Genomic DNA, 51,132 nt, shown 5'->3' with positions numbered 1-51,132 from the left:
CTGCACCTATTGTCTAGAGAAGATGCAGAGATATTTGCAAGGCTCCTGCAATCTCTTTTGCCTCTCTCAATAACTTGAGACAAATCCCATCAGTCCTGGAGATTTATTCACTTTAATGCTTTTCAAGAGCCCCAATATTACTTTCTTCTTGATTTAAAAACTGCATTTGCATATTCATACTCTCCACGCTGATCTCACTGTCCCCGTGTCCTTCTTCTTGGTGAAAATAGATGTAAAGTACTTGTTTATATCCTCTGACTCTCAGCACAAATTCCCTTTTTTATCCTTTAATGGTCCTATGTTCTCCCTGGTTACCCTCTCTTTTAATGTAGGTATAAAATGACTTGGGATTTTCTTTAATCTGACTCACCAAAGCTATTTAATAGCCCCTTTTGGCCTTACCTATTGCCCGCTAGACTAGATTCTTATTTTCTTTATATTCCTTGAAGGCTCTGCCTGATTTCATCTTCTTAAAATTACATGGGCACGGTGGCGCAGCGGTAGATTGCTGCCTTACATTGCTTGCAGCACTGCAGACGCGGACTCGATCCTGACTACAGGTGCTGTCTGTACGGAGTTTGTCCGTTCTTTCCATGACCGCGTGGGTTTTCTCCGAGATCTTCGGTTTCCTCCCACACTCCAAAGACGTACAGGTTTGTTGGTAAATTGGCTTGGTAAATGTAAAAATTGTCCCTAGTGTGTGTAGGATAGTGCTAATGTGCGGAGATCGCTGGTCGGCATGGACTCAGTGGGCTGAAGCGCCTGTTTCCGCACTGTATCTCGAAACTAAACTAAAACTAAACATATACTTGATCAAATTTATAAATGCTTTGGTAATCTGACATTGCCATTATTATCCCTGTTCCATACTGGAACATGCTGGTCCTAAAATTTGATTAACTAGTGCTTAAATTATGCATGAAAACATGGTGAAAGTAAATATATTAATTGGTTGCACAATAATAAACTCAGAAATTGATTACAAATATGTAAAGAGCAAAAGACCAGTCAACAGAGAGGTGGATGTAGTGAAAGTTGTAGATTCTTTTCTACTTTGCTCCTACTATATACCAGGTCTCTCTGTACAGGAACATTCTTCATTCCAAGTATACAATTTTTAAATATTAACATTAATCGCAGATTAGGAATACACAATTACTTTGCAATGTTCCTGGCGTGTTCCCTGAGGAAAATATAGTCTGTACTGCCTTTGAATGCATATGAAATTATGATGTCACTTCAGATTAACCTGAAGGTATTTTGTTCCTATTTGCATTATTTAAATTCATAAATATTCTGAATTTTATTTTTAAAAACAATTCCAAAAGGGTATCAGATATGTTTAACTCAAAATGTTTCACTAATCAAACCAACCAAAACATCAGCTGCAGGAAGATATTTATTTAATGTGAAAATCTATAAAATGTCATAATTGGACTATAGTAATTTATTTTAAATAAACAAAGAAAACTTTGGTTACATGTAATTATCATTATGTCTATTTTACTCAGATGTGAAAATGTTAACACCTTACTGTTGAATAATTATCTACTTAAGATTATAGAGAAACACTATAGAAACAAAATGAATAATGAATATGTAAACTATGCACTAGAAATTAAGTATGAAAATGTTTGACAATCAATATATAAGTAAATGTATTAATTGTTTACACAATAAGAAACTGAGAAGTCAATTACAAAAATGTAAAGAGCAAACGAAATGTGCAGGAAGGAACTGCAGATGCTGGCTTAAACCGAAGATAGACATAAAATGCTTGAGTAACTCAGCGGGGCAGGCAGCATCTCTGGAGAGAAGGAATGGGTGACGTTTCGGGTTGAGACCCTTCTTCAGATAGTTCAAATAAAGAGCAAAAGTAAGTCATAAAAGGGTGGATAAAATTGGTGAAAAAAAAAAGATATTTTGGAAGCTAAAGGCTAATGGCTAGAAAAAAACCCTGATTTTTCTTGAGTAAAAGATTAGGTTTCTCAAAGGAAAGGAAAATTCTGATGATCAGTTCAAGAGAAAGTGGTAGGTAATCAATGGAGCTGATTAAGTTCTACAATTCTATCATATCCATATGTGAATGGCTAATAAATGGTGGAAACACCATGAATTTCCCTTCATCGGGGATGTTAGATCTCTGTACTTGGGTGCATAAGATTGAAGCATTTGGAACTAGCTTCAGCAGTAAGTGTCCAGCTGATGAATCATTTTGACCTTCACCAGAAGACAGGCCACACAGATGTCATCTTCAGAAATTTCATTTCACTCCATGTGATATAAAGAAATGGCTGGACGAAATTGATACTCAAAGGCTTCAGAAGTGGACATCTTGGCTCTGGTGCTGAACAGCTGGGATCCAAAACAGGCTGTTCCAATAGAACTATAGCACTCACATCTACCTGGCAACATGAAAAATTGTTCAGGTATGCAAAAAATAGGGGGAAAGTTGCATATAATTTAACCAGGCGAGCCAGGCAGGTCCTCCGCCCTCAGTGAGCGAGTTCTCAGTCTGCGGTGGGCTTGAGAGCTTCGACTGGCAAGCTGGGCCTGTTGGAGGGCTGGGCCCCATCCGTCGGGATACTCCCAGTGTGTGTTGCGCCGGGGTTACTCCCGGAGTGTGGCTCTCCTATTACTGGAAGCATCCTTTCCACATCCACTCTCTAGGCCTTTATTATTCGGTAAGTTTCAATGAGGTCCTCATCCTTCTAAACTCCAGTGAGTACAGACCCAGTGCTGTCAGAAGCTCATCATATATGTTAATCCAATCATTCCTGGGATAATCTTGGAAACCTCCTCTGAACCCTCTCCAAAACCAACACACCCTTCCTCAGATTTGAGGCCCGAAACTTGTCACAATATTCCAAATATGCCAACAAATGTTCAATTCTATTTGTTCAAGATCTATTCTAAGATAACAAAACGATCTGTGCCTAGAATAATTACAGGCTGGGACTGATTTATGGAGAATAACATTTGCACTGCACATGTTCCAGACACAATGAACTACAACTAAGAGAGAATCCAGCCATCCATTGCCTCCTCCCCCTCCCCGTTCAGTCCCATTATCATCAGAGTCCCTCCGCATCCATACCTTGGGACACTGATCAGAAACTTAATTTAAAATCAACCACATAAATACTGTGTCAGAGGTCTGCAAATGACTCATCCAGGTTCCCCAATGCCTTTCTACCATCTACAAAGTACAAGTCAGGAGTATGGTGAAATTCTCTCCACTTGGAAGAGAGCAGCTCCAACATCATTCAGGACAAAACGACCTGTTTCTATTGGTTCTACATCCACCACCCGAAGCATTCACTCCCTCCATCACTTCCTGTAACTCAGTGTTGGCCATCAATAAGATCCACTTGGGAACTCACTAAGATTTCTTCAATAACACAATGCAAACCTGAGACCTTGACCATAAGGACAAGGACAGCAGGTGCATCAGAAGACTATCACCTCCATTTTACTACCTAGTTATACACAATCTTGATTGAAATATGTCATGTTCATTCATATTGGCACTGCTCAAAGTAAACAAACATCATTATGTGCTTCTGCTTCACTCTTTGTTCCTGAAGGGGAGAGGGATAGAGTCAGTGGAAGATTGAGTTGTAGTCCTATAGTGTTTCTGAGATACAGGAATGCTGTCAGAGAATTGGAAATTTTCAGAGATTTCACAACTCAAGTAAAGGGAAGATAAATAATTTCATCAATTATCAGAGAAAGCCTACCATGACTGGTGAGAATAATCCAGGACAGAATTCTGGCAACACAGTGGCGCAGCGGTGAAGTTGTTGATTTACAGCATCAGAAACTCGGGTTCGATTCTGAGTACAGTGCTGTCTGTACAGAATTTGTACGTTCTCCCTGTGACCACGTGCATTTTCTCCGGGTGCTCTGGTTTTCTCCCACACTCCAAAGACGTACAAGTTTGTGATTCATTGGCTGCAGTAAAATTGTTCCTAGTGTGCAGGGTAGTGTTAGTGTACAGGATGATCGCTGGTCACTGCTTGGCGTGGACTCGGTGGGTCGAAGTGCCCGTCTCCATGCTGTATCTCTAAAGTAAAATGAATTAAAAAAATTTAAGTTAATAACAGTTACACATATCTATTTGTGTTGTATTTGACCAGGTTGATTTCTTTAAGTAATGAAGAAGGTTGAAAAGTGGCTCTAAATGATGCCACCAGGGGGATGGTAGAGTGGCTGTGCAACCACGAGATAGATAATATTTATAATTTACTGTAATCTTCATGATTAAAACCTTATAGATAGAAAGAGCTTGACTTCTTACATTTTACAGCATTTTCTGGTCATTTTCTATTGACATACAAGTGGAAACAAATTTAATTTAGTCCTGGAGATTGTGGGAATAATTCAAGATTCAAGGGATTTATTGTCACGCCAGTTCCATACATGGTACAATCTTGTGTGAAATTCTTGTGCTGGTGGGTTCCGTACAGTATATTTACCATTGAATTATAAAGTGCATGCATTAAATTATAAAGTGAACATTAAATTATACAGTCAAGTTCAGGTGAGTTTCGGGGCTGGTTGGTTCAGCAGCCTAATTGGCCTTCAGTAAAGATGCAAAACATGCCCTAAAAGCAGTACTGGCCAATATTATTTCATGAAACATTACTTTCCCACTGCATCTCATAATGTTAGTTCATAAGCAGAGAGTGAGAGTTTAATTATCCTGGAAAATATGATCACACTTGCAGGTGGAACTAGTCTTGCAGGTCCAAAGTTTCTTCAAATTGAATATTGCGACTCATCCAATAACTATGGTATAGTAGATGTTTAATCTTTGAAATATGCTCAGAGTAAATGCTTCTTCTCTTCCCTTAGGCAGTTTCTTGTGTTCTAGGATGATTGCTGCCAGTGTATTATGTAGTGATTTAAAGGTCCTATGTAGGATCAACAAACTTGGCCACAGGTGTAATAGATAAAACTTGATGAAGAAGGTGGATGACTTATTGTATGCCATGCTGTGAATGTAACCTCAGTACAAGGACAGTTGAATGGAAATAAGAGATTCAACAATAAGTCAATATGAAAACACAGGCTGGATTATGAAAATCCCGATTTAGGAATTTGATGAACATTTTCTGATTGATGCGATAAGAGCTTAGAGTAGAGTGAATATGATGTCAGCCATTTGGAAGAAATTGACACTCACCATAGCTGTATTTTCATATATTCACTTTTGAGATCTGGGCATCAGCAGAAAAGTCAGCATCATTGCCCATAGCTCTTGACAAGATGGTGGCGATCCACCTACATGAGCTTATACTGTACTTGTTGGTTGAGTGGTCTTCCAGGCCACTTCAAAGGCCATTTAAAAGTGAACCACACAGGGTAGTCTGGAGTCACATGCAGGCCAGACCAGTAGATCTCATAGCAAATTTCCTCCTCTGTAGAACATTAATAAATCAATCTGGTTGTTTTCATAGTCATATTTTGAAAGTTTGTTAGTTTTGTTTGAAATTCCAGATGATTAATTCAATTTTACTTACAGTTGTATGGTGGTGTCTGAAATGGGGTTGCACAAGATTATAGAAACATAGAAAATAGGTGCAGGAGTAGGCCATTCGGCCCTTCGAGCCTGCACCACCATTCAATATGATCATGGCTGATCATCCAACTCAGTATCCCGTACCTGCCTTCTCTCCATACCCCCTGGTCCCTTTAGCCACAAGGGTCACATCTAACTCCCTCTTAAATTTTTCCAAAGAGGTGGAAAGACTCTAAGGGGAGTAAGAGACACCTGTGGCTGACAAGGGAAGTCAGGGACAGCATAAAAATTAAGGAGAGGAAGTATAACATAGCAAAGAAGAGTGGGAAGACAGAGGATTGGGACTCTTTTAAAGAGCAACAAAAGTTAACTAAAAAGGCAATACGAGGAGAAAAGATGAGGTACGAGGGTAAACTAGCCAATAATATAAAGGAGGATAGCAAAAGTTTTTTTAGGTACGTGAAGAGGAAAAAAATAGTCAAGGCAAATGTGGGTCCCTTGAAGACAGAAGCAGGGGAATTTATTATGGGGAACAAAGAAATGGCAGACGAGTTAAACCGTTACTTTGGATCTGTCTTCACTGAGGAAGATACACACAATCTCCCAAATGTTCTAGGGGCTGGAGAACCTAGGGTGATGGAGGAACTGAAGGAAATCCACATTAGGCAAGAAATGGTTTTGGGTAGACTGATGGGACTGAAGGCTGATAAATCCCCAGGGCCTGATGGTCTGCATCCCAGAGTACTTAAGGAGGTGGCTCTAGAAATAGTGGAAGCATTGGAGATCATTTTTCAATGTTCTATAGATTCAGGATCAGTTCCTGTGGATTGGAGAATAGCAAATGTTATCCCACTTTTTAAGAAAGGAGGGAGAGAGAAAACGGGTAATTATAGACCAGTTAGTCTGACATCAGTGGTGGGGAAAATGCTGGAGTCAATTATAAAAGACGAAATTGCTGAGCATTTGGATAGCAGTAACGGGATCGTTCCGAGTCAGCATGGATTTACGAAGGGGAAATCATGCTTGACAAATCTACTGGAATTTTTTGAGGATGTAACTAGGAAAATTGACAAGGGAGAGTCAGTGGATGTGGTGTACCTCGACTTTCAGAAAGCCTTCGACAAGGTCCCACATAGGAGATTAGTGGGCAAAATTAGGGCACATGGTATTGGGGGTAGGGTACTGACATGGATAGAAAATTGGTTAACAGACAGAAAGCAAAGAGTGGGGATAAATGGGTCCCTTTCGGAATGGCAGGCAGTGACCAGTGGGGTACCGCAAGGTTCGGTGCTGGGACCCCAGCTATTTACGATATACATTAATGACTTAGACGAAGGGATTAAAAGTACCATTAGCAAATTTGCAGATGATACTAAGTTGGGGGGTAGTGTGAATTGTGAGGAAGATGCAATAAGGCTGCAGGGTGACCTGGACAGGTTGTGTGAGTGGGCGGATACATGGCAGATGCAGTTTAATGTAGATAAGTGTGAGGTTATTCACTTTGGAAGTAAGAATAGAAAGGCAGATTATTATCTGAATGGTGTCAAGTTAGGAGGAGGGGGAGTTCAACGAGATCTGGGTGTCCTAGTGCATCAGTCAATGAAAGGAAGCATGCAGGTTCAGCAGGCAGTGAAGAAAGCCAATGGAATGTTGGCCTTCGTAACAAGAGGAGTTGAGTATAGGAGCAAAGAGGTCCTTCTACAGTTGTACCGGGCCCTGGTGAGACCGCACCTGGAGTACTGTGTGCAGTTTTGGTCTCCAAATTTGAGGAAGGATATTCTTGCTATGGAGGGCATGCAGCGTAGGTTCACTAGATTAATTCCCGGAATGGCGGGACTGTCGTATGTTGAAAGGCTGGAGCGATTGGGCTTGTATACACTGGAATTTAGAAGGATGAGGGGGGATCTTATTGAAACATATAAGATAATTAGGGGATTGGACACATTAGAGGCAGATAACATGTTCCCAATGTTGGGGGAGTCCAGAACAAGGGGCCACAGTTTGAGAATAAGGGGTAGGCCATTTAGAACGGAGATGAGGAAGAACTTTTTCAGTCAGAGGGTGGTGAAGGTGTGGAATTCTCTGCCTCAGAAGGCAGTGGAGGCCAGTTCGTTGGATGCTTTCAAGAGAGAGCTGGATAGAGCTCTTAAGGATAGCGGAGTGAGGGGGTATGGGGAGAAGGCAGGAACGGGGTACTGATTGATAGTGATCAGCCATGATCGCATTGAATGGCGGTGCTGGCTCGAAGGGCTGAATGGCCTACTCCTGCACCTATTGTCTATTGTCTATTGTCTATTGTCTAAATATAGCCAATGAACTGGCCTCAGCTACCTTCTGTGGCAGAGAATTCCACAGATTCACCACTCTGTGTGAAAAAAAACTTTCATCTCGGTCCTAAAAGATTTTCCCCTTATCCTTAAACTGTGACCTTGTTCTGGATTTCCCCAACATCGGGAACAATCTTCCTGCATCTAGCCTGTCCAACCCCTTAAGAATTTAAAGAATTATTAATGATCAATTCAGATTTCCTGATCACCAATCTGGTAATTTAACTAATGTGCCTTTCCAGTATCCGTAGCCATGACTGTGGTCAGAGCATTGATGCTGGGGATGTCAGCTTGGGAGTGAAAATTTATATTGTTTGTTATGGTGTCGATGGATTTGGAGGCTTTTGCAGTGACAGGATTAGCAGCAATTTCCCAATGCTTCTGGTCATCCCTATTAAAAATAGTCCATAACCCCAGTTAGTCAAGACTAGATTATTATGAGTTTGGTGCCGGGGGACATATGAGTGAAAAGAGGTAGGAGAAAAGTAATGGGGGAATGGGAATCCTCTGAGAGCTGGCATAAGTGGAGTGTGCTGAATGGACTCCGAAGACGTACAGGTATGTAGGTTAATTGGCTGGGTAAATGTAAAAATTGTCCCTAGTGGGTGTAGGATAGTGTTAATGTACGGGGATCGCTGGGCGGCACGGACTTGGAGGGCCGAAAAGGCCTGTTTCCGGCTGTATATATATGATATGATGATGATGATGACTCTTTCTGGGACATTGAGAAGTGCAACGTGCCAAACAATAGCTCCAATTCATTGTGAAGTTTGCTATAGTTGAGGGGCAACAATGAGAAAACAGGGCCCGACCATTCCCTCCACAGCTGCTGCCTGACCAGCTGAGTTCCTCCAGCACTCTGTGTCTTTTTTTGTTGTTGTTGTTGGTAAACCAGTACCTCCTGCAGTTGCTTGCTTTCTCAAAAGTCCGTCCCTTCTGCAGCCATTCGGCAGCTGGGCCCCGCCCGCCCGTCCGCCCCCGGTCCGGGTGACGTTGGTGGCCACAGGCGCGGGGCTGGCGGTTGGAAGTATACGCGCCCGCTGTGAGGGAGCAACAGGCTTGGAACGGTCACCCCCCTCCCCGTGACACAGGCAACGGCGCCCTCTCCCCAGTGAGTGACACGGGCAACGGTCAGCCCACCGCCCCGCGACCCCACGCACCAACTTCAGCGCCCCCCCTCCCCCTCCCCCTCCCCCTCCCCGTGACAGCCAGGGGCGACGCGCTGGGCAACCCCCTCCCACTCCAGCCGTAGCCGTAGCGGTGGCGGCGGCGGCCGGGGCCTTTCGCTCCGCAGCCCGGTGAGTCTTTGACGAGTGAGTGGGTGGCCGGCCGGTCCGTGGCTCTTCTACAGTCAGTCAGAGGACGATGATGCTGGGCCGTCGGCGGTGGCATGTCAGGCCGCTCCTGCTGATCTGCTGCGGAATGATCGCCGTGGGCTTCATGATCCTGACCTGGAGCGGACGAGGGGAGGAGGAGGGGGGGTTGGAGGAAGGAGCGGATCGCCAAGTCGGGGGTCGCGCCGCCGCTGCAGGAGACGCCCGTGTGGACCCGGACGCCGAGTACGAGCAGCTGAAGAGACCCGTTAACGAAAAGCCTCCGCTGGACGTGAACGGGCTGGGCGAGATGGGCAAAGCCGTGCAACTGAACCTGCAAGGCGAGGAGAAGCGGAAGGAGGAGGAGGCGATCAACAAACATCAGATCAATATATATGTGAGCGACAGGATCTCCCTGCGCCGCCGGCTGCCAGAGAGGTGGAACCCGCTGTGAGTAAGGATCGGCCGGGGCTTTATCGACACCGGCTTTCACCTTCTCTTTTCCCAACACCCTTGAAACCTGCGGCTCCCCGTCCATCACACCCATATACCCTTCACCGCCTCGTCCCTCCACCCCTCATCCTCACTTCCACCACCCTCACTTCCACCACCCTCACTTCCACCACCCTCACTTCCCACTCCCCACTCCCCTCATCCCCACTCCCCTCACCCATCCCCACTCCCCTCACCCATCCCCACTCCCCTCACCCATCCCCACTCCCCTCACCCATCCCCACTCCCCTCACCCATCCCCACTCCCCTCACCCATCCCCTCACCCATCCCCACTCCCCTCACCCATCCCCACTCCCCTCACCCATCCCCACTCCCCTCACCCATCCCCACTCCCCTCACCCCCACTCCCCTCATCCCCACTCCCCTCATCCCCACTCCCCTCATCCCCACTCCCCTCATCCCCACTCCCCTCATCCCCACCCCCCTCATCCCCACCCCCCTCATCCCCACCCCCCTCATCCCCACCCCCCTCATCCCCACCCCCCTCATCCCCACTCCCCTCATCCCCACTCCCCTCATCCCCACTCCCTTCATCCCCACTCCCTTCATCCCCACTCCCCATATCCCCACTCCCCTCATCCCCACTCCCACTCCCTTCATCCCCACTCCCTTCATCCCCACTCCCTTCATCCCCACTCCCCTCATCTCCACTCCCCACATCCCCACTCCCCTCATCCCCACTCCCCTCATCCCCACTCCCCTCATCCCCACTCCCCTCATCCCCACTCCCCTCATCCCCACTCCCCTCATCCCCACTCCCCTCATCCCCACTCCCCTCATCCCCACTCCCCTCATCCCCACTCCCCTAACCCATCTCCACCCCAACGTCCCAGCCCGTACCTCCAAGGCAGGGTTTGTAGTGGAGAAGTTGGGAAAATTGTTTCCTGACTATTAGACTCTAGAGTCTAAAATCTTCCTCTGAAACGTGAAGCTTCTTATTACTTGCTCGTTCAATGTTGTTACTTCGAAGGTATTATACGTAGTGGAGAATGAAATTGCTTTTAATTAAATTGCTGACCTTTGTAAAGCATAATTTGCGGTAAAATGTTATGAGGGTGCTATGGGACTCAATGTGGTGAAATGGGTTCCAATATTGCAAAGGAATTTGAATATATTCACCAATACAAGGGTCTTTAACAATTTAACATTTTAAAATGTTAATTTTTAAAAACATTTTGCATCAGATTTGGTTAAATATATGGAAGATACATAGGCAGGTAGGAAAGTAAATTGTGAGGGGGAAAGGGGGGTGTGTGTATTTGTAGATTAGTTACCTAAAATTTGAAGAAATAACCTACAAATAACCTTCCTTGTCCCCTCCCCCCAATTTCCATCTATGTTCCTTGTGCCCACCTGGATGCTTCCTCCCCCCTTCTCCTATTCCCTTCCATCTATATTCCCTTCTCTGTGTTCGCAATTTGTATTTTTCCTTTCCTTATCTCACTTTTTGTCTTTTCATCTATGGCCTTTGTCCACCCCTCTACCAATTAAAAACATCCACCTCTCACTTGACAGACTTAGTCTCGCCCCCACCTCTCATCTAGCTTTCTCCCCACATCCACTCTCCCATTACCATCAGCCTGAAGGTAGATCCCAACCTGAAATCTTGCCTATCCATGTTCCCCAGCGATGCTGCCTGACCAGTTGAGTTGCTCACGCACTTTTTTTTTGTAAACCAACATTTGCAGTTCCCAGTGTCTTCATTTTACCTATTATCCATTGATTCCAGGTAGAAAACATATCATGTAAATTTTATGGGCCTGCACAGAGGAAGGCGTATTTGTTCTTTACAGTATGAACAGCTGCAAAGACAATGTGTCTTATCTAACAATTTTCAGTTCCGGCTTGGACGTTCTTGGCATTTGTACATAATAACACCTTTCAAGGTCTGCAAAACTGAATTAAACATTGTGCATAATTCTGCTCAACAATAATACCACATATTTAGCATACTAATGTTGTCGAGTTTTGACAATAGAACCAGATGCAAGATGATGTTAAACCTGATGGATGTAATATGGAAAGAATAGCTAGTTTCTGAAGACGCAAGAAAGAGACACGATACGATAGAACCTTTTTTTAATCCCAGGAGGGCAATTGATCTGCCAACAGTCATAAAAAATGCAAAATACATGAAACATGAAATTAAAGTGACGAGTGGAAAGGCTTGGGGGATGTGCAAAGATTGGGGAGGGATGAAGGGGAGGAGGGAGGGGTGGGGGGCAAGGGCGAGTCAGTCTCAGTCTACCCCATGACAAAAGGAGGAGGAGTTTTAAAGTTTGATAGCCACAGGGAAGAAGGATCTCCAGCGGTGTTTTGTCCTGCATCTTGTCCTAACCCTAACCAGTCTGTTGCTGAAGGTACTCCTCAGTTTGAGCAGTGTGTCATGGTGGGGGTGAGCTGTATTGTCCAAGGGACAATTCTTCAGACTAGTTACTCTCTGAAGTTGAATTCTCAGTAACTGAAAGGAAGTTTGGTGAATCGGGCCACTTCTTCATGTGAAACATGTCTGCGTGAAGAACTGAGTTCCAGGTGAGCAGTTTACGAGCCAGGAAAGTGGAATATTAAGTTTGTTAGAGTGAAGGACAAGGAAGGTAGGCGTAAAGAAGCTTGGATGATGAGGGAAAAATTGAGGCTCTGGTCAAGAGTAACGAGGCAATGGGGCTGGTATAGGCAGCTGGGATCAAATGTATCCTTGGAGGAGTTTCGGTAACAGAGGAGCAAGCTAAAAAAGGAAATCGGGAGGGCAAAAAATGGGACAGGAGATGGTTCTGGCAGTTTATATTAAGGATAATCACAAAAGATTTTATGTACATTAAGGGGAAAGGTGGTAACCAGAGAGAAAAAGGGATCCCTCAGAAATCAAAGCAGTGGAGCCACAGGATATGGGTAAGGAATGCAGTGGAACAGAGGGATCTGGGAATAACTGTGCATTGTTCCCTGGGTTTCAGCACTTAAGCTACAGAGAGAGGTTGAACAGGTTGGGTCTTTATTCTTTAGAGCGTAGAAGGTTGAGGGGGGACTTGATAGAGGTTTTTTAAATTTTAAGAGGGACGGACAGAGTTGACGTGGGTAGGCTTTTCCCTTTGAGAGTGGGGAAGATTCTAACAAGGGGACATAGCTTCAGAATTGAGGGACAAAAGTTTAGGGGTAACATGAGGGGTAACTTCTTTACTCAGAGGGTGGTGGCTGTATGGAATGGGCTTCCGGTGGAAGTGGTGGAGGCAGGCTCGATTTTATTATTTAAGAGTAAATTGGATAGGTATAATAAGAGGGGATTAGAGGGTTATGGTCTGAGTGCAGGTAGATGAGACTAGGTCAGAGAGAGTGGTCGGCGTGGACTGGTAGGGCCGAACGGGCCTGTTTCCGTGCTGTAGTTATATGGTTATATGGTTATAAGGTCTTCAATAAGTATTCTCCATTTTTACTGTGGAGCAAGACATGAGAACTGGGGAACTTGGGGCAGTCAATGGAAGTGTCTTGAGGGTGGTCAATATTATGGTCAAGGAGGTGTTGAAGGTCCTAACATGTATGAAGGTAGACAAATCTTCCAGGCCTGCTCGGGTATATCCCAGTACACTGGGAAGCTAGAGATGAAATTGCAGGTGCCCTGGCTGAGATTTATGCATCATGAGACCTTGTCTCATAAATCTAGTTTTTTGAAGATGTGACCAAAAAGGTCGATGAGGACAGAGCTATAGATGTACATATGGATTTCACCAAGGCATTTGTTAAGGTTCCACATGGTAGGCTGCTCTAGAAGGTTAGATGGATCCAAGGAGAGATAGCTGAATGGATAGAAAGAAAATTGCCTTCATTGAAGGAAGCAGAGGGCAATGGTGGAAGATTATTTTTTGGACTCGGCATGGAAACGGGCTGTTCGGCCCATGCTGACAAACATGCCACATCTACACATCTGAACTAAGCTGTCATCATCAGTTGAGATCTAAATATTTTTAATGTTGCCACACTTTGCCGGAAGGACAATAAGACAAGGGTTGATCCCTTTACTTGAATTGAACTAATCAAGATGATTGATACAAGGTACAAGATGTGATTGAATATTGAAATGAATTAACCTTGCTTGAAATAAATAAAGTACAATTTTTTAAAAAGTAACCTGACCTGGGGATAAGATTGAAGTTTACCAGAATTTATATATGACACTGGAGGGCAGCAGTAGTCTTTTTGACACAAGTGCAGCCACTTTAATTGCAGATACATAACTGAGCACTGTCTGCCAAAACTCAGTCATAATTATTCCCTGAATAAACACTCTTATTATGCAGGTCTGGTTTGTTGGATTTGTCTTTGCAGTTACCTGAATTATAAAAAAATCACTCAATTTTACAAGTGCCCATGTCTTAACATTTTGCGCTGATACCTGATTAAAAAATTTTTTTTCCCCAAATGGCTGGATTGTTTATAATGTATCCATACACAGTTTATAAAGTGTGCATACAAAGAAGTTGTTTATTAAAGGTCAGTAATGTAAAATTCAAGATCGTGAATTGGGATTGGGATGTTGGGGCAATAAACTCAATTTCACCTATATCCTTCCTTTGTCCCGCCCCCCTGACATCAGTCTGAAGAAGGGTCTCGACCCGAAACGTCACCCATTCCTTCTCTCCCGAGATGCTGCCTGACCTGCTGAGTTACTCCAGCATTTTGTGAATAAATACCTTCGATTTGTACCAGCATCTGCAGTTATCTTCTTGTATTATTTCACAATTTGGAGACTGCTCATATAAAATGCGATAGAACTTGAGTGTATCCACACCTTTCATTGGGTTCTTTGTTTCTTTTGTCCTTGATAATGTCTTTAAATAATTGCTTCATCCTCTTTACAGTAATCCTCTTTACAAGATATTTGGCAGTGCAGGTGCTAATGATAATGCTTCAGTTAGAATGCCGGGGTCTTTTCTCCAGGATACGGAAATCAAGGACTAAAGGGCACAGGTTTAAGATGAGAGGGGAACGATTTAAAAGGGACCTAAGGTGCAGCAGTTTCTGCACAAATGGTAATGGGTATATGGAATGTGTTTCCAGATGAAGTAGTTGTGGCAGGTACAACAACAACATGTAAAATACACTTGGACTGGTACATGGATAAGAAAGGTTTGGAGGGATGTGGGACTTATTCACTGAGGCAACTTGATAGGTTGGGCCAAAGGGTCTGTCTCCATGTTGAAAAGTTGCAATATGTATATGTATGCTATGGCTCTCTGACTCAAGAACGTTTGCTGATATGAGGATGGCTATATTTCTGAAGTTTTGAGTTAATCTACATGGTCTCTGTTTAAGAGTATGTCAGAGTTTGTTCTTTTGGAAGCTGAAAGAGGCTTGGTAGGATAGTGTAGCCTTTCCTGCGGTATAATTCCACTGTTTGAATTATTAAGTGATCATAGTGTGTGCACAACTATGTTGAAGTGATACACAGCAGTCGTCTTGCAAGAACTTAGCACAAAGGTCTTTCAATAGAACCTGTCAAATGATTTATTTAGAGTTCTGTGATTCTATGAAATGTTCAATTCTGTCATCACAAGCATATGACTTTGGTTTCATTGCATCATTTGTGACAGTAGTGCCTAGGTACCCTTTTAACTCCTACAGAATTTGCAGATTGCAATAGAAGAGCATGTGGTTTAATTCTGCTTGGAAGAAAAGAATCTATTGTAAATCGCTGAAAGTCGGGAAAAGGTTTTGAAAACAATTCAAACTTTAGAGGAGAAATTGTTATTTTGCTGGTAATTAATCCTTTTAGTTTGATAGTGATTGGGTCTGGTGTTGTGGTAGGAAACAGACAAAAAATTGGACTGTGTCTAGGCATTTCCCTCAGTTAAAATAGCATTGTTTCTTCAGATTATATCTGAAAACTTAGTTAAAAAACAAGTTTGAAATAATTGCTCATTGTCCAAGGGTGAAAGATTTTCATTGTTGAATGTAAGGGTAGTTGGCAGAATGGATTGCAAAAGGTAGTAATATGATTGTAGTATTGGAGCTGGGAGTTGGCATGATTTACAGCTTGTGATGGAAGGGTGATCTTGAGCCATGCTAAATCTTGGGCTGATAAAGAGGTTGTTAATGGACTGTGCAGTGTTAAAATCTGTGCACAAAATAAACTGTTTGCTGGGATTAGGCAACCTGCAAGATTTTCAGAGATGTTGCATCAGGTAATTTGCAAGACGCATTGGTTTATAATTAAGGTGTGATGCCATGAAAATGACAGTAACGTATGGTGAATAAATTATTGATTTCCATTACATTACACTTAGTGATTTGCTGGTTGAATCGCACAACTCCATTGTTCCATGAAAATTAAATCAGGCTGGATTAAATCAAGATGAGGTACGAAGGAAAGCTAGCCAAGAATATAAAGGACGATAGTAAAAGCCTCTTTAGGTATGTGAAGAGGAAAAAAACAGTTAAGACAAATGTGGGTCCCTTGAAGACAGAAGCAGGTGAATTTATTATTGTGAGCAAGGAAATGGAAGACGAGTTGAACAGGTACTGTCTTCACTAAGGAAGACACCAACAATCTCCCAGATGTACTAGTGGACAGAGGTCCTAGGATGACGGAGGAACTGAAGAAAATTCACATTAGGCAGGAAATGGTGTTGGGTAGACTGATGGGACTGAAGGCTGATAAATCCCCAGGGCCTGATGGTCTGCATCCCAGGGTACTTAAGGAAGTGGCCCTAGAAATTGTGGATGCATTGGTGATCATTTTCCAATGTTCTATTGATTCAGGATCAGTTCCTGTGGATTGGAGGGTAGCTAATGTTATCCCACTTTTTAAGAAAGGAGGGAGAGAGAAAATGGGAAATTATAGACCAGTTGGCCTGACATCAGTGGTGGGGAAGATGCTGGAGTCAATTATAAAAGAAGAAATTGCGGAACATTTGGATAGCAGTAACAGGATCGTTCCGAGTCAGCATGGATTTACAAAGGGGAAATCATGCTTGACTAATCTTCTGGAATTTTTTGAGGATGTAACTAGGAAAATTGACAGGGGAGAGCCAGTGGATGTAGTGTACCTGGACTTTCAGAAAGCCTTTGATAAGGTCCCACGTAGGAGATGAGTGGGCAACATTAGAGCACATGGTATTGGGGGTAGGGTACTGACATGGATTGAAAATTGGTTGGCAGACAGGAAACAAAGAGTAGGGATTAACGGGTCCCTTTCAGAATAGCAGGCAGTGACTAGTGGGGTACCGCAAGGCTCGGTGCTGGGACCGCAGCTATTTACAATATACATTAATGACTTAGATGAAGGGATTAAAAGTAACATTAGCAAATTTGCGGATGACACAAAGCTGGGTGGCAGTGTGAACCGTGAGGAGGATGCTATGAAGATGCAGGGTGACTTGGATAGGTTGTGTGAGTGGGCAGATGCATGGCAGATGCAGTTTAATGTGGATAAATGTGAGGTTATCCACTTTGGTGGTAAAAAGAGGAAGGCAGATTATTATCTGAATGGTGTCAAGTTAGGAAATGGGAAAGTACAAAGAGATATGGGTGTCCTTGTTCATCAGTCACTTAAAGTTAGCATGCAGGTACAGCAGGCAGTGAAAAAACCTAATGGCATGTTGGCCTTTATGACAAGAGGAGTTGGGTATAGGAGCAAAGAGGTCCTTCTGCAGTTGTACAGGGCCCTAGTGAGACCACTGGAGTACTGTGTGCAGTTTTGGTCTCCAAATTTGAGGAAGGACATTCTTGCTATTGAGGGAGTGAAGCGTAGGTTCACTAGGTTAATTCCCGGAATGGCAGGACTGTCATATGTTGAAAGACTGGAGCAACTGGGCTTGTATACACTGGAATTTAGAAGGATGAGAGGGAATTTTATTGAAACATAAAGATTATTAAGGGATTGGACACGTTAGAGGCAGGAAATATGTTCCCAATGTTGGGGGAGATCAGAACCAGGGGTTTAAGAATAAAGGGTAGGCCATTTAGAACAGAGATGAGGAAAAACTTTTTCAGTCAGAGTTGTAAATCTGTGGAATTCTCTGCCTCAGAAGGCAGTGGAGGCCAATTCTCTGGATGCTTTCAAGCGAGAGCTAGCTAGAGCTCTTAAAGATAGTGGAGTGAGGGGGTATGGGGAGAAAACAGGAACGGGGTGCTGATTGTGAATGATCAGCCATGATCACATCGAATGGCAGTGCTGGCTCGAAGGGCTGAATGGCCTACTCGTGCACCTGTTTATTGTCCATTCAAAGCTGGCAAGGATGTCATTTTTTGCGGGGGAGGGAGCGGGGTGGGAGCAGAATAACCTGTACGAGATTACTTAATGAAGAAGTTGATTTCAGGTTATCAGTAATCTTTTGAAAGGGCAACTTTGTTAGGCCAGATGCCCTCATGTTATTATGAATCCTAAAACCTTATTACTGCACTTGACCAATTCAAAACTTGATACATGGTGTTTATGAACTTGTGTGGTTTCTGGGAAAGAACTTCATTCACTGAAGTCATTGACTCTTTTGAAAGAAAAATGGGAATTGTGTTGCTTTCCCTGAAAAATACAACAAACCAAACTGTAGATTTGTATTGTGCTTGATCTTAAAAGAATCTGTATGCCTGCTGAACATAGTCACACCAGGCAAATGTGATGACCTTGTGCACTTGGGAATTCCTTGAGATAATTTCTTTTGACATTGGTTGAGTTTATTTTTTAAACATTGTACCTTAAGTCACATTTAAAAAATAACTTTTGAATCATTAAAAATATATATTGTTGAACGTTTTATCCCTTGGAAATTAAAGATTGGCAATAATTAGAGTTTTTGAGTATTTTTTCCATAGTATTGACATATATTAAGTAAGAAGAATAATCTACATAAGTATATCAAGCTTCAACAATGTTTTGCATGTCTTTTGCAAATGTTTGCACTTAACATTTGTTATTATTGCATCTTCAGATGTAAAGAGACGAAATATGACTATCGAAACCTTCCAACCACCTCTGTGGTAATAGCATTTTATAACGAGGCCTGGTCAACGCTCCTGCGGACACTTCACAGTGTTCTTGACACTTCACCTGATATCCTGTTGAAGGAGATTATCATAGTGGATGATTACAGTGAGCGAGGTAGATATAGCTTTCATCAATTGCATTGTTTCTCTTTCTTATCTGGATGTTATTGTTAAAGTATGTACATGTGGGACACGTTTGGTTTTAGCTTTTCAAGCAGTTTAAAAATAAATTGCTTACCCACCCAGTTGAAGATGAATGATGGCATTTGCACTTTTACTTTCTCAATCGAGTCCATAAATATTCAACTAAGTGATTGATATTGCTAAAAGTGGTAACCTTCTGTTGGTGTATTCATCCAGGTGCAGAACATGCCAATAAAGTTCTCCATCTTCCTTAGATTTTATTTCCTTTAAGAAGAAATTATGTTGTAGAGATGTGTGTAGCTCCACCTCTTCTCTGCAAGTCTACATGCAGTCATTTTTTCTTGTAGCCCCGTTTTCTCAGTAAGTTCCAGCTTATCTTCAAAACTGACCGTATTTGAACCATTATAATGGTTGTTAAATTGCGTGAGATATCTCCCTTACTCTGTCCTGATTAATCTGGTGCTTTTATTTGCAATTGGTTGATTTAAAATGATTTTTTTGACTTTTTAAAAACGCAGCTCTGATTTTCCTTTCCTTTTGGATTTATTTTACTTGAAAACAGAATGTAGTACCAAAGCCTTCAATCAGTTTACAATGTTCTCTGTCAGTTCTCAATAGCCCTGAATTCTCTCACCTTTTCAAAAGTTATCTTTAAATATCCTGAGTGATCCAGCCACCACAACTATCCAAGGGAGAAAGTTAGAGGGGTTAAGTTTACATCTCGGTTTTGAATAACTTCCCCCATATCGTGCAACTATATACCTTCAGCCTGAAGACTGGTCCTGTCCCAAAATGTTGTCTGTCTATTCCATCTCCAGTTGCTGCCCGACCTGTTGAGTTCCTCCAGTATTGTGCTTTGTATTTTGCTCAAGTTTCCAGCATTGCAAGATTGCTTGTCTCTATTATATACCTTTGTATGATATATAGACACAAAATGCTGGAGTAACTCAGCGAGACAGGCAGCATCTCTGGAGAGAAGGAATGGGTGACGTTTCGGTCGAGACCCTTCAGCCTGATGTCGGGGAAGTGGGCGGTACATAGATAAGGGTGTAAGGTGTGAAAACAGGACAAAGGGAATGGAGATCAAGGAAAATGTGGAATAGCTCATTGTTAGTTGGGAAAAGGTAACAACAAAGCAAACAGATAAAATGTAGTCGGAGACAGTAAGACTGGTCAGAGAACTGGAGAGAGGGAGCGAGAGAGAGAGAGAGAGAATTAATGGAAGAGTATTTTTCAAAAGGGATTATGTATAATTGTGTGAAACTGTATGATCCTTGATTACTTAAATACTCTTCATATTAGGATTATGCAAAATATTAAACAAAAACATGTCAACGAGTTTAATACTTCTTTTCGCAGAGCACCTAAGGAAGCCTTTGGAGGATTATGTGGCTAATCTTCAAAAAGTCCGATTGATACGTGCTCGAAAGAGAGAAGGCTTGGTTCGTGCACGATTGCTGGGCGCATCTATAGCTACTGGTGATGTCTTGACTTTCTTAGATTGCCACTGTGAGTGCCACATAGGTTGGCTGGAACCATTACTTGAGAGGTAAATTGATGTCTCACTATTGGATATCACTATGCAAATGTACTGTCATACTTTTGGATTGATCAGGATTTAGAATTGCAAAGCATATACAGCAATGAAATTGGCTTTTTGGCTGGATCAACCTAAGATGGCACTCAAGTCATTTCATGTTTTTTCTTGATGCTGGATGCTGCCCTCAACAGCCCCCTATGGACTGTCTCCGGATGCCCACGAGCTACCCCAGTAGACCAACTGCCCGTCCTTGCCGGCATCGTCCCGGCCAACATCAGACAGAAAGAAGCAACGCTGGCCCTTTCTCGAAAGGCACAGACCAGTGATTTCCACCTTCTCCATCAGATCGTCACAGAGACACAGCGACATGTGCGCCTCAAGTCACGGCACCCCTTTGCCATGCAAGCCCACGGGCTGCTCTGTACAACACCGGTTGACACTTCCAAGGCCACCTGGGTCAAGACGAGATGGAGAGACCAGTGGAAATCAGCAGAACCATCTAGGCTACACCGCTACATTGGTGAACCCATGGACGTCCCTGGCCAGGACCTGCCCCGAAAGCAGTGGATAACCCTCAATCGCTTGAGGACAGGCGTCGGATGCTATGGAGTAGTGATGAAGAGGTGGGGTCTCATGGACAGTGCCTTCTGCGAGTGTGGGGACCCAACACAGACAGTGGAGCACATAGTCACCAGTTGCCCCAAATACCGGCCATCGAATTTTGAACGAGGTCAGATTGACCTGGACGATGACACGTTGGCCTGGCTCGCCTCAACGGAGCTCCAAGTCTAAAAGACATATGACAGAAGAAGATGATTTTTCTTTAAAACAATAACCATATTATTTTGCAAAAATAATCCAGGTAAGAGAAGCAAGAGATGGCCATTCAGCTATTTGTGCCTGCTCCACTCTTCAGTAATGTCACTTCTACTTATACATGCAATGCATATCCTTTAATTCATCTAAAGTCTAAAAACCTACGAATATACTCATCACTGGAGTAAATCCCTCTCGTGGAAAATCTCAAGGATTCACTGTTCTCTGGGTGAAGTGATTTCAATCTGTCCTGAATGACCAAGTCCCTATTGCGCTGTTGAAACCTTTGGTTCGAAACACCCAGCCAAGGGAAACAAGATTCTCGCATCAATGGCGTTAAGCTCCAAGAATTTTGTATATTTCAAAGAGACTACTTCTCGTAAACTCTGGACTCGGTCTACTTTATCTTTCCTCTGCAGGATAAATCCTTCCATCCTAGCAATTGATCTGATGAGCCTTTGTGGCACTAACTTGATTACAAGTAAATCCCTGGGTCTCTATACACCATTCCAGGAGTAATCTCACCAGTGCTCTATCTAATTGCATCAGTTGCAATTCTTGGAAATTAACTTTCAGTGATTAATGTCCAAGATACCCAGTCCCCTTTCCACACTAACACTTTTCAAAATCTTGACAGTTTAAAGGAAAAAATCCATCATTTTGCATTTACTTTCTGCACAGGATATTTCATTTGGCCTGTTTCTATCCATTAATTTTGTGTGACTGCATCTCCCTGTCGCCCCTGTATTTTCCTCACAACCCATACTCTCACCTAGTCTTGCACCGTCCAAACTGATCTAAATTATTGTTGTAGCTTGTGATCCCTGTGACACTTTGGAAATCTCAGTCTCCCAAGCCAAAAACATCCCCTTCTCCGTTTTTGTCTTTTAAAAATCCACAGTTTTGCATGAGAATGGGATGGATCAAACTAGGGTGGCACTCATGCCGCCTCCAGTTTTTCCTTTAAAACCATAAACCTATTCCATTTTCTTGTGTTCCCTCTGACGTTTGGACTTTGAGGACCAATTTTTGGTTGAAGTGAAGTAGTCGAGAAGCCAGGGTGCAGATGGAGGCTGCAAAGTCCAGAAGTTTAGGAATGATCTTATTTAGTATTATGGTGTTGAAGGTTGAGTTGTAGTTGATGAACAGTATCCTGAGATAGATGTTCTTATCTGTCGAGGTGATCCAGGCTGAATGTAGTGCAAGAGAGATGGATTCTGCTATAAACTCATTTTCCCTGTATGCAAACTGCTGGCCTTCTAGATTATCTGGAAGACTGGTGCCATTACTAGTCTTTCAAAGCATTTCATTCTCATTGTTAGACCACAAGGCAGTCGCCATTGAGACAGTCACTTTATTTTTCTTAGGGCACTAGAATGATGGAGGCTTCCATTAAACAGAAGAAGAAGACTGTTGAAGTGAGAGATTGAAGATATTGTTGAAGATTGGCACACAATTTTGGATTCTTTGGATTCCAGCAATTCTTATTTTGCTTTCTGAGAGTTTACTTTGGAGAAAGCAGATATGACCTGTCCTTGAGATAAAAGGGAAGAGATGGAGGGTAAGGGGATTCCTAGGTGGAGTTTTGTTTGCTTGTGGAGAACACACTTGGCTGTCTTGTCTAGTGTGGTATCATTCTTCTTGAAAGCTTGAATCTGGACTTCAGCAGAGAGTGAAGCTTCCCAATTTTTCTGGATAGGATAGACTTTAATTATCTTTGTGAATGCAGTCGTCAATACATTCTTCACAAATTGCTAGCCATCTGTCCTCAGCAGATTTGGCACCAGTACACTCTGTCCCTTCATCCAAGTATTAATGAAAGTTATAAATAGTTGAGGCCACAATACAGATCCATGTGACACGAGTTACTGGTTGCCTATCCAAAAATGATCCATTTATCGGACTGTTTAATATTAACCAATCCCTAAACTTTGCTGATATGTGCATGTTTATACTTATCTCTTTATATTTGTCCTGTAACTATTTGTGTTGTTTTAACAAATGCCTTCTGGAAAACCAAATTTACAACTATCAGTTCTCCGTTGTCTATATCCGCTTGTAACGTCAAACCTCAAGCAAATTAGCTAAACACAATCTCCCCTTGCATAAATAGCACATTGAATTTGCCTGATTTTGAATATTTTCAAATGTCCTGATATCTCCTTTATGGATATCAGCATTTTGTTTTGGCTGAACTAACTGGCCCATAGTTTTCTGCTTTTTATTTTCCTTCCCTCTTGAATTATGGTATTACGTTTCTGCAGAACAAAACTGATTACAGATTTGTTGGGTATTGATTTACACACATTCTACTCCTCCACATCCTAGGTATTTATAATGAACAGTATACAGGAACGTATCATAAATTCTATTTTTTTTTTTAAATGGCCCGAAGACAACAAAAAATAATGTAAATTATTTTAGATAAACGAGGACAACCTGTTCAATGCATTGTTCTTGACATTGACTGCCACACACGACCTCGCGTCAGTATGGATACGCAGATGACTTGGCCCTACTGCACTCGGACAAGAGCTGGTCAAATGTTGAGGATGTGGTCCTGGCGGATATGGAACTTGTCGCGGGCTACCTTAAGACCCGGAGACTAAAACTGAGTATGGCAAAAACCACCACAACGGCCTTTCACCTGAACAACAAGGAAGCTCAACGCCAGCTAACCGTCACTCTCAATGGGTCACCTCTACCCTACAACCCATTTCCTACATACCTTGGGGGTGAAACTAGATCGGTAGCTGACCTACAAGCAACACCTTGAAGCTCTCCATGCTAAAGTCTCGGCACGGAACAACCTCCTGCATTGCTTGGCCGGATCGTCATGGGGCGCCAGGACATCTACTCTTTGGACCAGTGCCCTTGCACTCGTGTACAGCGCCGCTGAGTACGCCGCCCCAGCATGGTGCCGCAGCGCTCATACCGGCAAGCTAGACGCCACCCTCAACGACACCATGCGGATCATCACTGGCTGCCTACGTCCTACTCCGATGGATCTCCTGCCGGTGCTCGCAGGTATCGCACCCGCCAAGCTTCACAGAGAGTTCTTCACTCATAGGCTGGTGTGCAAGGCCCCATCGGACGCCAAACATCCTTTGCACCACCTCGCCCAGGATTCACAGCAACTGGGACCTCAACGCCTGTCATCTCGTCACCCTTTCTCCCGTCATGCAGCGACCCTCTGTGGCTCCAGTTTCAACATACTAGGAGCATGGAGAACCAGCTGGGAACAGACATCGCGACCTCCTCAATTCACTGTCGCACCGAACACCACAGCCCCACCTGGCTCGGACATGCCCCGCAAAGAGTGGGTCACCCTGAACCGGCTCCGCACAGGGGTCGGCCGATTCAACGCCAACATGCATCGTTGGGGGTTGCGTCCATCAGCAGCCTGCGTGTGTGGAGCATACCAGCAAACAGCGCAGCACGGCATTTTCGACTGCACTGTCCTCCGTCCCCCTGGTGGAGGGGTAGACCTCACGGCCCTTGACAACAGCACATTGCACTGGCTACAGCGACTGGATGGCGCTACATAATTTCTGCTGCCTCAAATGCAAGAAGAAGAAGAAGAGCCATCCAATTTTGCCTTGGTTGAACTAATGTTTCACAAAAGCTTTATTATATCCCAAAAAGTTGCATCTTCATTACCTTACACTATATTTGAGTTGCACAAAAACAATGCCATTTTTCTATACATTGATTTATATAGGTAGTGATCAGGGGGTAGTTGTTGGAAAGGTGCATTCTTAACATTAATTTCAGATAGTGATTGGGTTAATATGTTTTTTCCCAGCTGCAAAGCATCCACTCTCATGAAGGACCATACAGTAAACCCTAATTTTAACGAACCGCTTTATTACAAATTTCGGTTTTAGCAGACAGACCTTCCGACCAACCCCCTGCTCACACCCGCCTACCCAGCCTTGGCTTAGATCCCCGGCTTGCAAGGTGCACCAGTTAACTCCTCTTCACCCACTGCACGGTCTGGTTGTTGTGGCTCACATTGTAGCCCCAGGGGCCAGGGCTTTCTGTAGGCCTTTGCCACCATCAGGATGCACTCGTTACTGTGGGGATCCCTCCTCCTCTAGGGTTTGTTAGTGAGAGGGGCTACAGCGTGAGCTGCAATTACAGCCACTTCAACTGGACCGTGCAACAGCTGGTGAAGACGAGCTCGCTGGGGCATACCTGTGGCATCGGTGCCTAGTGTTAAGGTGAAACGACACAAATGCTGGAGTATTCAGCAGACTGAATCAGTCTGAAAAAAATGTCCCGACATCACCTATTCATGTTCTCCAGAGATGCTGCCTGACCTGCAGATTTCCTCCAGACCCTAGTCCTTTCGTGTATTAACTATCATCTGCAGTGAATGATAGTTAATGACAATGATAATACCATACTCGGGTATAGCGGACAATTGGCAATAACGGACAAGATTCCTCCCCTCCCCCTATGGTCTGTTATAACGAGTGTTTATTGAATATTAAGTATGATGTGGTTCTAATTGTTACATAAGAAACAGTAGCAGAAGTAGATCAGCTATTTGATCAAATTCATGGCTGATCTTCCACCTCAGTGTAATGTTATTTGGCACTCTTGTAACATAAAGAATGTTTGCAATGTTTGAATGATTTTCAAACCAATTTTGGGACACGTAGTTTGCTTTTTCTTCCCTGTCAGAATTAAAGAAGATGAGTCTGCTGTAGTCTGCCCTGTGATTGATGTCATTGCATGGAATACCTTCGAATTTCTGGGAAATCCTGGAGAGCCTCAGATTGGAGGGTTTGATTGGAGGCTAGTTTTTACCTGGCACACGATTCCTGATCATGAACGAAAACGAAGGCGATCCGCAATTGATGTTATTAGGTACGTTACTGATCAACAAAGTTAAATGTCTGATTAATTCAGTACTTATTGTACAAATCTATATGTATTATGCTCAAACAAATGAATGAGAATTTATTTTGTTCGATCTTTTTTAAAAAAAAGGTAGTTTTCTTGAAATTCTAAGAAATCCAAATTCTAAAATTGCCATCCTGATAAGTTCCAAATGCAAAAACATATATTTCAACACTAATTGTGCTGGGTTGCAAAGATTACAATAACACTGGAAAGTTTGCTTCATAGGTCTAAAGGGTAAGGCTTTATCAAGCCTGCACCATCCTTAAACAGAAATCCTTAAGTGCATGACTAATCTTTGTCTGAGCTTTTGCATACCCAAGGCCATTTCAGACTAATTTCGAGGATTTCATTGACAAACTAAATTTCTGCTGACGGGTGAATAACCTTTGATGAGTAATTGAATTGTAAAAAAAATTGTGTTCTTGGCATATGTGTTGATCCTAGCTCGAGCACATTGAAGGTTTATAGTGAGAGTTCAGCCATTATTTTCTACAGGATTAATAGCTTGATTCTAACATGGCAAATAGATATGAAACGATTGTAAGTAGATCCATTTCTGGGATGAAGTGCAAAGACTCACCACATTCTGGTACCATTGTGCAAGTCTGAAAATTCTCAGAATGTACATATCTGGAGGCGTTCTCCCCCTGCACCAACACAATGACCTGCGAAAACTGCAACAGTGTTGTCCAGCTTTCCCCCTACCACCACAATCAATCTGAAGAAGGATCCGCACCCAAAACGTTGCTTATCCATCTTCTCCAAAGATGCTGCTTGACCCACTGAGTTACTATAGCACTTTGTGTAATTTTTCTGAAAATTCTCATCTCGCCATTAGGAGATACGCATTTCTTATTTTTTTACTTTACAGTTCAATGTCCTGGTGGCACTGATGTAGGGTCTAACTAGCCCAGCATAATGCCGTCTGCTCTTCCCACCACCACTCCATGCAGCTGCCGCAGCTTCTCGCACTTTGCTCACTCATCTGGCTGCTGTAGGACTTTTACTGACCGCTTCCACCAACAACACAACCCATGACCACCACAGCCGGCCTCTCCATTACTCCCCCGCAGCCACCCTTCTTCCTGAGCTTAGGTCCCCGATATTCCCGTTGCCCAAACTGTCGATGGACTTGAGGGTGCTTTCTGAGTGCATGGAAAGTCAGCCTGCAGACCATTCACAGCCACTGCTCTAGCCTCTTGCTGCTATCCTTTGGAAGAAGGTACGGGAGCATGAGATCCTTCACCTCCAGGTTCAAGAACAGCCTCTTCCCAATAAATTCCCAGTCCGATTCTTCATTCGCACTGTCCAATCCTAACCACAATCCTACCTCAACACTGAACAACGGACATTGCACTACTCTGGTTGCTCTACATACTTTGCTTTTTTGCACCATCATGGTATAGTTTGGTTTTATGAGGAATAACTGATTGTATATTTATTGATGTTGTGTCTAGTGTGCTTGTAAAATGGCAGCGAGAACACGCTTCATTGTTCCATTCCTGTGCATGTGACAAATAAACACACTGGAATATTGTAAGCACTTAAAACAGAAGACACAAGGAACTGCAGATGCTGGTTTACAAAAAAAGGCACAGTGTTGGACTAACTCCGTGGGTCAGGCAGCATCTCTGCAGAGCATGGATAGGTCATATTTCGAGTCCGGACCCTTCTTCAGACTAATTGTAGTAGAGGGGAGAAAGCTGGAAGAGAGGTGAGGATGGGACAAAGCATGGCAAGTGATACATAGTCCTGGAGTAACTCAGCGGGTCAGGCATTGGCCGTGGAGAACATGGGTAGATGACGTTTCTTGTCGGGATCCTGGCAACTGATAGCTGGATATAGTGAGGGGGTTTTGGATTGACAGGTGGTTGGATAAAGGTCAGAGATGAAAAGATTAAGAAGTGTAAAATAAACTAAGGATAGAAGAGGCTTGAAATATGAAACCAGAGGAAGGAATGCAGATGGAAGGGGATGAGGTTTGGGGCAGGGGAAAGGGAAAAATGGGGCACAGCAAAGAGTGGGGTTGGTGGGAGGAAGAGTGGGGGGGGGGGGTTACATTCCACATCTCTTCTGTCCATATTTCATCTTGCTCTTTATCCCTTTTCATCTCTGGCCTTTGTCCAACCATCTGCCAATCTAAAACCCCCTCACCTATATCTACCTATCACTTGCCAGGCTTTGTCCTGTTCCTAACCCTCTCTACCAGAGGGGGGGGGGGGGGGGGGGGAGAGGGGGTGAAGGTGAAGGTGAAAGCTGGAAAAGAAGAGGGGCAGGACAGAGCATGGCCGGTAATAGTTGAACACGGATCGAGAGGGATTTTTGATAGGTGGATTGATGGACAAATACAAGAATGAAAAGACTGGTATGGGTCTGGAAAGAATAGAGTCACAGTGTTCAGCTCAAGGATAGAAAAGTTGTGAATTGTGTAGCCATTGCAAATGGTGCAGATGAAGGGGGAGAGGGAGGGGAGAGACCAGTACAAACTCAGCCAGGCGAGGGGAGTTGGGGGAGAGAAGAAAAGGGGGGGTTGTTCTCTGGGAGGGGGAAGGGTTCTGTTGCGGGATAATGACTAAAATTAGAGAATTCAATGTTCATACCGTTGGGTTGTAATTCGCTTTGGATTTATTGTTAGCCATCAATGTGATCCCTGTTCAATTCTAACACAAATTAAAATGCATCTTAATAGAAAATCAATTGTATATCTTTGTGTATGCAGCATTAAATCCACATCAAATCAACATCTGTGGTATGTGCTTGTGAGAGGGAAATTTACATTCTGACCTGCTGAGATATCCCAGCAAACATTTGAATTTGATGCTGTAATGGTAAAGAAAATAAGCCATGCACACTTAGTTCATCATGATCTTCATGTAAAAGCACTTTTACAAAGTAGCTATTATGTAGATATGTCTAACATTTAAAAAATAATTCTTGGTTTTACTTGTGCTTGCACGATATTGTATTTATTTGTCCATGTTCATATTGGTTATCCAATATCTGTAACAATGCTCAACATTGGTTCTAATTATTTTCCCTTTGACAATGATTTTACTGTTTTGTTTGATGCAATTTATCTATTTGGGGTTTTTATTCAGTAAATTGTGAAGTGAAGGGGAATGAAAATGTTTCTGTTAAAATAAAACAAACAGCCCTCTAATATAAGGAAATAACATTTTAATATCTGATTTTTTTAATATACTCATGGATTGGGAATGTAACGAGCCAGTAGAGTATTGGAAGTTCTTCATGGAATCTGTTATAACATTTAAAGTTAACTACTTTATAGTTTCTGAGCCGGAATTTATGGTATTGTAGTTAATTTCGCTTTTTCTTAAAAGATGATACTTAACCTCGTAATGCATGAAATACTCAGTCAATGTGTCACTAAAATTAGTATGGAAATTTGTGGCACAATTTAATGCTTTATGTCCCACTGGATATTAGATGAAGACCACTTTCCAATTCTTGGCCCATAGCTTTGAAGGTTATTCAACTTCCAGTGCTCTGGGTTGCTCGTTAAAAATCTTTTAATCCGATTAATAACTTGCCGTATTGCAAGTACTCCGCAGTAAATACCTCGCCATTGTCGCACTTTAGTTTATAGTAAATTCTGATTATATAAATCTCAAGTCTGTGGCCTTGATGTTTATGATTAAAAGAAAAAGATGATGATGGTAATCAGACCTGATGGTCTACACTGCCCATCAGTTCTGTTTAAGCATTCGGTCCATCTCTATGTATGTGATAATATATGAATTGTTGATATGCAATAATTTTTCATTACACCGACTGTTTTCCTGAAATACATCCACTAAAAAGTGGAGCACAGTTAAGTGTTGCTTGAAGTTTAAAAAAAAAAGATATGAAAAGCAAAAACATTTTGTTCCTCGCGTGAAAGGCAACAGGTTCTTTACTGCCTTAAAGGAGGATAATGGGGTGACTGCAGTCACTTCCAGTTGTGTGTATTGGCAGAATACTCAGCCACTGGAAATTTCAGATTGCTATCGGTTCCTGTGCACAAGTTAAGTTTGCACTTGAGCAGTTCTCACAAGATTGCAATCAGCACTAAAAATGTGGCTTGGCTTTTTGTCTTCAGCAGCTCTCTTCAGAGTTGTACTGCTGAGGGACTACTTGGATAAATTAGTAACTGCTTACTGAAGGTTAAGTCATAGCGTCTGAGAGTCATACTGTGTGGAATCCGGCCCATCGGCCCAACTTGCCCATGACAACCAACGTGCTTCATCTACACTGGTCCTACCTGCCTGCATTTGGCCTGTATCCCTCTAAATATATCCTACCCATGTGCCTGTCTTTATGTTTCTTCAACGTTGTGATAATACTTGCCTTTCAGATACTACCTCCTCCAGCAGCTTGTGCCATATACCTATCACCCTTTGTGTAAGAAAAGTTTCTCCTTGGGTTCCTATTAAATCTTTCCCTCCTCACCTTAAACCTATGTCCTCTAGTTCTTGATTCCCCTACTCTGGGTGAAAGTCTGTGCATTTACCCTATCCATTCATCTCATGATCTTGTACACCTCTGTAAGATCACCCCTCATCCTCCTGTGCTCCAAGGAATAAAGTCCTAGCCTGCTCAACCTCTCCCTATAACTCAGGCTCTCGAGTCCTGGCAACATCCTTGTAATTCTTTCATGCACCCTTTCTAGCTTAACAACATCTTCCCTATAACAAGGTGACCAAAACTGAACACAATGCTCTAAATATGGCCTCACCAATACCTGTTTGTAAAACTTTGTATGAAACTTTAATATATCACACTAATCTGTGCTAATTTTTTTTGGTCAATTTACCTGCTATTCTAAGATTTCATCTATCTCTACCTAAATTTGTTGCAATGTTCAAAAGTATCTTAGTATTGATAATAACAGGACAATTCCTAACATCCATAAACTGCTAATAAAAAGCTGTGTACATTGCTGGTCAGAGCATTATAAGATCTACTTCCCAATAACTGTAATTGAATGATTATTGTTCATCTCTGCTTCCTGCTTTTGATGTTACAGCCGATTGCCTGTCAATTCTGCTACTTGTCCCCTGACTTGGCATGCTCTAACCATCTTCAGGATATTGTGCTACCATACATATTAACATTGCATAAAATCTTATTAACCATTCAACCTTTGTCTGCATATGTTTGCTCTTGTCTGTTAAATATGACCTTAAATTAACTAGGATATTAATATTTAACAAAAATATTTAAGAACTGGATAATAATCGTCAAAATAATTTTTTTTCAAGGACTGGAATTTTTGAACTTGCTACTCAGAGCTAAAGTTTATATAAACCAGATCAGCGTAGTTGACGCTTGGAGTCATTGTTACCTTGATCACCTGTTTTATAATCAAGACCAAAAGTTCAGCCTAAAATTAAAATAATTCTGTCTTGACAGGTCTCCAACTATGGCAGGTGGCCTATTTGCTGTTAGTAAGAGGTACTTTGAATATCTGGGCACCTATGATACTGGAATGGAGGTCTGGGGAGGAGAGAACTTGGAGTTTTCCTTCAGGGTGAGACTTTATTCTTAAATTTTGTGTTTAACGTCAAATTGAAGAGTTCTCCTTTGTAACGCTCTGTATAAATGTTTGGGTTGACTTAGATTAGTTCCTTGGAATAAAAACCCCATAAAATACTACTTGATAATTCTCATATTATGAATGTTATTGGTTTCTACAGTGCCATGTCAGGTGATGGGGGAAAAATAAATGTAGTGTTTTGATTCATCGTGTCAGGTTAAAGTTGAAGGCTAAAGTTGTGATTATTTTTACCATTTGTGCTTACACAAAGTTAAACACAACAAGATTTCTGTAAATTCATTGTCAGATATAACTTTGATTCATTTAACAGTTGTCCTGGTCCCTGATTCAATAGCCCAAGAACTGAAGTTGATCTATCGCGATTAGGCTTCAGGCTAACTAACCATATTTAATTAAGCTGTTTTCATTAAGCAATCTCTTAAAAACAAACTACTGCTTGTATATCAATACCTATAACATGTTATAAATTACCGACTGTTTTTAGTGTGATGATGTGAAGCATCTCTTTACAAATAGCCCTGCAATCGTTTAATGGTTCATGTGATAGTGCAGTTGTAACTCTCCTGCTGGTTAAATGCATCTATCCACTGTTTAATCCTTTGACTCCTTTCACTCCCGCGTTTAAAGGAGTAGCATAGGGTCCAGCTATACCTGCTTTTTTGTCAGTTACATTGAACAGTCCTTGTTTCAGGACTACACTGGCCCAATCCCCCAACTCTCTCCACTGCATTGACAACTGCATGGAGCAGCCTCCTGCACCTGTGCAAAATTCATGGATTTCGTTAACTTCACACTAACTTTCATCCTGCTCTTAATTTCACCAAGATTATCTATGATTCGTCTCTCCCCTTTCTTGATCTCTCTGTCTCAATCACAGGGGACAGACGATTGAACAACGGCTACTATAAACCTACAAACACTCGCATATCTGGACTACACTTTCTCCCACCCTGTCACTTGCAAAGACGATATTCCCTACTCTCGACTTCTGTCTCTGCCGCTGGATGGGACTTTCCATTCTAGGCAATCCGAGATGTAATCTTTCTTTAGTAAACATGGTTTTTCCCGTTCTGTCCAAGATGACTCCCTCAACTGCATCTCCTCTGTGTCCCATAGTTCTGCTTTCACCCCTTCCCCTCTCCATCTCTCCCCCCCCCCACCCCCAACACAGAACATGGATAGAGTTCCCCTTGTCCTCTCCTTTCATCCCACCGACCTCCGGTTCCATCACATCATTCCCCTTTCTGCTGTCTGCAGAGACTGCTCCCGCCACAAATCCTTGGCTCATTCATCTCTTCTCTTCAGGTGCTTTTTCTTGCAACTGTAGGAGATGCAACACCTTTCCCTATACCTCCTCCCTCGCCTCCAGTCAGGGACCCCAGCAGTCCTTCCAAGTGAGATAGAGATTCACATGCACCTCATCTACTACATCTAATGTTCCTGATATAGCCTCCTGTACATCGGCGAGACTAGGTGTAGACTCGGCGACTGTTTTGTTGAACACCTGTGCTCGGTCCGCCAAGGCCTACTGGATCTCCAGTTTGCTAATCCTTTTAGCTCCCCTTCTCATTCCCACACTGACCTTTCTGTCCGAGGCAGCCTCTATTGCCAGAGTGAGGCCACATTTAAAGTGGAGGAACAGCACCTCGTATTCCGCTTGGGTAGCTTACAACCCAATGGTATAAATGTGAAATTTTCCAATTTTTGGTGACCTTTAACGGCCCACATCCCCTTCTCCCCCACATGCCGCCCCCCTTTTACCCCTTCCCTCCCCTGGCTTCACTTGGACTCCACCTATTTCTCCCCTTCACCAACCCCTCCCTCACCTACGCCACTTTCCTTCCTCTGATTTCACCATCTGCAACTCTTCAAACCTGTCTCACTCTTACTGTTTTTATCTCTGACCGTTGTTCCAACCATCCGTCGATCTGAATGTCCCCTTTACCTGTGTTGACTTACTACCTGCAATGCTTTGTCCTGCCTCTCCCCTTGTCCAGCTATCTTCTCCCCACCACTACAATCAATCTCAAGAAGAGTCTCGGCCTGAAATGTCACCTATCCATGTTCTCCAGAAACACTGCCTGTCCTGCTGAGCTACTCCAGTACTTTTGTGTTCTTTTGTGCATGAACCAGCATTTGCATTTCCATGTTTCTTAATGGTTTTATTGATCTTGGTCACTGTAGTTAGTTGAAGTTGGTCAGCATCCAGAGTAGAAATTGGGAACATTGTTATTTTTTAAAAATAATGTTTATTATTAGTTCTGTACCTGTCACCTCTCTGTAACCACTTACAATCAGAATTGTTTCTGTTTGAAGGGCCATGGCATGGATATATTTATTAGTTTTGATTGTCCCAAAAATTGTGAAATGTACTTGCTTTAAGGAATGGAAGATTAAAATACTGATCAACTTGTACTCTGAAAACAACTTGTTTTTTCTACATCCCAGATTTGGCAGTGTGGGGGTTCTTTAGAAATACATCCTTGTTCTCATGTGGGGCATGTTTTCCCTAAACAAGCTCCTTACTCGAGGAGTAAAGCACTGGCAAACAGTGTACGTGCTGCGGAAGTCTGGATGGATGAATATAAAACTCTGTACTACCACAGGAATCCACATGCTCGTTTGGTGAGTCATAGTCATCAGCAGAATTCCAATGTGACGAATGGACAATATGTAATTTTTAAAAACTGAAGCATTTCTGATTTTTGGATGTTAATTTCATCTTTTAAATACAAAAACAAGGATCAACATTGATTGTAAGGATATATTTTGGTTTACTTCTTACTTTGAAAGGTGTGTTGTCAGCATTAATTAGTGAATCAGTGTTCAAAATTTTATCGAAATAACGTTTAATAAAAAATTACAAAGCTTAAAACTGAAAAAGCAAATCTCAACACAAAACTGAGTTTGCAGTGTATGTGCCTTCCCTGGCAGTGTGTGCCAGGCACCTATCATTCTCTACATAAAAAAAATATTTGTAAGCGGAAACCTTGGATGAACTGCGAAGTACATTCACAGGTTAAGGCCAGGTCCGCTGCAGAACGATCAAACGATCCTGAGCGGTACAAGAAGGCCCACTATGATCTCCACAACGCTATCAAGGATGCCAAGAGACAATACCGGGACAAACTTGAGTCCCAGTATAATCACTTGGACACACGGAGAATGTGGCAAGGTCAAAATTCAATAACTGGCTGCAGAGCGAGGTCAGGCAACATCATCCTACCTGATGAACTGAATGCTTTCTATACTCGCTTCGAGCAGAAGGCCAACAGGCCGGTCGGTGACACCTGGCCCTTCAGACTCGAGTGTGCATCTCTCCAGGGTGACTGTTGCAGTGGTTAGATCGGCATTCCTGAGGGTAAACCCACGAAAAGCAACTGGTCCAGACGGAGTTCCTCGCTGTGCCCTTAGTAGCTGGAGTAGTCGTGGACATCTATAATCTCTCCCTACTCCGTTCTGAGGTACTCGCTTGCTTCAAGAAGACTACCACCATCCCAGTGCTGAAGAAAAGCTAGATCTCATTCCTAAATGACTACCATTCAGTGGCTTTGACATCCAACATCAAATGTTTTGAGAGGCTAGTTATGGAACGCATTAAATCCATTCAACCGAGTAGTCTTGACCCACTGTAGTTCACATACTGCCACCACTGTTCCAAGGACGATGCCATCGCCCTAGTCCTACACTCATCCCTGGAACACCTGGATAAGAGAGACACCTGGATAAGAAAGACACCTATGTCAGATTCCTATTCACAGATTACGGCTCTGCCTCTAACACCATTATACCATCCAAGCTTATTACCAACCTTGACGCAGGTCCCACTCTGTGTTTGGCCCATATCCCTTTAAACCTTTAATATCCATATACCTGTTCAAATGTCTTTTAAAAGTTGTTATAATACCTGTCCCAATCACCTCCTCTGGTAGCTCATTCCCGATACTCACCACTCTCTGTGGGAAAAGTTGCCCCTTGGGTTCCTATTAAATCTTTCTCCTCTGAACTTAAACCTATGTCCTCTGGTTTTTGATTCCCCTACTCTGGATAAAAGACTCTGTGCATACACCCTATCTATTCCCCTCAGATTGCTATACACCTCTATAAGATAACCCCTCAGCCTCCTGTGTTCTAAGGAAAAAATCCCAGCTTTTCTAACCTCTCCCCTCAAGACCTGGCAACATCCTTATAAATCTTCTCTGCACTCTTTCCAGCTTAATGGCATCCTTCGTACAGCAGGATCAAAACTAAACCTAATATTCCAAATGCGGCCTCGCCACCATCCTATATAATGGTATCATAACTCCCCAGCTTCTATGCCAATGTACTGAAAACAGCCTTGAGCATGCTATCTACTTGTGACACCACTTTCAGGGAACTATGTACTTGCACTCCTAGATACCTCTGCTCTATAACACAGCCCAGGGCCCTGCCATTGATTGTGCAGGTCCTGCCCTGGCTTGACTTCCCAAAATGCAACACCATATTTATCTGCATTAAAATTCATTGACCATTACGCAGCCTAATTGCCCAACTGTTCAAGATCCTGCTGTAATCAAGATTCACCAACAAGAACTGCCCTGGTCAGCCTATTATATCTGCCTGCCCTTTCCCCACTGAATTTACTTCTCAGACGTCAGGTCTTAATTTGCTTCTCCCTTTGGCCAGTCCCCATATGCATCCAGGATACTTTATATGCTCTCCACCATTTCACCTACTTCCAATTCCCTGGCCACCGCTACATCATCTTCACCATGGATGTCCAGTCCCTATATACTTCCATCTTCATCAGGGTGACCTTTGTGCCCTCTGCTTTTTTCAAGAATGTAGATCAATTTTCCTCTATTAATACTATCCTCTGCCTGGCAAACCCATTCTCACCATTAACAATTTCTCTTGATTCCTTCCATATCCTACAAATTAAATATGTATCTGTGGTCCCTTGCATGGTCCCTCTCCATGCCTGCCTTTTGGTTGACTAGGTTAAGCAGTCTTTGCTTTAAGCCTATTCTGACACTATGCCTCAACTCCTCATCTATTGCATTGCTGCGTCCTCCTACACTAGTGCAGAACTCATCAATTTCATCAGCTTCTTCACCAACCACCCTGCCCTCAAATTCACTCAAACCATTTCTGATACCTCTCTTCCCTTCCTTTATCTTGGTGTCTCCATCTCAGGAGATCGACTATGCACTAATATCCACTACAAACCCACTGACTCCTACACAGCTACCTAGACTACATCTCTTTTTGTTCTTTCTCTCAGTTTCTCTGTCTCTACCGCATCTGTTTTCAAAATGAGGCTGACATCGGTCTTCTCGACTGCTATGGTGAGGCCAAACGCAAAAGAGAGGAACAGCATCTTATATTCTGCCTTGATAGTCTACATTCCAATGGCATGATCGTTGACATAACCTGCAGCCCCTTTGGCCCTTTCTTTCTCTGATACCTCACTCTCAATTTTTCCGTCTCCGCAGTATCTGCTCCCAAGATTAGGTTTTCTACTCCAGGAAAAAGGAGACGTCCTCTTTCTTCAGTAAACGTGGTTTTCTCCCCATGGATGGATCCTCACTGTGTTTCCTGTCCTTTAGTTCTGGTCTTGCTTCCTCTCCCCTCCCCTAGATGGAACAAGGATAGAATCCTCTGGACCTCACCTTTCACGTCACCTTTTCACATCACCTGCCTCTGCATCCAACAGATCATTCTCTGACTTTTCCGACATGATTCCACCATTTACATCTTCCCGTTTCCACCACTTTCCGTATTCTGCAGAGACCACTCCCTTTGCAATTCCTTGGTTCAGTCATCCTTGCCCTCCCTTCCTGAAGAAATTTCTCCTGCAACTGCAGGGAATGTAATACCTGTAATCTGAGTAAACTAGTTCAAAATAAGTTATAGAACAGAGATTTTGATTTCAGTGAAAATTCTCTTACATTGAAGTTACTTTGAAATGGTTTTAGTTTTCTTTCAACTTGTGCTTGTTTACAGGAGGCATATGGTGATGTAACAGACAGAAGAAAACTAAAAGAGAAATTGCAGTGTAAAAACTTCAAATGGTTTTTGGAAAATATTTACCCTGATATACATGTACCTGAAGACCGGCCAGGTTTCTTTGGAATGGTAAATATGTTCTGCTATATTTGAGGTAACCCCATCACTAAATATCATCTGCTGGTTGGTTTATGTGAATTACAAGCCCTCACTTTTGTAGTGAAATATTTTCAAGGATGGACTACATATCATACTCTGATGGAGACTGTTGTCAACATTTACACAGCCGGGGCTGCACTGTCCAGGCTAAGATCTTTGTGTACATCATTAAGGGCTGAGATATGCCAGAAATGCCTCCATTTCAGACAATCTAAGTTGTGAATTCAGGTGACCACAAACTTTGAATTTTACTGAAATGAATTCTTGTGGTTATTTGATAATGTTGCTCCCTTGAAAACCCTGTGCCACCTCTGAAATATCCTTTCAATGCCACTTTTGGAAGAGATTACTGTTAATTGATTTGTGGAATTAAGGGTAAAATAAACTGACAAAAAATGGGCGGCATGGCGGCACAGTGGTAGAGTTGCTGCCTTACAGCACCAGAGACCCGAATTCGATCCTGACTACGGGACTACAGGTGCTGTCTGTACGGAGTTTGTATGTTCTCCCCATGACCTGCGTGGGTTTTCTCCGAGATCTTCGGTTTCCTCCCACGCTCCAATGACATACAGGTTTGTAGTTTCATTGGCTTGGTATAAATGTGAATTGGCCTCAGTGTGTGAAGGATAGAATTAATGTGCAGGGATTGCTGGTCGGTGTGGACCCGGTGGGCCAAAGGGCCTGTTTCCGCGCTGCATCTCTAAACTAAACTAACTTAAAAAATTTCTGCAATCTTATATATTAAATAAGAAACCAATAATATAGCATTTTCTCATGTTCAGCACCCACCTGCTGAAAAAACCCGATGTTATTAGGATTGCCAACAAGGTGACGTCACTGCCCCGCGCCCCATGTGACCTCACCCAGCCAGTGGCCACGTGCTCCCGCTCCACCAATGGCGGCTGCCCGGGCCGGGCCGAGAGGCGGCTTGCTAAGCAACCTCTGCTAGGCGGCCCAGACTGTCCGTACAGCGCCCCCCGGGCCTCATAAGGGACAAGGGCAGTCCCGTATGGGACAAAACAATTTAGCCCAAAATACGGCATGTCCCAGCTAATATGGGACAGTTGGCAACCATAGATGTTATATTCCTATAATTCATATTATAATGTTAACCCACCAGGTCTCATGACCTGATCACAGTACAGGGCCAACACAAGCAAGGCCTCATTTGTGGTGATATTTTCTTTTTCTTTAGAAGATGAGCTTCTACTGCCTCAATATTACAATATTTTTGATTGTCATCCTATAACGACAATTTTCTGCAATTAACCATGTACTAAGTGTGTTTGGTTGCAATTGCAGATTTTTTGTAAAAACTAGAATATCTTCAATGTTTGCAGTTATGTTGGAAAAATCTGGTTATGATGTCTGTCTTGCTCCCTACCACTTTGTCATAGAACATAGTACACAGAACAGTACAGCACAGGAACTGACCTATACCGGACATGATGCCAATTAAACTAATCTCCTCTGGCTGCCTGTAATCGAAAGCCCCCCATTCCCTGTATATCTAGGTGTCTACATAAAAGCCTCTGAAAATAACACTATTGTATCTGCCTTCACCACGCAGTGTGTTCCAGGCACCCATCATTCGGTGTAAAAAAAAAATCTTCACGTCTTCACCCCTTTCTACCTTCCACAGAGTCAGCTCCCTCTACAATTCCTTGGTTCACTCATCCCAAACAACCCCCTCCTCAGCTAACCTTTCCCCTGTAACCACACGAGATGTAGCATCTGTCCTTGTATCTCCTCCCTCGGTGCCATCCAGGGACCCCAGCAATTTTTCCAGGTTAGACAGAGGTTGACATGCACCTCCGCTAACCTCATCTACTGCATCCAGTGGTCCCAATGTGGGCGTCTGTAAATTGGCGAGATCATGTATAGACTCATCGACTGAACAATTGCCAGAATGAGGCCACATGCGAATTGGAGGTACAGCACCTTGTATTTCACTCGGGTAGATCACAACCCAATGGTATGAACATTGAATTCTCCAATTTTAGGTTACTTCTACAAACACTTCCCTACATTCCTTCCCTCCTCACCCCCATTCACACTCACTCCTCCACTAAAAGTCCATTAACCAACAATAGGTTGCAACTACATATCCCTCTTGGAGCCTCTATCCAACAATCAGCCGATCATGGAATCTCTTTGCTATCAGAGCTCATCTGTTGCCGGCCCTGGATTGGCCTGTTTATTTTTACTTTCTTTCCCCCCTTTACTACAATCAGCCTGAAAAAGGGTCCTGACCCAAAACACCACCTCTCCATTTTCTCCAGAGATGCTGCCTGACCGCATTTCCTTTTTTAATATCCTCCGGTTCCAAACATAAGTTTCCTCCTTTATCCTCGCGTGGTCCTTCTCCCTGGTTATCCTCATGTTTTTAATGTATATATGTGAAATCTTGTGATTTTCTTTCATCCTACTTGCAAATGATACTTCATGGCTCCTTTTGATTGCCCACTTGAGATTTTTTCCTGCATGCTTTTTTCAAAGGCCTTGTCTGATTTCATCTTTCATTGTTGTCTTTGGATAGTGGAAAGCACATCTTTCTGACCGGAGAAGCAATTAAACATCAACCTAACAAAGAACATTGTAATTTTCATTGCAATAGAATTTTTTTATTTGAAAAGATCTGTTTTCTAATGTAGGGTGCTTAATTTTAATATCTACTATCTGCAGCAATATAATATAATGGCTATGTTTTGTTTTCTTCAGCTGAAGAACAAGGGGATGTTGAAGTATTGCTTTGATTACAATCCACCAAGTGAAAACAGTGTTGCAGGAGAGAAAATCATCCTGTACCAGTGTCATGGTATGGGACAAAATCAAGTATGTATTCTGTGATGATGGGTTTTAGCTTGAAATGGTTTTTTTCCCCACAGATGTGGCCTGACCGGTGTATTTTCAGTGTGTTTCTCTTTCAAATGCAATAGCTGACTGTTCATTTACTGGGTAGGTGGATGGATAGGATTATTGTCCACCCAACAGTCTAAGACCCTGACATTGTACCCTTTTGGAAAATGTGCACACAAGCATGTGAATCTCCAGTGGTTTAGATGTGATGTTATTCAGAATCTTATGGTCTATATATGTGGATAAATTAATGTTGGACAGCATGCAGGCTTTTGCTTTTTATTTGAATTTGATGAACTCTGCTTCATTTATAGATGATTGAATTTCTAAATGAAGGTTTAACTTCAGTTTTTTTGGATGGGAAGAGCTGGGTCAGGAGAGTATTCTGCATATGATGAGGATTTTTATTTCAAAGCACTCAGGGGAACTGGGAGCACGATTAAAGATAACCAAGCCAGTGAGGGGAAGGATGACGGATAAGCGGACTCTTTTGGTGTACAAAGTGAAATTGGTGCTCTGCTTTATGATCTACAGAAAGTAAAAATTAAAATGCAGCCAGCAAATAAGTAAGCACATCTTAATTGTACATTGACCTTTAATGCAAGGAGGTTGGAGTAAACAGATTGTACAGACTTTGATGAAACCATATTTGGAATACTCTGCATACTTTTATTATGTGTTCCAAAAGAAGGATATTATGATTTGTAGTCAGGATAGTGTTAATTCCAGGGATAATAGTTGATCCATGGGATGATGTTGGCCAATGATTCACACTTGATTTAAGAAGATTAAGAGATGGTGTAATTGAACCATAAGACTTAAAAAAAGGATTGATAGAGGAGATATCAAAAGACTGTTTCATCCATTTGCAGAATGTGGAATTAGTATGCAGGTATGGAGCGATATGGATCATGTGCAGGCAGATGAGCTTGGTTTACTTGGCAACATGGATGTTGTGGGCCAAAAAGCCTGTTCCTGTGCTGTACTTTTCAATGTTCTATCATATGTGACAAATATATGGATATGTGGTCTGTCATTTGGGACACCTAAAAATTGTGTTCAGACAGTTACTAATCATTTATCATTGCCAAACTGTCTTGAGAACTCGTTCACAAATTATATTCAAGTTGAGATCAGTAGGTTTTTTTTCCAATATATCATTGTAGGAACCATTTTGTATTTATTAACTATCTTAGCATATTATTATATTATTTTGTCTCCTGCTGTATTATTTTTGGACACCAGGAGGTTGTCCTGAGATGAATGCTAGGCTTACGTAATGTACTGGGAGGAGGCCAGAATTATGAGTATAATTCACCCAGCACTGACGTAATGCTTCAGTAACACCAGGGGCCTGCTGGACATAGGGTTTTAGCAGGCCATACAAGACACACCAGGAGCTGATAAGACATAGGGTTTTAGTAGCCATATACAAGAGAAGCCAAGCCTACTAAACATAGGTTTTACTAAGTCAGTAACAGGATACGAATGAGTGACTTAGTTCTTACCACAAACAAGTTAATGACGGGAGATATACTAATCTGTTTGGTATTGCTACTTCAATAAATGACTAACTAAACTGCAACGTCGGGATGCTGTTGACATGGGGAAAGTGGAAGATGTGACCATCCAGCTTACCTTGTCCATGGAAATGCGGCACGGTGGTGCAACGGTAGAGTTGTTGCCTTACAGAGCTTGCAGCACTGGAGACTCGGGTTCGATCTCCACGACAGGTGCTGTCTGTACGGAATCTGTACAATCGGCACTTAACCGCATGGGTTTTCTCTGAGATCTTCGGTTCCCTCCTAAGCTACAAAGACGTACAGGTATGTAGGTAAATTGGCTTGGTATAAGTGAAAGTTGTCCCTAGTGTGCGGAGGGTAGTGTTAGTGTGCGGGTGTTGCTGGTTAGTGCGGACTCGGTGGGCTGAAGGGCCTGTTTTTGCTCTGTGTCTCTAAACTAAAATGACAATTAAATTATTTGTGTTTTGGGTACTCGCTTCTCTCTTCGATCATTTTTTAATGGAATTATTTGGAACTATTCTTTGACTATTCCAAAGCCTTTAGTACACAATGAGCACAATGAGACAGATGACATTGTATGGGCTTTCTATACAATAAGGCATGATCTACCTTTACCAGGTTTACTTTAGAGATACAGTGTGGAAACAGCCCCTTCGGCCCACCGTCTGCACCGACCAACGATCCCCGCACACGAACACAAGCCTACACAAGGGGCTATTTACACATACCAAGTATGCAAACGCAAGCCAATTAACCTACAAACCTGTACGTCTTTGGAGTGTGGGAGAGAGCCGAAGATCTCTGAGAAATCCCAGGCAGTCAAGGGGAGAACATACAAACTCCATACAGGCAGCACCCGCAGTCAGGATCAAACTCGGGTCTTTGGCGCTGCAAGCACTGTAGGGCAGCAACTCTACTGCTGCGCCACTGTGCCGCCGATAAAAGGTGATAAGAGTTTTATCAGTAAATTTAAGTGTCAGTCAAGTCAGTGAGATTCTTATTGGCATTCCAGTGTGTTTTCTTTTAAATGGCATTTCTTTTTACTGGTTGCATATTTGCATTATTTTAAATATTTTTTCCAGTCAATTTAATGAAAAAATAATAATTTACAAATTTTCATGTCTTTTGGTGCATTATGGCTTGTCATAGTCCTTGATTGAGAAGGTACAAATTAATTGAAGAACCCCTGCCTTGAACAATCATTGACAGCAGTTTAAATTTCTGCAGTGTCATCCAAGAGTAGCTGTGAATTTCCTTGTTATCACAAATTCGCTGAGTCTTTTTGTTTCTTATTGTGTTACTAGTTTTTTGAATACTCTTCACAAAATGAAATTCGTTATAATACTCGTCAGCCTGAGGCCTGTATTGCAGCAGATGCTGGCAGTGACTTCCTGACAATGTACCTTTGCCGAGAGAATAATCAGCCTGTGCCTGAAAACCAGCAATTCATTTTTAAAGAGGTAATGTTTGTAAAGTACTATTAGTGTGATTTTTTTTGTGTGTATAAATTTGAAGATGCAGCAATGTAATTCATGGCACATCTTCAAAATTATAATCACCCATTTATTTTCATTTATAAAACCTGTTACGTGAATTACAGCTGTGTATATAATACATGTTAAATAAACTGAGAGTAACTGAAATCTTAAAAGGTGACTGATAAAAGTCAGACTGATAAAAGATTAAGCTGTATTCCAGGAGAAAGACCACCAGCAAATTATTCTGTACTGTACAATAGAAATAGAAAACCATAACCCAAAGAAATATATGATCATAAACTTTGGATTACATAGTAGAATTATGACTTTTGAGCATTTTCAGTGTAAGGCTGTATTTTGTCTGAACTATTTTAATTAGCTTCTGATCTAGATTATTTTTGTTTTTAAATGTTCTTTTCTCAGGATGGTTCGATCTACCATGTCCTTTCGCAGAAGTGTATAGAGGCTGTAGTCAATGGATTCAGTAATGGTCGTCCAGGACCATTACTGCGGCCATGTTCGGATACCGATCATCAGAAATGGCTCTTTCAAGAAAAAAAATAATCTCTCTACGTTTACATAAATCTTTTAACAGCCAGATGAACGACTCCATTGTCTTCTCGTATTTTCAGAGAACAACCTTGACCAAAAATCTAACATATTTTTCATATGAAAAATGGGATCTTAATGTTTTGTACATTGACTTTAGAATATTTAGTGTTGGCATTATATCATGGTGTCTTTGTACCAATTTTTTCACTGAAGGCAGTTTAACTTTAATGATAATGCCTCAAATTTATATATAAAAAAGCCCTCTAATTTTTCAATAAATAATTTTAAGTGTGGACTTTTCTTAAGTAATCAATAAGGTACCTGATTGTAAATGTTTGTTGAATTTATAAGATGAAGAAGCCCTTGGGTTTGGACACTACTCTGTGAAAGGCTTCAATGAAATAAGGTTTGAAAACTACATTTGGACTTAATACACGCTATTGCTGTTATTAATTTGTGACGTCACAGCTACATGAAGAAAGTGAATTGACACTGACTCAGTTAGAATACGACCAGAGAACATTTCTTCCGCCAGCGATGAAGATAAGTAAAGAGTAAGAATTTTAAGTGGTTTACTAAAATTTGCAGTTTTGATCCTTTCACCTTTGATTGGTGCACTTTAGGGAATATTATATTTTTTGATGTGGGTTTCAGTTTTCAGGTGGGTGGGGAGATGGGCGGGCAAGATTTGTCTTTTTAGATGAGTAAAAAAAGTGAGGCCATGCATTCGAGTAAGGGACCAAAATGAGCCAAGGAAATATTTGATCTCGTTTTGTACGCTAGGTGAAAGTTACATTTATATTTTTATATTGTGCTTCATGATGAGAATTATTCAAGCATTAGAGTTGAATGACCTCTTTGTTTTGCGACTGAGTAGAAGATAAAAATTGGTCAGAGTGTTGGGAAAACTACCAATCTCTTCCAAATAGCCCAGTGGTTCATTAATCTCCAGCTGAACAGGTAGTTGAGGCTTTGATTTAATGCCCTGTCTGAAAGTAGTGTTCTTTGTTGCACAGAAATTTCAGCGTAAATTTCATATTCCATTCTTGGCTGAACTTGAAATCTGACTCAAAGGCAAGAGTCCTGCAATTGAAACAAACCAGCACTCCTGCAGGCATGCACTCCTGCATGCTTCCAGGTCTTTCAATGCTTATTTTTAACTTTTTGAAACAGAGAATCCTAAACTAAATTATGATGGGATTGTGGCCCAGTTAGAGATGCTACCTCAGTTTTAGCAACCTGGGTTCCATTCCCACCTGTTTTCTGCATGGAGTTTGTATGTGCTCGCTGTGACTGTGTGGTTTTCCCTGGGTGCTCCGGTTTCTTCCCACATTCCAAAACATTGCAAGTTTGTAGATTAAATGACCACTATAAATTGTTGTTGGAAATGCTGATGAGTGATAGAATTTGGGAGAGTTGATGAGAATACGAGCAGAATAAAATGCATTGGGGTAAGTTTAGTGTAAATGGTTTGTTGGTGTGGAATGGTAGGCCAGAGGTCATGCTTCCATGCTGTGTGGCTTTGAGTCCTTCAGATGTTAGATGGGGACATGATATGCAATCATTATCTTTGCTTTCCCACACATTGCTGAATTTTACTCTACCAATGTGTCCTTGATTTAGAACTAACTATGCAAACGGGCATGGTGCCAACATTTCTGCAGTAGACAAATGTATGAAGAACTTAAATATTATATTTTTAAATGATTCTATACCCAATTGTGGATATAGAATATGATTTACCAGATGTGAACACATCTTTTTTAAATGCTTTGAAAAATATTTGGACAATGAGTCAAGGTTGTTTTAAAATCGTACTGGGTTAAGTTCTTTTTATGCCCTCTCCTTTTGCTCATTCCTGCCAATGTAGCTGTGATATCCTATGTTAGAAATGAAAAGCAAATGTACAATGGATCACTTGAATACAAAAGTCTTTTGTTTTGATATAAGATTTGAAGGCGTTCTATTTTTGCACTCCAATTGCAAAATGTGATTATCTTGTAGCATTCTAGTAATGAGGATCGCAATGTAGAAAGTATGGTCTGCTTTCTTTTCCCCCTATTAAAAAATAGCCACAGGATGTGTATAACATTTGCAAATGCTGCATATATGTCTACATTCGCCAAACTAGAGCAATACAGAAAATAGATGAGCTAGATGGTTTGATGGCTTCCCTCATCTGTAAATTTGACATGAATCCTGATTGTTGGGGAATGTAATGTATAATTTTAAATTATTTTTGTAGATCCAGGCAGCTAATCACTGGAAATGACTAAAGGGCTTTGACTTGTATAAATATAATTATCTCTTGGGCTTCCATAATGTGTAATATTTTGATTTAAACTATTTTTGCATTCTTATTGAGGGAACATTTTTAATCGTTTATGTTCATGCACTGACTTGACTTTGTAAGCAATTTTAAGGGGCTTCTGATGTTGAGGTGAAAGATTGTAAATCAATTTGGTTGTTCCTTGTACTAAGCAGTTATGTCAGCATTGGAATTACACCTGATCCCAGTAGTTGAGATATGACTGTGAAAGAAGAAACAACTTTGGATATGAACTCAAATGTGTAATGATTTGTGTTCTAAAATGAAAAAATGGGTATTATTTTTGATTAACAAACTAATTTTCTAATTAACCTTTTTGTAAAATATTGCAACATTGCTGTTCTCCAGGATCTTTCCTGAGTCTCAACATAGTGAATGAATAGCCTGTTAGTGGGTGAATTGTTTCTTGCCGAGTTGCCCACAGATGCTGTAACATCAGTGCAATGAAACAGGATATTTTTTTGTTCTCCAGTTGCTAGCTCGCTGGCGGGCTGGCCATTGTTAAATGCTGCTCAGAGGAAAAACATCGACATTGATTTCTTAAAACAAGATTTTTCAGTAACATTGAGAGCAGTCACAACACCATTATCTGCTTCATGTGTGTTGGCGAGATTCAAGAGAGGACACTTGAATTTTTCCAACTTGCATTTGTTTTTCAATAAGGTGTTGCATGCACTTTACAAAATCCAATATTCCTGAATCTATTCTTTGTGATGCTTTTAGGTCTTTCTGTTGGACATTCTTATGGAAATTATTGTAATCAACTTGCATAAACTCCTTATTGTAATAACCTCCTAATTGTTTTCATCAGCAATAAAAGTATTGCAGGGAATTGCATAAAATCTTAAGTTGTGAGTTTTTTTTAATTCATCAGGTTTGTTGTGTGATCATGGGGATGCTTTGATGAACGTATAAAGACCTTTGGTTAACCACGGCTGAAATACTTTGAGCAAGTTTGAGTTACGGGGCAATTGACCCAGGGCAATCTTGCTTACCAGTAGAACTGTAGTCTAAGTGTTAGCTGAAGAATTACAAACATTGGTTTGGCAAAGAAATTAGTCTTTCATTTAAAAAGGCTTCAAGCAATCCCCAAAGCAAAAACTCTATTCCAGGCTCTGTCACACGATGAGATTACCAGGGGGACAAGGGAAAAGATTAAAGGATGTTCTCAAAACCTTGTTGAAAATGTGCAGCATCCCCACTAATCTGGAAATCTATGAGCATGACTAAGTAAGTGGAGAAGGAACATTCAAAATGACAGTGAGAACCTTGCATCCGTGTGTCTGAAAAATACAGAAGCCTTGCATAAATAGTGGAAGGCGTGTACACCGCAAACAATTTATCCTGTACTTCCTGGGGCACAGGAGGTGCCTCATCTGTCACACCTGGAGCACCTTCCGTCCCATCTATGGCTGTGGTTGATGTTGAAATTCCTATATTAATCTCATAACCCACAGATATGGAATGGAATAAGGTCACCATTAATCCCTCAGGATTGCCAAAGAAGGAACGGAAATAATTGTCAGTATTTCTCTTCATTTCCAGTAAGAGAAAATTAGATGGAGATAGGGCGATTCCAACAACAACTGCACCTTGAATTCTGTCTATTGAAACAAAATACAGTAGTCTTTCACTTAGCACCATTGTCCCAGGGAATTGTAATGTAAATTTATATTCTAATATAGTTTGGAAGCTACAATCCATTGTTTCCACAATGGAATAACTTTCAAGTAGGGCTTGAGTTTTGAGCTAACAATTAACTCGATTGGTGGAACTGCAGGTGAAGAAGTTAACAGAATTGTGTATTTTCCCCGTTAGCATTTAAGTTTAAGACCATTTCGGAGTTATTTTTTTAGAGCAATTTGCACCTGTAGTGTTGGATTGATCATGTTCTTTGAGTGTGATAGAAATTCCGAGGATCACATAGGTTGCAAGAAATGTCATAGATTAAATACTTTTGCACTTCTCTGCCCAAGGAAGTTGGAGTCTTGGCCAAAACAGAAGTAGTTCCCTGATGTTCCTTGAATCTTGCAGACCAGTCGCCTTTACCACCCTGTCTACCTATGTCATCCATTTCAGGGGATCATGTACTCTTTGATCCATCTGCTCTATAACACTCCCTGGGCCCTTACCATTCATCATGAAGTTCCTTCCTTTGTGTAACTTCCCAAAATACAACGTGTCTCACTAATCTGAATTAAACTCAATTTGCCATTCCCTGTCACATTTGTTCAGCTGATCAAGAGCCTGCTATAATTCTTGATAACTTTTTTTCCCTGCTTATGATACCATCTACTTCAGTGTCATCAGCAAAAGTACTAATCATACTTAGTACATTCTCAAACAAATCGTTGTTATAGATGACAAATAGCAATGGACCCAGCAGTGATCCCTGAGCCACACTCCTGGTCACAGCCCTCCAGTCCAATAAACAAACCTCACCACCTCCCTCTGTTTACTACCATAAAACCAATCTGTATCCAGTTGCCAGCTCGCCATGGAGCCCATGTGATTTGACCTTCCAGAGCAGCCTGACATTCCAAACCTTAACAAAGGCTTTGCTTAAGCCCATTTAAACCATGTCCAGAGACCCTCCTCATCAAACATCTTGCTTACTTCAAAAAACGCAAATCAAATTTGTGAGACATGATCTCTCACACAAACTCTGCTGACAATCCTCAGATTCCTCTACAGTAACCTGCTTACCACAGATGTTTGGCAGGTTTTTCTTTGCATCCCTTAAATCGAGGTACAATGTTAGCCACCCTTCAGTCTTCCAGCACCTTGCCTGTGGCTAATGATGAGTGTTAAAAGGAGTTGTTCTAGCATTATATATTTTTAAAAATGCTTTACTTATAGCATTGCTTTATTGGGAACAGTGCAAATCGTTGCCATCCCTGCTGTATGTCCTGGAGACTGCACATTATGAACCTGGATTGAGCCACTGCCCTCTCCACTGGCTCTCCGGCAACAATGAATGGAGTCAGTGTCATCCACAAACTTTGAGATGTTACATTTAATTCCTTTGTGTAAATCATTAATATATATTGTAAATAATTGGGGTTCTTTGTTCTTTGGTTGCTTTGTTCCTTTAGGTAACAGGTTTGGAAGATCTTCTTTATGAAGTTGTTTCAGAAATGGAGCAAATTAATATTCAAGTAATGGGTGTGGTGCCAACTAACCTGATGTTTAGTGCTGGATTGTATTAAACAGCTTTAGTATTGAAACAAACTCATCCAAGTAACTGGAGCATATTTCTTCACGTGCCTGATTTGTGTCTTGTAGATAATGGGAAGAGTTTGTGGAAGTCGCTTGTCAATGGCAGGGCATTTATTATTGATAGCATTCGCTTCCATTTACATTTGGTCATACATGAAGCAGTTTTCACCCAGATGCACCAATATCTGTACAACATAAAAGCTGAAATGAATATTAATTTCAGCCGTTTCAAGAGCTTACTTTGAACAATGAAAAGGCTCAGTCATCTAGAAAAAACAGCCTGTTTCTCTTGGCAACTTAAGCTATTCATTTCCTCCTGGGAAAAAAAAATGTCTCGGGCCTTGGAAATCTGTAGTAAAAGCAGTTCTCTTTCCATAGATGCTGACTGACCTGCTTATTTTTTTAAATTCAACACTTTCTGCAAGTACTCCCTATTGCTTGACCACAATGTGGCTGTGGTGAACCAAATACAAGGTCATCAAACTCCATCAAACCACTGAACGCCTTGTAAACCTATCTCTAACACTAAATCAAATAAGGGCAGCAGGTACATGTGTCATCACATTCCTCTTACAGACACGCACACCTGCTGTCGTGTAACTATGTTGCTACTCCTTCATTGCCACGGAGACATAATCCAGCAATTTGCAACCTACAGAAATGGGAGGAACTCGACTAAGTACTGAAGTGGTTGAAAAGGGTGGCATTGTATAATTAATTCTAATGATTAAAAATAAATGCCCATATTCTGCTGGATAAAAGGAACTGCTGTTGCTGGTTTACAAAAAAAGACACAAAGTGCTGAAGTAACCTAGTGGGAAATTCCAGTCTACATATGATTCCAGACCATCCCAATGTATCTCACCCCCTCCCCAGGTATCTTCCCTGCAACGGCAGGAGATGCATCACCTGTCCCTGTACCACCTCCTTCGACTCTGTCCAGGGAGTCCTTTCAGGTTAGGTAGAGGTTCATTTGGACCTCTTCCAACCTCATCTACTGTATCCGTAGTTCAAGGTGTGGACTCTTACACATTGGCGAGACCAAATGTAGACTGGGCAATCGTTTTGCTGAACACCTTTTCTCAGTCACCCTGGACCGACCCGATCTTCAGGTTGGTTGCCAAACACTTTAATTCTCCTTCCCATTCCCACACTGACCTTTCTGTCCTAGGCCGCCTCCATTGTCAGAGTGAGGCCAAATGCAAATTGGAGGAACAGCGTCTCATATTTCGCTTGGGCAGCTTACATACAACCCAATGGTATGAATTTTGATTTCTCTAACTTTAAGTAACCGTTGCATCCCTCTTCTCCATCCCTCCCCCACCCAAGTCGTGTCACCTTCAAAGTCGTATTGTTGAGCTTCATTGTCTGTAACTTGTTCTCACCTAACCCACAGCTAACAA

At 42.0% G+C, this 51,132-nt stretch overlaps 1 protein-coding gene and 1 long non-coding RNA gene across 2 annotated transcripts; one reads left to right on the top strand and one right to left on the bottom strand.

Moving 5' to 3' along the window:
* Positions 1–1,618: 1,618 nt before the first annotated feature.
* LOC144606675 (uncharacterized) lies at positions 1,619–9,001 on the bottom strand. Its single transcript, XR_013548970.1, has 3 exons — positions 8,750–9,001; positions 5,189–5,423; positions 1,619–4,066 (listed from the first exon to the last, which is right to left on the bottom strand). It is a non-coding gene; the product is annotated as an uncharacterized LOC144606675 (long non-coding RNA).
* Positions 8,767–47,335, top strand: galnt12 (UDP-N-acetyl-alpha-D-galactosamine:polypeptide N-acetylgalactosaminyltransferase 12). The gene is made up of 10 exons (XM_078422970.1): positions 8,767–9,614; positions 18,597–18,766; positions 20,155–20,344; positions 25,841–26,026; positions 31,475–31,592; positions 34,068–34,244; positions 37,608–37,739; positions 40,491–40,604; positions 43,456–43,611; positions 44,053–47,335. The coding sequence occupies exons 1-10, from the start codon at positions 9,217–9,219 to the stop codon at positions 44,191–44,193; spliced, it is 1,782 nt and encodes a 593-aa protein (XP_078279096.1). The 5' UTR covers positions 8,767–9,216; the 3' UTR covers positions 44,194–47,335.
* Positions 47,336–51,132: the final 3,797 nt, after the last annotated feature.

The sequence above is a fragment of the Rhinoraja longicauda genome, chromosome 2 (genome assembly GCF_053455715.1).
Source record: "Rhinoraja longicauda isolate Sanriku21f chromosome 2, sRhiLon1.1, whole genome shotgun sequence".
Classification (NCBI taxonomy): Eukaryota; Metazoa; Chordata; class Chondrichthyes; order Rajiformes; family Arhynchobatidae; genus Rhinoraja; species Rhinoraja longicauda.
The sequence above is the reverse complement of the archived record's forward strand: the minus strand, read 5'-3'. Positions and strand labels throughout refer to the sequence as shown.

Coding starts and splice junctions, on each gene's coding strand:
- galnt12 (XM_078422970.1), top strand. CDS start 9,217: ATGATGCTGGGCCGTCGGCGGTGGCATGTCAGGCCGCTCCTGCTGATC. Junction 18,767..20,154: donor GGATGATTACAGTGAGCGAG/GTAGATATAGCT, acceptor TTCTTTTCGCAG/AGCACCTAAGGAAGCCTTTG. Junction 26,027..31,474: donor TCCGCAATTGATGTTATTAG/GTACGTTACTGA, acceptor CTGTCTTGACAG/GTCTCCAACTATGGCAGGTG.